The sequence below is a fragment of the Aulostomus chinensis genome, chromosome 5 (genome assembly GCF_037954235.1).
Source record: "Aulostomus chinensis isolate RoL2024-O1b breed Wild chromosome 5, RoL_Achi_v1.0, whole genome shotgun sequence".
Lineage (NCBI taxonomy): Eukaryota > Metazoa > Chordata > Actinopteri > Syngnathiformes > Aulostomidae > Aulostomus > Aulostomus chinensis.
In genome coordinates this window covers 725310-797398 of record NC_141324.1, presented here as the reverse complement: position 1 = coordinate 797398, position 72089 = coordinate 725310, and the positions used below count along the sequence as shown (strand labels likewise).

The 72089-nt window shown below is 47.3% G+C and overlaps 2 long non-coding RNA genes across 4 annotated transcripts; both read right to left on the bottom strand.

The window, feature by feature from the left end:
* Positions 1 to 21365: 21365 nt before the first annotated feature.
* LOC147260825 (uncharacterized) lies at positions 21366 to 30187 on the bottom strand. 2 transcript variants are annotated; one of them, XR_015116002.1, is made up of 4 exons: positions 30112 to 30187; positions 28852 to 29202; positions 28528 to 28746; positions 21366 to 21964 (listed from the first exon to the last, which is right to left on the bottom strand). It is a non-coding gene; the product is annotated as an uncharacterized LOC147260825 (long non-coding RNA). The 2 variants fall into 2 exon arrangements; XR_015116001.1 differs by lacking the exon at positions 21366 to 21964 and having other exon boundaries at positions 28256 to 28746.
* A 2457-nt stretch (positions 30188 to 32644) lies between these two features.
* Positions 32645 to 35169, bottom strand: LOC147260824 (uncharacterized). 2 transcript variants are annotated; one of them, XR_015116000.1, is made up of 4 exons: positions 34623 to 35169; positions 33399 to 33570; positions 33069 to 33194; positions 32645 to 32914 (listed from the first exon to the last, which is right to left on the bottom strand). It is a non-coding gene; the product is annotated as an uncharacterized LOC147260824 (long non-coding RNA). The 2 variants fall into 2 exon arrangements; XR_015115999.1 differs by having other exon boundaries at positions 33069 to 33570.
* Between the last annotated feature and the right edge of the window lie 36920 nt (positions 35170 to 72089).

Genomic DNA, 72089 nt, shown 5'->3' with positions numbered 1-72089 from the left:
ATTTTTTTTTAGAAATCCTCCTGATGAAGGGTGAGTCAAGAAGGGAAGGAATCCCATCCGGGACCAACGCCGTGGAGCTCATGCTCCTGGAGATGACGCACGTGGCCGGTCACCGTTGAGGCCTCAAACAGTCTGCTGGAAAACGGAGGCAGACCCCGACACTCACAAATTCACTCACCTCGATTCACTCCCAAACGCTGCCCTGGCGTTTTTTTGACCCTCACCCTGGATGGGGGGAGCCATCCAGAGAGATTTTTTGACCTTCACCCTGAGGTGGGTGGAGCCATCCAGAGAGATTTTTTGACCTTCACCCTGAGGTGGGTGGAGCCATCCAGAGAGATTTTTTGACCCTCACACTGAGGTGGGTGGAGCCATCCAGAGAGATTTTTTGACCCTCACCCTCACCCTGAGGTGGGTGGAGCCATCCAGAGAGAATTTTTGACCCTCACCCTCACCCTGAGGTGGGTGGAGCCATCCAGAGAGATTTTTTGACCCTCACCCTCACCCTGAGGTGGGTGGAGCCATCCAGAGAGATTTTTTGACCCTCACCCTGAGGTGGGTGGAGCCATCCAGAGAGATTTTTTGACCCTCACCCTCACCCTGAGGTGGGTGGAGCCATCAAAAGAGATTTTTTGACCCTCACCCTGAGGTGGGGGGAGCCATCAAAAGAGATTTTTTGACCCTCACCCTGAGGTGGGGGGAGCCATCCAGAGAGATTTTTTGACCCTCACCCTGAGGTGGGTGGAGCCATCCAGAGAGATTTTTTGACCCTCACCCTGAGGTGGGTGGAGCCATCCAGAGAGATTTTTTGAACCTCACCCTGAGGTGGGTGGAGCCATCCAGAGAGATTTTTTGACCCTCACCCTGAGGTGGGTGGAGCCATCCAGAGAGATTTTTTGACCCTCACCCTCACCCTGAGGTGGGGGGAGCCATCCAGAGAGATTTTTTGACCCTAACCCTCACCCTGAGGTGGGTGGAGCCATCCAGAGAGATTTTTTGACCCTAACCCTCACCCTGAGGTGGGTGGAGCCATTCAGAGAGATTTTGTCACCCTCACCTTAGGTGGGTGGAGCCATCAAGAGAGATTTTTTGACACTCACCCTGAGGTGGGTGGAGCCATCTAAAGAGATTTTTTGACCCTCACCCTGAGGTGGGTGGAGTCATCCAGAGAGATTTTTTGACCCTCACCCTGAGGTGGGTGGAGCCATCGAGAGAGATTTTTTGACCCTCACCCTCACCCTGAGGTGGGGGGAGCCATCGAGAGAGATTTTTTTTACCCTCACCCTTAGATAGGGGGAGCCATCGAGAGAGTTTTTTTACCCTCACCCTGAGGTGGGTGGAGCCATCGAGAGAGATTTTTTGACCCTCACCCTGAGGTGGGGGGAGCCATCGAGAGAGATTTTTTGACCCTCACCCTGATGTGGGTGGAGCCATCAAGAGAGATTTTTTGACCCTCACCCTCACCCTGAGGTGGGTGGAGCCATCCAGAGAGATTTTTTGACCCTCACCCTCACCCTGAGGTGGGTGGAGCCATCCAGAGAGATTTTTTGACCCTCACCTTGAGGTGGGTGGAGCCATCCAGAGAGATTTTTTGACCCTCACCCTCACCCTGAGGTGGGTGGAGCCATCCAGAGAGATTTTTTGACCCTCACCCTCACCCTGAGGTGGGTGGAGCCATCAAAAGAGATTTTTTGACCCTCACCCTCACCCTGAGGTGGGTGGAGCCATCCAGAGAGATTTTTTGACCCTCACCCTCACCCTGAGGTGGGTGGAGCCATCAAAAGAGATTTTTTGACCCTCACCCTGAGGTGGGGGGAGCCATCAAAAGAGATTTTTTGACCCTCACCCTGAGGTGGGGGGAGCCATCCAGAGAGATTTTTTGACCCTCACCCTGAGGTGGGTGGAGCCATCCAGAGAGATTTTTTGACCCTCACCCTGAGGTGGATGGTGCCATCCAGAGAGATTTTTTTGAACCTCACCCTGAGGTGGGTGGAGCCATCCAGAGAGATTTTTTGACCCTCACCCTGAGGTGGGTGGAGCCATCCAGAGAGATTTTTTGACCCTCACCCTCACCCTGAGGTGGGGGGAGCCATCCAGAGAGATTTTTTGACCCTAACCCTCACCCTGAGGTGGGTGGAGCCATCCAGAGAGATTTTTTGACCCTAACCCTCACCCTGAGGTGGGTGGAGCCATCCAGAGAGATTTTGTCACCCTCACCTTAGGTGGGTGGAGCCATCAAGAGAGATTTTTTGACACTCACCCTGAGGTGGGTGGAGCCATCTAAAGAGATTTTTTGACCCTCACCCTGAGGTGGGTGGAGCCATCGAGAGAGATTTTTTTACCCTCACCCTGAGGTAGGGGGAGCCATTGAGAGAGATTTTTTTACCCTTACCCTGAGGTGGGTGGAGCCATCGAGAGAGATTTTTTGACCTTCACCCTGAGGTGGGTGGAGCCATCAAGAGAGATTTTTTTACCCTCACCCTCACCCTGAGGTGGGTGGAGCCATCCAGAGAGATTTTTTGACCCTCACCCTCACCCTGAGGTGGGTGGAGCCATCCAGAGAGATTTTTTGACCCTCACCTTGAGGTGGGTGGAGCTATCCAGAGAGATTTTTTGACCCTCACCCTCACCCTGAGGTGGGTGGAGCCATCAAAAGAGATTTTTTTGACCCTCACCCTGAGGTGGGGGGAGCCATCCAGAGAGATTTTTTGACCCTCACCCTGAGGTGGGTGGAGCCATCGAGAGAGATTTTTTTACCTTCACCCTGAGGTGGGGGGAGCCATCCAGAGAGATTTTTTGACCCTCACCCTGAGGTGGGTGGAGCCATCCAGAGAGATTTTTTTGACCCTTACCCTGAGGTGGGGGGAGCCATCCAGAGAGATTTTCATTTTTCAGAGATTTTCAGAGACTCAGGGCAACATTGAGAATGTGGATGCCCCTGATAGAGGAGCAGGTCATGATGTTGCTAGATGAGCTTGCTGAGCAGAACAGTTTCCAGTCCCACTTGTCTGGCTTGTTGGCAGTGGACTGGTGGAGAGAGCAGCCCTGTTCTTGAATGAGCCCCATGCCCTCTTCCACTGAGCTGATAAAGTGATGCTATCAGACACATTGATCTCAAAGGGTTTCACCAGTCATCACCAGTAACCTGCAGTATCACGACTAACAACACCTAAATATTATATTCTGAACAAGGAGCTGTAGTTTGAATATCTCCTAAAGCAAACTGATTCTTTCTAAATGCTTTTGAAGGCGTGTTCTGCCCAAGTAGAACACATGATTTGTTGATCTGGAAGAAATAAAAATGGATGAAAACGTCCAGAACGTCCCTCCCAAATCTGATTTCTTCAACTGAAAGAACGCTAACGTTTCTAGATTCATTCCCTCCCAGGAAGGTCTCATTTCCAGCTCTGCTCTCCCTCCACTACTGTTCAGTGTAGTATTTATTCTGCTGACTACTTCATTGACAGGTGGTCAAAATGTCTGGTGTTTCCTGAACTCAGCTGAGTGCTGCTCAGTAAAGGTGACATGACTTGAGGTTCTCTTCCTGCTGGGTCCATTTCAGTATTCTTATCCTTCCTAGCATTGGAGATACAGTAGCAGTCAGGGCTGGACTTGATTAGTACTGCATGTAGTACACACACACACACACACACACACACGCGTGTCACACATGCATCTAAACACACACACCTCACACATGAATCTAAACAAACACACACATACACACAAGTGTCACACATGCATCTGAACACACACACGTCACACATGCATCTGAACACACACACCTCACACATGCATTTAAACACACACACACGTCACACATGCATCTGAACACACACACCTCACACATGCATCTAAACACACACACACGTCACACATGCATCTGAACACACACACCTCACACATGCATCTAAACAAACACACACATACACACAAGTGTCACACATGCATCTAAACACACACACACGTCACACATGCATCTAAACACACACACACCTCACACATGCATCTAAACACACACACACGTCACACATGCATCTGAACACACACACACGTGTCACACATGCATCTGAACACACACACACGTGTCACACATGCATCTGAACACACACACACCTCACACATGCATCTAAACACACACACGTCACACATGCATCTAAACACACACACACGTCACACATGCATCTGAACACACACACCTCACACATTAATCTAAACAAACACATACATACACACAAGTGTCACACATGCATCTGAACACACACACGTCACTCATGCATCTGAACACACACACGTGTCACATGAATCTGAACACACACACATACACACAAGTGTCACACATGCATCTAAACACACACATATACACACATACACAGAAGTGTCACACATGCATCTGAACACACACACACCTCACACATGCATCTAAACACACACACGTGTCACACATGCATCTAAACACACACACATACACACATACACACAAGTGTCACACATGCATCTGAACACACACATACACATATACACACACACGTCACACATGCATCTGAACACACACGTGTCACACATGCATCTGAACACACACACACCTCACACATGCATCTGAACACACACACGTGTCACATGCATCTGAACACACACACACATACACACAAGTGTCACACATGCATCTAAACACACACATACAAACATACACACACACGTGTCACACATGCATCTGAACACACACACACGTGTCACACATGCATCTGAACACACACACACCTCACACATGCATCTAAACACAGACACACATACACACATGCATCTAAACACACACATACACACATACACACAAGTGTCACACATGCATCTAAACACACACACATACACACATACACACACGTCACACATGCATCTGAACACACACACACGTCACACATGCATCTGAACACACACACACACCTCACACATGCATCGAAACACACACACGTGTCACACATGCATCGAAACACACACACGTGTCACACATGCATCTAAACACACACACATACACACAAGTGTCACACATGCATCTGAACACACACACACATACACACAAGTGTCACACATGCATCTAAACACACACATACAAACATACACACACACGTGTCACACATGCATCTGAACACACACACACGTGTCACACATGCATCTGAACACACACACACCTCACACATGCATCTAAACACAGACACACATACACACATGCATCTAAACACACACATACACACATACACACAAGTGTCACACATGCATCTAAACACACACACATACACACATACACACACGTCACACATGCATCTGAACACACACACACGTCACACATGCATCTGAACACACACACACACCTCACACATGCATCGAAACACACACACGTGTCACACATGCATCTAAACACACACATACACACATGCATCTAAACACACACACATACACACATTCATCTAAACACACAAACATACACACATACACACAAGTGTCACACATGCATCTGAACACACACACAAGTGTCACACATGCATCTGAACACACACATACACACACGAGTGTCACACATGCATCTGAACACACACACGTGTCACAAATGCATCTGAACACACACACACCTCACACATGCATCTAAACACACACACGTGTCACACATGCATCTACACACACACACAAGTGTCACACATGCATCTACACACACACACTTCTTCTTTCATTTTGTGTTTGGATGAAAGTTCTGTTGCTGAAAAAAAGAGGTTTTGCCTTTTTCTTGAAGTAAACATCAGTTGGTCTAAAGTGACCCAAAAACCATGGATGTGACAATCGTTCATGATGTTAAGATGAATGAAGACATCAAACAGATTTATCTAAGAGGTCTGTTAATACCCCTCTATTTACTGATGTGATTTTCTTGAGGTTCATTTTACCATTTTTTTAACTGAAATCCAGGGTTTAGGGACTAAAAAAGACCCAGAGACCCACAACAAAAATAATAAACCAGTATTTCCATGGATAAGGAAGCCTAACAAGGTCACAAAGAGATGGAAACAACTTGGAGGATAGAAAATTGTTTCAGTTTATCTGACAGCTGATTGGAGACGTGGCTCAAAAGTGACCGTTACCATAGTGATGGGAACAGAAAGCTGACACAAGAGGAAGGTTCCAGCTCTGAAAAAGGACTTTGATCCAAATCTTGAACTGCCAGTAGAAATATCCTTTTGTATGTTGACCTTTGTTGACAGAAGTCACTTTAGCTTGGCAGTGAAGAGAATGGCTGCTAGCTTGACAAAGAACTGCACAAACCAGGTTCAAGCTGGACTTTGGACCCTGGTATCTCCATCAACTCCTAATCTAGCAGCTCTGCTGGGTCCAACTATTTTACAGAACATTTGACAGACCTGTGGAGCAGTGAGGACACACAAGAGTGGACCTTTGCTATCTGGGTGTCCTCCAGTCAGGTGAGTGAAGTCATCCGGTCACGTGACTGAAGTCATCCGGTCAGGTGACTGAAGTCATCCGGTCACGTGACTGAAGTCATGTCAGTCACGTGACTGAAGTCATCCGGTCAGGTGACTGAAGTCATCCGGTCAGGTGATTGAAGTCATGTCAGTCACGTGACTGAAGTCATCCGGTCAGGTGACTGAAGTCATCCGGTCAGGTGACTGAAGTCATCCGGTCAGGTGATTGAAGTCATGTCAGTCACGTGACTGAAGTCATCCGGTCAGGTAACTGAAGTCATCCCGTCAGGTGACTGAAGTCATCCGGTCACGTGACTGAAGTCATCCGGTCACGTGACTGAAGTCATGTCAGTCAGGTGACTGAAGTCATACGGTGAGGTGACTGAAGTCATCCGGTCACGTGACTGAAGTCATCCGGTCAGGTGACTGAAGTCATCGGGTCAGGTGACTGAAGTCATGTCAGTCACATGACTGATGTCATTCGGTCATGTGACTGAAGTCATCCGGTCAGGTGACTGAGTTCATCCAGTGAGGTGACTGAAGTCATGTCAGTCATGTGACTGAAGTCATCCGGTCATGTGACTGAAGTCATCCGGTCAGGTGACTGAAGTCATCCAGTCATGTGACTGAAGTCATCCGTTCAGGTGACTGAAGTCATCCGGTCAGGTGACTGAAGTCATGTCAGTCACGTGACTGAAGTCATCCGGTCAGGTGACTGAAGTCTTCCGGTCAGGTGACTGAAGTCATCCGGTCATGTGACTGAAGTCATCCGGTCAGGTGACTGAAGTCATGTCAGTCACGTGATTGAAGTCATCCGGTCAGGTGACTGAAGTCATCCGGTCAGGTGACTGAAGTCATGTCTGTCACGTGACTGAAGTCATCCGGTCAGGTGACTGAAGTCATGTCAGTCAGGTGACTGAAGTCATCCGGTCACGTGACTGAAGTCATCCGGTCAGGTGACTGAAGTCATTTCAGTGATGTCACTTGGCAGGCCTGTCTTTGCCGTCTCATTCCAGAAAAGAACCCAGACTCCACCTGTGGCTCCATGATCACTGATGGACCTCTGGTTGGAGGCTGGACGATGATGTTTGGACTGGAAGGAAAACTCCTTGTCCAAATTGATGGTGTTCAAATTTAAAGTCCCACAATCAGAAGCAGCTGAATCTGACAGGTGGAGGTTTGGAACTACAAGATGGTGATGTTTTCTTGACTCCATGCTCTGACTGTCAGGGTGGATGACAGCTTCTTCTGCTGCTGCATCTGAGTGGCTAGGATGGGAGGTTTTACCTCCCCAGGTTGTCTGGTTCCAGGGGACATTTTAAAATTCCAGTCCCCTGCCTGGGCTGAACCTCAAACAGAAGTCAGTGAGGATGGGCATCCCTGTAGGTGCTCAACATGCAGCAAAGGTTTTAGTGACAGAAGACATTTGGATGAACACATGAGAACACACACTGGGGAGAAACCAAAAATGTACCTGGCACGAGGCTAAACATGAATTAATTTTGACCCCATCTGGAACGACATCAGTCTGGATCCTGTCATGTTTCAACTCACTCTACTTCCTGTCACATGGATGACCCATGATCGTCCTTGGACTCAGAGACAGAACCGTGTGTGGAAAGAGGATTCCCAGGAATCACTTTCTCTTTAAAGTGGAAAGCCTTGACACCAGGCTAGCTAAGTGAGACCCTGTTTAAATGGAGTTTCTCTGTGGAGCGTTCTGACAGGTCTGCCTGATCATAAAACCACATGAAGCACCAGGCCCAGACCTGATGTTGATCAAACAAACAATTCATTTACAAATGTTCATCAAAACTCCTTGATAGTCACATTGTTGATAACAGCTTGAACTGACATCAAATCTGTCCTTCAGCCTGCTTCAGTCCAACAAATGACTCCAGCTGGAGCTAATCTGTGTCTTCGCTTCATCCAGTACAGCTGAACTGTTGGTGGGAATTTGCGTCCAGTGCTCCAATCTATTGATTTAACCTGGCTCAGAGCTGATATCCCCTCACGTCCAGAGCTCTGCTGACTGGGGGACAGATCTCAGTCACCCAAAATATCCAAATGTCACTTTTCTGGAATCTCAGTTGGCATAACAACAGCGTGTCGGATCGTTTGAAGACACCGGAAGACATCAAATATTCCGCAGGCGAAAGAATGGGTCTGTGCAATGAGTGAGACTGCATCCTATGAATGTGTGCTGAGCAGATTGAGTGATGATGGGAGGCAGGGGGCGACCCTGTGGGACAGGTCATGGGACTACATAAAGACAAATGACCCCACGAGGGTTCCGTTTTTCTCTTTTGTTTTGTTGAGGTCTCATGGTCCTGTATGCCACAGTCACAGATGGAATATGTGGGAGATGTTGGGTATGTGTGTATGTGAGTGTGCACATGTGGGAGTGTGAGAGCACACTCAGGCGCCTGCACTCTTCTTCTTTGTTTTGCTGCCTGTCTTCTCTTATCCTGTGTGATTCTTTATTTATTTGATTTGATGTGCTCAGTCTGTCGTTACAACTACTCCTTTTATTCATATGTCTGTGCTGCCCTTCCTTATATTGAGTAAACTGTCATTTACCAAGCCTCAGAAAAGTTCAAGAAAAAAAGACAAAATGTCAACAATGACTCATTGCAATTGATGGTAGAGAATTGCAACAAGAGGAAGAGACACCTTGACATGTGTCGGCCCGTGCATTCAAGTGCCGAGGCATCGGACAAGGCAGGGAGTCATCGAGAGAGACTGTCTGACCCCTCCCAACCCTGGCCTACACCCAATCACAGAGCAACCAGGCTGCAGGAGCCGCAGCAGGTCGGACACACTCGGAAAACCAGCCGCCCTCAAAATGAAGTTTAAATGATGTTGAGCTAATTTGGGTGAGACGGCCAGTCACAGCAGGGTCAAACCAAGAGGCAACCCCCCTCTAAAACATTAAAAATGGATCTGGCTACCAGCACTGTTGCTAAGCTAAATACTCGTCACCATCCTAACGAGTCATGAAGAGCAAGTCAGTTGGTAGGAGGGAACCCTAACATCCACGCTGCTAACAGTGTTAGCATCAGAGAGGGTCAGCAAGGTGAAGGCCAGGTCTTCAGGGGTTTTCGAGGACTGCTTGGAAATTGTCCACAAGCTAGCTAGTTAGCATAGCCTCGTAGCCTGCTAACTTACAAGGTTTGCTGTGGCTTTCGTAAAAAAACACCGGCAGGAACAACCGAGCAACGATGGAAGAGGTTTGAGCGAGTTGGACCAGGGTCATGATTGGAGAACATTATGATGCAGTGACAGCTGGAAACTGGAGGACTTGATTACAATATCAGTTCCCGCTACATCCTGTCGTGTGACCAAATCTACGCTGCCATCTTAATCAAAATGTAAAAATCTTGTAAAAATTAGTTTTTAAGACATATTTTAACACGGCTTTTTAAAACATTGTTTTGAATCTATTTTTGATAAACCAAAAACCAAGTGCCTCTCGGAGTTCTCCATCAGAGCTGCGTCACTCACAGTACCGAACCCTGTAGCGACCCTGGGGAAGTGGGAACCAAAGACTCTGAACTGACACTTGATAGTTCTCTCTTTGTTCAATGTTAGAAAATTGTTTTAAATATGTTTTTCTTGTAAAATAGAAAGAGTATGCACTATATTTATCCAGCGAACAAGGGAGTGAAGTTCATACTGAAATAAGATTTGTGTTGTTGAAGTCGTCCTCATTTTTTACATAAATTTGAGTCGTCTGTCTTTGTGTTTTTGTTCCTTTCTACTTTTGGGAAAGTGTTTTTAGTTCACTCTTGATTTCTTGACTTTAACTGAAAAACAAAACTCCACAAAAACAAACCAACAATTCAAAAACTCCCAAAACAAAAACTAACATCAAAAGTATACAGTCTTCAACCCTGATGATGGATGACCAGGTTTCCAGAGGTTCTACCATGTGACCGACCCCTTCATAAAGGTGATGTTGTATTTCACAAAAACCCGTGGAGGACCCTTCAAAATGGGGGCAAGCACCTCAACATCCATCACGCTGGACAGCAGCAACAATGAGCCAGACCATCGACACTCTGCAGCCACTGACTCTGATTCAGAAAAAGAACCTTCTGATGAAGAGCAGCACACGCAAATCACAAAAGTGGAAGCTCCTTTTAAGAGGAAAGAAGAAGAAATAATCCACAAGGAAAAAAAGGAGAAACTGGGGATGAATAAAAGAAGAACCTTTGCTCCTTCCCTCCCAAGATGGCAACTGAAACAGCATCATGGCAAATGCAAATTTTGGGGAGTAAAAGAAAAGGCTAGGAGAGGAGGTGTTGCTCCTGTCAGCAAACGTTGACCTCCAACCCCAAATACAAGGTAGGACTGGTCTTCATTGACTTGGTGGGCACCAGAGTTTTCAAGGAGTCGAGTCCTAACTGGAAGGTGACTGCTTACCTGTGAGGGACAGACTTGGACCACGTTGACCCAGTAGATGGCCTGGGGCCCGTTTCACAAAGCAGGTTCATCAAACCCTGAGTTTCATCCTGACCTCCGAGTTGATCTACCCTGAGATAGAAAACTCAGTTTGCGGTTTCAGAACAGCAGATTTGAATCAGTTTGATCAACTCCGAGTAGGTTCACCTGGGGTAAAGCGCGATCACGACAACTCTAAAAAGCCAGCATGAATGGAGCCCCGATTCACCGAGTCACCATGGCGACGGAGAAGCGGAGAGCTTCGTTGTTCACGTCAGTGGAGTTGGAAATCTTGATGCCATCATGTGAAGAGTTCCAACACGCGTTAAAAAAGAAGTGCAACACCGCTGCAGCTGCAAAAGAGAGAGAGATGGCGTGGAGGAACACTGCTGCTCGGGTCAATGCAGAAGTTTAAATGTAGTCCTTTGCAATCATGATTACTACGGAGGAAGCTGCTTCCATGGTAGCGCATTAATTGATATCGTTTAGATGCAGTACCGTGGGGGAGAAACGCACTTGGCAGCAACTTAAAATGAAGCATAGAAACATGATTCAAACAGTCAGACCACCTCAGGGGTACCCCATGTTCTGCATTGTAAGTTAAATATTAAGTGGCTGTTTGACTGTGTACAATAGTTGTTTGATCCCCAACCAATGCTGGTTTCATACACAAATGTCTTTTCATGGATATCATGTTCTAATAAAGGATTTAGCCTTTTTAAACAAACACAGACTTCTACTCAGCCAACAGAAAGAAGGCAGATGCCCGTAAAACGGGTGGGGGCCCAGCACCACCACCACCTCTAACAGAGGCACAGGAGCAGGACCTGAGCCACAGTGTAGGAAGGCCAGTGGCTGAGGGAGTTCATCCTCAGAACAAAACCCCCAAGACACCAGTGCCTTCATGAAATGTAATATGGCTTGAGATATATATACAGTATATATATATACATAGAGAGAGAGAGAGACAGATGACATGAGAGCATGACTACGACTGGTGATGTTGCCAATGTAAGGACGGAGGAGGTTGTGTATGTAGACGATGGACTGTGATGTGAAATGGTTCCGATACTGTCTGGAACAGCAAGAACGTCTATGGTCTGATCTCCATCTCCTGACGAATATTTAATTGTGCGCAGCAATGCTGCACCTTCATCCACGGGATCATCAACAAAAGGACCTGCCATGTTAGTTGAAAACTCGCCAAAACTTGTCTGCTGATGAATGAATGTGGAAATCAAATGGGGGATGTGGCTCTGAAAGTGGGCGGAGTCAGCGAGAAACTCGAGGTTCATTGTCAAAAACCTGGTCCCGACCAGGTTAGTTTCAGGGCGTCTGTTACTGCGGTAACTGACCGAGAGTTTAAGTTACCGCTGTCTGTGAAACAGGCCAGAGTGAACCCTCTTTCTCTGGTTTGAGTGACCTCCCTTTGTGAAGCGGAAAACTCTGAGTTTTCCTAATTTCAGGGTTAACAGACCCCGAGTTTTCACTAAACCTGCATTGTGAAACGGGCCCCTGATCCTCATCAACCCTGAACATCTGAAGGACAGGAAAGTCTTTATCTGACCTGGCTCAGAAGATGGTCTGGGTCTGGAACTTGGGAAGGTTGTGACCAAGACCTTTAGAAACCAGGAAACATGTTGAGACAGGGGAGAGTGAGGGGAAGATGGAAACAGTGTCTACTGAGAAGGACAAAAGGAGGGAGCACTGCCATTTTGAACCGGGAGGTTCAAGACCACTACATGCTGACTGTCAAGGCTTCACTTTGTCTATTGAGTTGACACTCCTTCTTCTTTGAGCGCTTTGGTTTTGTTTGATCTCCCTGAGATTTTGGTTGTTTTTCTCTTCATCTTTTTTCCAAAGGGCCTTCAGTTGTTTGTTTTATTTGTGAACTTTCTATTCTTTCATTCAAAAACACTTTTAGTTCTTTGTTTAAATAAAAAGACCGTTTTCACAAATAATTTGAAATATGATGTTACGTTTGTAATGCAGCCATTAAATATGTTTCAATATCAATGTTGTTTGAATATAAAATGTTGGTTTCTATAAATGTTCTTCCTTCATTTCACTACGTTCTCTTTCCTCTTTGATCCTCCTAATGACTCACTGATTTATCCTTCTATGGTTCTGGTTCCATCAGTTCTAAAATACAGTCTCCAACAGACAGAACCAGAGACCTGCGTGTGCTCCAGAGTCCCTCTGCTTCTCCAGCTCCCAGGTTCTCCACCTTCTTTTCTCAGGCTGATTGTCATTGCCTGGACCAGGACCCAGGATCTCCATGAGGTGCAGACACCATGCTGGTGGTTCAGCTGGGGAACCCTCCTTTCGGCCCCCATGCTGGGGAAGCTAGCATGGCCCCAGACCTTTCCCTGGACTGCTGGTATCCTGATATCTGGAGACTTCACCAACCGTGGGACGTGACACTCAGATTCTCACAATAAGACAGACAGAGAGAGACATGTTGTGAGATTTGTTTCAGATGAAGTTTATTGCCTTCAGCTGATGAAATCATTCGTTATCACGCGCGTCCGGCGTCACGGAGGCCGACGTGCTGCTGGCGTCACGTCTGCTCCTTCCTCTAGCGTCTTGGTAAAATCCAGTTTCACCTGCATCACACAAAGACGACCAACATGAGCGAGCAGCGCCAGAACAATGAGACAAAGCACATTCAAATCCAGGAGGTGACAAGTAGTGTTTTCAGATGGAGTTCATGCCAAAGTCCTACACTGCTTTGATTCCAACTGGCCCTTTTCTCTTCATGTAGAGGGAGCAGCTGTGTGTGTCAGCCTCTGGCTGCCTCTCCTCTCAGCTAACACACATGCTAATGACCCCCAGGTCACCTGACAGCAGGGCTTCACTGGACTGGTTGTCTAGATGAGCGGCCCAATGTCAAGTTGTTCTGGACACAAACTTTGATCCGTCTCACTCAAGTGTGGTGCAGCAGGCTACAAACGGCCTTGGCCTCTTTAGGAATGCTGACTCAGCATCAGCCATCTGACCGTTCAACCACACTTTCATGAGACACCCACTTGAAATAACACACGTGTCTAGGAGGTGGGGAACTATTGGCTGCTCTAAAATACATGGGTCACATACATGTTCTGCTGGTCATGGGTAGGAATGCATTACCCATGCTCCTCCACTCCACACAAGAATACTACCTTTCTAACCTAGCTGCTAGCTAATGTAACGCTAGCAAGATAAGCTGTCCTCCCTAGCAGGAAGCAAATGCAACTCACACAAGTGCCTCCCTCAGGATGGTGGTTTTCCGTGAACGGTGCTTACGTTCCATCCGTGGTGTTGTGGGGAGGAGGGCACAGGCCCCCCTCCTGGAGGAGAAAGTCCTCAATGACTCTGAGTACCTCTCTGGAGATGTAGGCCATCCATTCTTCCTTCAGCTGTTTCCTCTTAGTGTTCTTCAGCAGGAGTGTGAGGTCAGCAGCTCCACAGAACTCCATCACAGCCAGAGCTGGGGGCCTGGTCCACCACCCCAAGGTGGCGGGTGTTCTGCTGGACAAGGATAGTTCAAGTTGAGCTGTTACCCTTTTGGATCCTGGCTCTTGGAGTGTTGCTCTCTACACCTGAGGTGGGGTTGTTTTGGTGACATTGGTGGAGCAGCACCTGGGGGAGACTTCCCTCATCTTTCAGGGACGGGCGGCTCAGTCGCTGGATGAGAGCAACGCCGCCGCCTGTAGCGCACCACCGTCCACCCATCGCTATCAAAGAAAGCCTGGACTGAAAACTACAAAGCTCCATCTTTTACGTCTTCTCTTTTGAGGAGCTCTTAAAATGTAAAAACTTAGCATTTTTTAATAAAATGCACGATTAAATATAAACACACACGACAGGCCGAGTCTTCTTGAATAGAGAAAGAAAGAGAGGGGCAGGAAAGAAAGGTCCTCACCAGGAGTGTGAGGTCAGCAGCTCCACAGAACTCCATCACAGCCAGAGCTGGTCTTCATGTCCAGAGGCCTCCTCTTACTGGAAGCACCCTAGTAGGTGGCCATGTTTCTGTGCTGGGATTCTTCTTCATGCTAACCTCCAGTTTAATTTCCTCCTCTTCATCCGCCGTGACGTCCAGGACCCTGGTGGTAGCCTGCTGTCCAGCCTTGACATGTTGTCTCTTGTAGACTTGTCCATAGGTGCCATTTCCACCAATGGAGCCAAGTCTCGTCCCAGCTTCTTCTTCCTTGCTCTCCCGTGCCAGTCTCACCTCCACCTTCCCCCACGTTGAGCTTTTCCTTCGTCTCCTCTCATCCAAAGCAACATGAGCCACTAGCACCAACCAACACTAGGTTCTGCGGGCCTTTCTGGATGGAGTCTGCATGTTCTCCCTGTGTGGGTTCTCTCCCTCCTCCCACGGTCCAGAGACATCAAGAGGCGACGAGGCTGACTGACAGTCTAGATTGACCGTAGGTACGACTGAGATTGTGAATGGTCGTCTGTCTCGATATGTTGGCCCTGCCATGGACTGGCGACCTGTCCAGGGTGAACCCCGCCTCTTGCCTGACAGTCACTGGGACAGGCTCCACCCCCCCTTAACAGGAATAAGTGGAAGAAAATGGATGGATGGATAAATTGAATGAATAATTAAGAGGGATAAAAAAGCAAGAATATGTAGTTAAATGAAGGAAGAACATTTATTTAAGTCAACATTGAAAAGGAGAAAAACAACATTGATATCAAAACCTGCATTTCACAGTGACATCACCAACGTAACATTCATTCATTCATCCATTGTCTTCCGCTTATTCCTTTCTATTCAGAGTTGCGGGGGGTGGAGCCTATCTCAGCGTCTACAGGCGAGAGGCGGGGTTCACCCTGGACAGGTCACCAGTCCATCGCAGGGCCAACATACAGAGACGAACAACCATTCACACTCACATTCACACCTACGGTCAATTTAGAGAATCAATCAGCCTCGTCCCCTCTTGACGTCTTTGGACTGTGGAGGAAGCTGGAGAACCAGAGAGAACCCACACAGGAACAGCGAGGACATGGAGACTCACCCAGAAAGATCCTGCACTCGAGCCGGGACTCCCACCCGGAACCTTCTTGCTGCATACTGCATCGGCGTGGTCTGTGTGGTGTAGTGAATTGTCCTCACCATTGATAGTCATTAAAATCACTGGTTTCCCCGGTGATGTGGCGGTATTTTTGCCCTGATAAGAACAGCATGGTGCCCTCACAGCTGGAAAAATGCATGCTGACCAAAAAAAGGAACCACTCCCTGCTATTATTTGTCACAAGCCAGAGATACATATGAAGAAAAATTAAGACTTGGGTCAAGACATACCTTGCTCGTGGGTGCAATAACCATGGTTGTTTTTCATGATGTGGGATACTTGGAGGAATAGCTTTAAAGAACCATCAGTGATGGATTCCCTGTTGTGGAGGGGCTGCTTTTTGTGATGCAGGCCGTCACAGTTGCCACAGAGCCACTCCTCAGGAAGACAATCTCTGTACCTGTCAGGGAAAGGCAGTATGATTATAAGATGATTTCATGGGAATAGTAATAGAAATATAAATTCAATTTGAGAGGGTCTGAATGAGGGGACATAGAAAGTTGGATTGATTTGGGATGTGTCTCAGGGTTCCACCCTTCCAGTTGGGCACAGCAGGCCCACACAATTTTTCCACATTCCTGTGGGATGCTTCTGAAATGTTGAAGTTTTCTACCACCCCAAAAGAAACAATAATTACCCACTGACCACTCATTCTAAAGAAAGCCTACCATGGAATACATGTAGTCTTTAAGAATGCCAACCGAATGACAGCAGGCTCACTGCAGTGGCAACACAGTGGATGACCAACAGCCTCTTTCTGTCAGAGGCATTGAAGGTTGTATGGTCTTGACTCTTTCTATCGCTCTGAGGCTTCCTGCTGACGGAAAGACCAGGATGATGCTGAGCTTCTTGGAGGCTCATTAGCATGGCATCATGCCAAAGTAGCAGAGAGCATCTCCATGGTTTTTTCTGTAGAGAAAATACAGAGGGTAGAAGTAGAGGGAGGGGCAGGAGAGGCTCTTTCTTGCTTTGACACTGGAAACTACACACCTGTTTATTAGCACTGGAGAGCACTGGGTTGTGCTTGGCTGTTGTGGGCCAGGCCTGATGAAGATTCTTCCCAGGGTTGAAATGCTGCCTTTTTGGTTTTTATTTCAAAGCAATTTGATTTTAAAATAATTTGATTTGATTTTTCATAAACAATTTAAAACATTATTTCCATTTCATTTGATTTCATATTTTCATAATGAATAATAAATAATATAGGACCCTTAAAAATTCATTAAATACATGACAAAGGCTACGCCGATACACTAAAAACAGAACCCAGCAATGGGGAACTCCAAGGATGATGACCCGTGGATGGTAGTGCACTATGGCCAGTGCTGCCGTGCACATCCACCTCAAGGGGACTGGTGGTATGGTGGTCTGACAAGTGGATGGACCGTGCACCTCCCTTCCCATTGAGGGGAGGGTTTTTTGCTCATTCACCGAACCCTAACCCTAACCACTAACCTCTGATGTAATTATTAAAATAATAATAAATAATAATTATTATTATCAATCGTAAAACATAATTTCAGATGAATATGTTAGTCAAAACAAGTGTCTTTCATTTCATTTATTATTTAAAGGGTTAAAAAATAAAAAAAGGAAAAAGAGGGGTTTCATTTCATTTCATCATCTTCATCGTCCTCCTCTGATCCGGTTGGTCTGGGTCGGGGGGGCAGCAGCCTCAGCAAGGAGGCCCAGACTGTCCTCTCCCAGCCACGTCCACCAGCTCTTCCGGGGGAATCCCGAGGCGTTCCCAGGCCAGCTGAGATATATAATCCCTCCAGGGTCCTGGGTCGGCCCCGAGGCCTCCTCCCTGTTGGACGTGCCTGGAACCCCTACCGAGGGAGGCGTCCTCACCAGATCCTTTATATGTCAGACAAGTGAACTGGTACTCCTCTGGGTCAAAGGTGTCGGCACCCTGTTTCTCCACGTTGCTGGCCACGCCGTCATCGTAGTTGTCAATGTCACCCTGATCTTCCTCTTCTCTCCATCATCCTCATCTTCCTCTTCTTCAGAGTTTACCCCAAAGTCTTACTCATTGCTGTCAGATGCCTAGCTGTTCAGGTCCACAGACATCCAGTCCACTAAATCAACCACCTGGACAGGTAGAGGGTCGGCCTACCTGTCGGTGCCCAGTGGTCCGATGGGCTGAAATGGCTTATGTGAAACTCTGCCTGTTCTTTTCTTCTCTTCAACGCCTCCCTCTCCACCTGCTTGTGTCACTGTTCAGAGACACTTTGACTCCCTGCCTGTCTGAGGTGCATGGAGAGCGGTTAGGGCTAGGGGTTCGGTATGAACTAAATCAAAAACGTCAACATGTGCCCGTGCGACGTTTCGACACAATTTGTGTCTTCCTCAGGCTGGGTGCAAAGGAACAAAAGTGGCCTCCAAGCACCCGAGCTAACAGCCCCTTCTCCATGTACCTGTTTTGATATGCATGTCTTTTAGGTCACCGTCTCTTTGAGGCTAAACTGTTCAGTAACTTTTGTGTACATACAACCTGTAGGGGGCAGAGTCCCGAGACGCTGGCTACCCTCCCCAAATGTGTGTACGGGCTTTCCGATGGTAGCAAGCAGGTGTGTGTAGGAGCTTCCTAGCCTGAGTGATGCCAACTTTAAATTCCACGAGCAGTGAAACAAATCAAGTGAAAGGTTTGCCCTCCATCCGGACAGGCGTCCACTCTATCGGTGCTGCTCAGGGTGAAGGTTCAGGGTTTTAAGGTAAGTGTCCCCTCCCACCTAAGTGCTTTCTCGTCTCCCATTTCGCATGGGTTACTAAGATATCCTGCATGAAGCCTGAAGGTGGTGGGGTTTCAAAAAAGTCAACTTAATAGCCTTTAAATATGACCTGGTCCTTGTGGCCTTAGGCAGCTCCATTTTAAACACGACAGCTCAATTCTCACTCTGTCACAACATTAGTGATTAAGATAAAGTGGCATATATTCTTTGAACACATAAAATCAGTGGAGGTATAAGGTAAGACTACCACCCCAGCAAAAGTGGTGCACTTTGGAACCGTAAGGGCTAGGTTTAGAATTATGGCCTGCCCTCCACAAACGTGGGGAGCAGGAATGCACAGTCCTTCCTGGGGGCTTGGTCCACCACCCAAAGATGGTTAGGGTTTCTGGTGGTTTTAGCGAGGCCACAAAGAGTTATGAAGGTTCAGTCACATGGAGGACACAGATCAGGAGCCCTAAACCACCACGTTTGACACAATCTCTCACTCGCTGGACATGCAGACCACAACAAGTATTGGTGGCAAAGGAGAGGTGGAATGAGTACTAAATAAAACAAACTGAAGTACTGCCACCCCCCAGTCATAGTACTTGAGAGTACTATTCTAGAGAATTACTCAAAAATACTTCACTGAAGAGCGTGCAAGTACTTTGGTCAGGTGCTGAACATAGGGTTAGGGCCCCTCATAACCATAATGACATCAGTCTCAGCGTGCAACCTTTTGGATTGTTTTTAGCTTTCCTCAGGCTTTGTTAGCCTCCCAGTTCAGTCAAGGCATAGAATCTCTTTTCCAAATGACAGGCTGGGTTATCATAGGTACAAGTCTTTGTCAGTCCCTCCTAATGTGGAGGGTCACTCCTGCTTTCTTTGCCTTTTTCCACAAATTTACAAATTAAAGTTTGTGATACAAAAAAAAGGCTCACAACTAATCAGTGAAATGTTTCATTTGCTTCTTTAGTTTTGTCTATTTCACAAACAAATGGTTGACAGGCTGTGTCACATTCCAAAGCAAAGAGGGGAACAGATAAAAAAATAAAACAAACAAACAATACACCAATATGTACATTTACACATGAAGATTTCTTTGACGAGAACGGTTGATGAAGAAAACGGTACTCCGTCCGTTTTCTGGCCTGGTGGGAAACACACTAAGGGGAAGGGAAGTTACCAGAAATGAGAGCAGAGTTCAATTTCAATATAAAAGCGGGAGCCAGGAGACAAGACAGACACAAGGCCAACCAAGAACACCGCTAGGGCATGGACGTGACATTGCCGTCTGGGGAGGGAAGGGACAAAGGTTCTTCTTGAGATTTGTCTTCAGTGTTTCACTTTTTCTCCGATGTTGGGGTGCTAACCTCAGAACTGGAAGGCTCCCCCGCAGTTTTTGTGAAATAAGACTTCACCTTTATGAAGGGGTGAGTCACATGGAATCTTAGGGAGCTGAGACCAGAAACGGTACCTGTCCTTCACGTGTGTGTGTGTGTGTGTGTGTGTGTGTGTGTGTGAGTGTGTGTGTGTGAGTGTGTGTGTGAGTGTGTGTGTGTGTGTGTAAAACACATACTGACACACATTAAAATACCCATTCATGGGTTTTTATGAAGTTGATGGGAGGCTGTGCATTGTTTGACAATGACAGAGTCAGAGAAGGCAATCCTGGTTCAAATTAATCTAACATGACACAAAACCTGACCGCTCTGGGGGGTTCATCTCTCACCTAACACAGTTGGTCACCCCCCCCCCCCCCCCATCAAACCTGTCACCATCAGAGGAAAGCTTCCAAGCTCACCTTTCCAGCAATAATCAGCTGCTGTCACCAACTAAGAGCGGTCAACATTTGCCACACTGGAGCCCGTTCACTACGGCTGGAATGAGGTGTTCCTGCAGCAACGTTAGCACCCCTGTTCATTCCCTGTAAATGTGGACCTCCGGAAACTTTCCCAGCTCCCCCAACTGTGGCAAGAGGCCCTCCAGTGTTAAGGGTGACACCTCCAGCCTCAGGAGTACCTTTTACATGCAGCATCCCAGTTCTCACTTCCACCACACCACATCATTCCTACCTAAAGTCCTTCATGGGACCTCCATTTCAGGGGAAAGCGCGTTGCCATGTGGTGAGAGGATCCTTTCTTGATGCACCTGTCAGTGAGTTCCCACCACTTTCAGAGACTTGAAAAGGTGCTGGTCAAGAAACACCATCTTGAAAAAAGAGAAACATCACTTTCTAAGAGAGTTTGTTGACAGGATTGAAGGCAGTTTGATGAGTGTCATAGGGGGAAAGGAGGGTTCCCCAGCTGAACCACCAGCATGGTGTCTGCACCTCATGGAGATCCTGGGTCTTGGTCCAGGCAATGACAAGCAGCCTGAGAAAAGAAGGTGGAGAACCTGGGAGCTGGAGAAGCAGAGGGACTCTGGAGCACACGCAGGTCTCTGGTTCTGTCTGTTGGAGACTGTATTTTAGAACTGATAGAACCAGAACCATAGAAGGATAAATCAGTGAGTCAATAGGAGGATCAAAGAGGACAGAGAACGTAGTGAAATGAAGGAAGAACATTTATTTGAGTACATAAACATTTGTCAATATTAAAAACACACATTAAACAGTTACATCACCAATTCAACATGATATTAGAAATTAGGAGTAAAAATGTGCTCATTAGTTCAAAACAAACAACTAAAAGTGCTTTTAAATGAAAGGATCAATAAAACAAACGACTAAAGGCACTTTCACAACAAAAGATCAAAAGAAAAACCCAACAAAATTGGTTGGGGAGGAGGGAAAAGACCTGTCTGAGGAGGAGAAAGGGGGTGCACAGTCCTTCAGTTCTTGGGACCCCACTTCTCCCCAGCACCTTGAACTCCCTGAAAATCCCTGCTATTGAACTGTAATCCTGTTTTGATGTGTTTCTGCAATGCTGCCTGCAGTGACACTGGAAGGAACCCTCAGGATTCCCAGATTTCCCCAAATGCTCACATGGCTTTGCTGTGTGCAGCATTCATCCATGTCCTGGTCACAAGCCATGCCTACAAATCCAGCAGGGAGGTGCAAAGGTGCGGCCGTTAAGTGGGTTGGGATCACACGCTGCTTCCTCAGTGGGGGTTGGGTTTGGGTTAGGAGAATGGGTGGTGGACCACCCTTTCCCTGTTTCCACACATGTCTCCTGGTAGCCTGGTCTGGCCTGGAAACAAGTGGACACCATCAGGGCCACAGAACTCCATCACAGCCAGAGCTGGGGGCCTGGTCCACCACCCGAAGCTGGTGGGGGTTCTGTTGGACAAAGATAGTGAAGGTGAGCTGTTACCCTTTTGGATCCTGGCTCTTGGAGTGTTGCTCTCTACAACTGAGGCAGGGCCTCAGCACCGTGTGGCACGGCAGCTACAGGCTGCTGAACAGAAGGCTCAGCGGGGGGGGGGGGGGGGGGGGGTCAAGGCAGCACAGAGAACTGTGGGTAGCAGTCCTCCCTCCACCTGGGACCTCTACACCTCACAATGCAACACTTTAAAAATGGGATGCTGTTTTTGTTGTCTGCCCCTAAAGCCACTAAATAAATAGTACTTTAAAAACAGGACATGGACAGAGCAGCCACTCACTACCGCTCAGAAGTGAGGACACCCTCTTCTTCAGTGGTGTCCTTTATTTGGACTACCTTCTACTTTGGAGATTCATACTGAAGACATCAAATATATCAAACAAGATACATGGAGTCATGGAGTAGAGCCAAGAATTGTTAAGAACTGGAACAGGTTTGATATTCTAGCTCCTCAAAGTGCCCTCCCTCTGCTCGTCCTTCTCTCAGGGAGCTTCATGATGTCATCACCTGAAAAGGTTCCCCTCTCAGGTTCACCTTGTCAGGTTCCTTGGTGGAACTTCCTACCTTCTTCCTGGGGTGGAGCATCAGTGGAGCTGAGCAGAAGTCAGGTTTGTCCCCAGCTGACAGCTCCCTTTTACAACTGGTAGAATTCCTGTCATGGCAGGAACCAGCAGCTCAGTAGAGAGGAACCACCATCCATCAGTCCTCTCAGACCTGAAGGTCAGGCGCTGTGGAAAACTGAGAAATCTTTGAACGTGTCCACGAGTGCAGTCGCAAAAACCAGGAGCTGCAACGAAACCAGCTCAGGTGAGGACCAGATCCAAGTCAGATTCCTGATGACGTCATCAGGGGGCTTTTCCAGTGTATTTGATCCTAGAATTCTGTCTTTGATCTCAGGACACATCAAAGAAACTGAATTCTGGCGAGTGTGTGAGAGCCTTCCAGGCTGGGCTAGAAAACCCACCTCAACCTTGTGTCTCCAGAGGAGAAACCCCAAGCCTGTGTTGTAGCAGCAGGTAGAGCCATCAGTCCACCACCATGAAGCCCCACTTTGTCAAGGACCCTGCACATTGGAGACCTTTGGTTCCACCGCCGTGGCTTTGTGGACACAGAGAAGGAGAAGGGACGGTCTCTCCATGCAGGGATCCATGAGCCACATGGAGGCCTCTCCTCCCCTCTCCTCTCTCCTCTCCTCTCCTCGTCTCTCTCCTCTATTCTCCTCTCCTCTCTCTCTCCTCTCCTCCTCTCTCTCCTCCTCTCTCTCCTCTCCTCTACTCTCCTCTCTCTCCTCTCCTCTCTCTCTCTCTCTCCTCTCCTCTCTCTCTCCTCTCCTCTCTCCTCTCCTCTCCTCTCTCTCCTCTCTCTCCTCTCCTCTCCTCTCCTCTCTCTCCTCTCCTGTCCTCTCCTCTCTCTAGAGCCCAAATCAGGTCAAACCAGAACAGGTGTGGGAAGGCCTCTGTCAAGGTCAAAGGTCACTGGAGACCGTCCTCTCAGTGTCTACATTCAAAAACCCCAACTTCAGCAACTCTGTCCCTCAACCTAAACCAACACTGCTGATTCAGGAGCCCTCCAGCTCCTGGGCCCTGGTACATAGAGAGTTGAAACTCACAGGACCTGGTCCTAGTGGGGCCGAGACTACGTGGACAGGTTTTGGTGGATGGAGCCCCAAGGGTTCACTGAACAAGCCCATTCAGCACCAACACCTCCAGATGGTGTGAGGCTGGACAGGTCTAACGGCCTGGGTCTTTACTGCACTGTAAAAAAAGGGTCAAAAGTCTGGCAGCAGCGTTTCCAGACGGTACCGTCCAATTACAGTCATGAACTGTTCCACAAAATTCCATGGAAGAAACTGTAAAAATACCCAGCAGCTTTCCCAGTCCAAACTGATGAAATTACAGTCCATTTAGTGTTGAGAAATGTGCTTTCAACTGCAGGAAAACAGGCCCATCATGGAAAACACATGAAGAACAAGGACCTTTCAGGTTCTTCTCTCAGTTCAGGGCTCTTACTGGTTCTTTTATGAAACAAACCAGTCTATGAGCAGGAATTTCCCATTAGAAAAGTTCATTTGACAGTGGAAAAGCAAGCAGAGTCCATCAAAATAGCCCAGTTTAAGGTCCGTCACTGTCAAGTGAAGCTACTGAGTTGTTACTTTCTGAAACTGAGCCAACTTTCTACAGTGATTTCCTGTCAGATTCTGGTTTCTCCAAGTATAAAAACTACAACAATGTATCAACACAGAATCTGTGCTTTGAACAATAGAGGATTTCTGCATCTTGCCAGTATTAGTCCATCACTTTAGAGGACTGGAAGGGTCAAACATTCATTGGACAATGGAAAACCAAGCATCGTCCATCAAAATCCATGAACAACAGCTCCATTCAAACAGAAGCTCTGGAATTGGAGTGTGTTAAAGTGAAGTTCTGGAATGTTCCACTTCATCTACAGGGATTTCCCATTAAAGAACAGATTTTACTACGTTCAGTGTTCCAACATGAACCTTCAAGGAAACACAAAGGTCTGTAAATGTGTGGCATTGAACACACTCGTTTCAGTGAATTGTGAACAAACATTTCTTGTTAAAAATGTTGAAAAAGCAGCAGAGTGTCAGAACAGGAAGTGACGCCACATTCAAGGCAACCTGGCAAAGTAGGAATGCAGCATTGTTTTATACAACTGTCCGATGAAGTGTTGGACCACCAAAACAGTGGTTTTGATGTGGAACAAAGGAACTGATGTAGAGATACTTGAAGGAAAGGTTCAGTATTTGAACTCTGGGCCCAAGCTTCATGTTGTCAGGGACTTTCTCCATTCTTAGAAACCACAGCTTTGCTCGGTCCCTGCTCCGCCTGTCCAGCAACACCAGGAAGGCCTAAAACTCTCCTCCAAGGGCAGAAGGTCTTTGAAAACTAAGACTCAACTCAACTTTATTCATAAAGCACTTTAAAAACAACCACAGCTGAAAACAAAGTGCTGTACATAAATAGTCATAAAACATAATAATCAAGTGAAGAACAATAAAAATACTAAAACAGGAGCAAAGTCTCATGCTGGGTCAAAAGCCAAGGAATAAAAATAGGTTTTAAGATTAGTTTTAAAAATGGACAGTGAAGAAGCCTGTCTGAGGTGCAAAGGCAGATCGTTCCATCATTTGGGAGCAGCAACAGAAAAGGCTCTGTCCCCTCTGAGCTTCCGCTTAGACCTCGGTATCTCCAGGAGCAGCTGGTCAGCTGACCTGAGGCACCGAGCAGGAGCACGAGGGTGAAGCAGCTCAGAGAGGTAAGGGGGGCCAGACCATTTAAGGATTTAAAAACAAATAAAAGAATCTTAAAATGAACCCTGAAGTGCACAAGCAGCCAGTGGAGGGAGGCCAGAACGATGGGCTCCTTCTTCCTGCTCCGGTTAAAAGTCGAGCAGCAGCATTTTGTACCAACTGGAGACGTGAGAGGGAGGACTGGCTGATTCCAAAGTAAAGAGCACTGCAATCATCAAGCCGAGACGTGATGAAGGCATGAATCACAGTCTCAAAATGCTCTCCTGCAAGAAAGGGCTTCACTTTTGCTAACAGCCTCAGATGAAAGAAGCTGGACTTCACCACTGCACCTATTTGACGATCTAGTTTGAAATCCCTGTCCATCTTAAACCCAAGTTTGAAACAGTTGGCTTCACATACAGAGCCAAGGGGCCCAAGTCAATAGGGGGAGGTTCACAGGAGCCACTGGGGCCAAACACCATCACTTCAGTTTTCTTCTTGTTAAAATTGAAAAAGTTTAGGGCCATCCAGGCTTTAATGTCATCAAGACATAACAGAAGTGGCTTGATTGAGAGAGCATCTTTCTTCTTTAGTGGCACATCTATCTGACTGTCACCAGCATAGCAGTGAAAAGAGATGCCATGCTGATGAGAATGGAGCCCAGAGGAAGTACATACAATGAAAAAAGGAGAGGCCCTAAAATTGAGCCCTGTGGAACCCCAAATGACTGAGGAGCAGGGGAAGATTCAGAACCAGCAAAGCTTACACACAGAGTTCTGTCTGTCAGATAGGACCTAAACCACCGCAGAGCACTACCACAAATGCCCACTAGGTGCTGCAACCGAGATAATAAAATATTGTGATCCACTGTATCAAAGGCAGCAGTTTGGTCCAGCAGGACAAGAATCACATCATCTCCACAGTCGTTTGCCAGGAGGATGTCATTGAAGACCCTAAGCAGTGCTGACTCTGTGCTATGCAGAGTCTTAAAACCTGACTGGAAAACCTCCAGAATATCATGCTCATCCAGAAAAGACTTCAGTTGAGCAGACACAACTTTCTCCAAGACCTTAGAAATAAAAGGCAACTTAGAGATGGGCCTAAAGTTAGCCAATACAGTGCTGTCAAGGCCAGGTTTCGTAAGCAGTGGTTGCACTACTGCATGTTTAAAACTAATGGGGACAACACCAGAAGACAGACTGCTGTTACTAACGCCCAGAACTGACTGCCCCATACTGGGGAAAACCTCTTTTAAAAATGAGGAGAGACAGAATCATGAGGGGAACCTGATGGCTTCATGTGGCCAACCACATCTTTAAAAATGACAAAGTCACAGGCTCAAACTTATCGAACACAGCCGGGCAACGGACAGAAGCAGAGGGGTCAGCGGCAGGAGCTGAGATGAGAGCCCTCCTGATAACAACCTTGTCAATGAAAAAGTGCAGGAAGTCATTGCACATTTCAGTGGGTGCTTCCAGGCAGACAGGCTGTGGGGCATTCAGAGCAGAGTCAATGGTTTTAAATAGCACACGTGGGTTGTGGCGATCAGACACAATAATGTCTGACAAGTGTCCTCTCTTAGCCTCTTTAACAGTCTAAGACTGATGGTTGTTCAGTCACGACACTCAGGGCTACCACACCAGTGTCAGTGTGTTCTCTTGGAAAGCCAAGCCTTCTGTCAACAGTTGTGTGCTTCTGGAGAGGAACAGAGACACCAACACTACCTTCTTAGCTGCTGTTTGGTCCACAGGAACCTGCATTGTTTGTTGTTGTGGGAAATCATGTCCTAAAATGCCAGTTTGTTGTTTTTGAGATAACCTTTGGCAACATTTGGACATGGAAGTGGGCAGGCAGACAAAAAGTGCCACAGCTGATGCCTTCCAGGAGGTGCAGAGATACCTGGCAGAGGGCAGTACTTCCAGGGCCCAGGATCCAGTGAGTTACTGGGCCAACCAAAAGACAATCTGTCCAAACCTCTACCAGCTGTCCCTACAATTTCTTTGCACTCCAGCCTCATCTGTGCCGTGTTTTCGACAGCTGGAGAAGTTTTATCAAAAAAACGTAACAGACTTAATTTTAAAATGTCAGAAAAACGTATTTTTTGAAATAAAAATTTGTAAAAGTCCTCAAGCGTCCTCATTACCAACATTTTCACTTAGATTTTCACATTAAGATACATCTTCACATTGTTTAAAGACATGGAATGATCCAATATGAACGCAAAGACTTCAATGACATTATTGTGTACACCAGGTCATCAAATCAGTGTCAGTTCAGTCTGTCAAGCCTGCAGGGAAGTTTAAAGTCCAGCAGGTGTCAGTATTCAGTGACACAGTATCAACACAGTGTGTCATTGTGTCGACACGCTTCATGACGCTTCATGACGCTTCATGACGCCTCATCCACCCATCACCAGTGTGGAGCGTTTGCTTGGTGAATTTAAAATGAAGACATTTGAATCAACTTGATGTCGTCCATAGTCCACTGATGCAGCGGTCATGTTCTCAATGTGTGTCACAAAGTGCATCTGTTGCTGTTGGCTGTTTAGTTGGAAACAAGAGTTTGAAAACAGCACACCAATTTGTTTCCTGATGTCGCAGAGGATTATGGGGAATGTAGTCTGATAGTGTGTGCTAGTCTGCAGGCATTCAATGAAGTGTCATCTAATTCAAAGGACTATGATGATGATGTATTGTTTCATAGTGTGTGGCTAATTTGGCTAATGCTTGACAACACCAACAATAATAATAACAATAACAATCATAATCATAACAATAATAATAACAATTACAATAATAATTATAATCCTAATAATAATAATAATAATCATAACAATAATCAGAATCATAATAACAATAATAATAACAATAATAGCAATAATAATAATAATGATAATAACAATCATCATCATCATAATCATAATAACAATAATAACAATAATAATAATAATAACAACAATCATAATCATAATAATATAGATCACAAAGTAGCTTAGACCAGGCCAAGCCTTATGTAGTGATCCTGGAAACATTGTTTCATGGATTTCTGATGATCATTCTGTCCATATTGCATGACTAGCCTCCTCCTTCATAGTCAAACTTGAATGCGATGGTGCGAATGTGTAAATTATAAATAGAAAAGTATTGTTTACAAGTAAATTGGGCTCTGCATAATTAGCATGATTTTGCTCATGTTGAAGGGAAATGTAAATTATTCTTGGAACTGAAATATACCCTTTTATTTCCTTGTCCATCCTAGGACTCTTACCTGCTCCAAATTGGTCCCTTCAAAATAAATGGTCAAACCAAGAGGAATACCACTTGTGTATTCTTGAGCCCTTTCAAGTAGGGACGATTCATCAGAAAACTGGACAGTGGGGCTCCCCTGGCGATGACTGGTCTGCTGTCTCCCCGTCCCGGCTGAAAATCCAGTCTGTGTCAGTTTCAGGGACCTCTCTTCCTGCACTGCTTTACTGGGGAGCGCAGCCTGCTGACAAATGACTTGGTCATAACTTTATTCTTTGAAACCCTCTGAAGATCTGGAATCTTATTAAACAATTGCTTGGAATGTCAGATGTGTCAATCCACACACCTGTATCATAGAACCATTTGTTCAAGCCAGCGATGATGGACAGTGTGCTTCTGGAATGGAGGAAGAGAGGACTCTGTTCCACTGGAGAAGATGGTTGATAACAAATCTGCTTCATTCCTTCAGCTCCAATCTGAACACCTCCTTCCTCAGACACACTTTGGCATCATTGTGTGCGAGGATATTCCAGAGTTCACCATTAAACCAAAGAGCAACATCTTTGAAGATTTACTTCTCTCACGTGGAACTCCCAACATTTGATTTCTCGCTTGGTCACTGCCTTTGATTCCAGTAGACGCCAGTCCTCTCAGGGAGGCCTGGGCCAAAGAACTGGACGTCCCAGTGTCAGAGGCACTGTGGGAGGAAAGCCTGGTCAGTGTACAGGAATGTTCCATCGATTCGAGATACAGACTGATTCAATTCAAAGTCTTGCGTATACTTCATTTTTCCAAAATTGGGCTTAGTCAGATATTTGGATCTGTTTCTCCCACGTATGATGGATGTCGTAGTGCTGAAGGATCGATGGCACACTTCTTCTGGCACTGTCCTGTTCTCAGTAACTTCTGGTGGGATATATTGGATTGGTTTTCCAAACAAGACTGGAACTTTGCTGTATTTGGTTGCTCTGACAGGACGAGGACTCTTCCTCCTTTTCAAAAACAGGCTCTACAAGCAGGCATGGTTGCAGCTAAAGAATTCAAATTATTAAACTGGAGGGCTCCATGTTTCAAGAGGTGGCTTCAGGAAATGCTTTCTGTTGCTGAGATTGATAGGAAGTGTTTTTCTGTTGTCTTATGTATTATCTGTTCATGATACTTTGAACTCATGTGTACTTATAAGTCAAGCATATACATGATACAAGTTCACGTGGATCTAATAGTGAAAAGGTGGCACAAATCTTTGATAGATTCTTTGAGGGCACACGTTTTGAATTCATATCTTTGCTTCTGGGGGGACCTGAAACAACATTTTCAGATGGGGGTCGTGGCCAATTACACATCATTTTTGGTGTCCTTGTCATGGAATGGTTTGAGAACCCCTGACAGAAAGTTTTTTCAGAAAACAGGATTTAGAAGCCTTTTTTTTTAGAATCGGCTTCAGCTGTAAAAGGGTTAGTTATGTTTCATTTCAAGAGCCACACACCATTCCTGCGATGTCAGGAAGTCTTGGAAAGGTGGTGAATATTTCAGAGGACTTCACTGGATTGTGAACCATTGCTTGGCGATGGGTGAAGGTCTGTTTCATCTTCTCCTTCATGATTACCTCATCAGTTGTATGCTTCATCAGTGTAGCAACCCTTGGATCCCCAAAGAGAGTCTCGACTGATGCCTAAGGCGTCTTTTATTTTAGTGAGAGCAGCGTCGTCACGTTCACCAGAGCACCGTGAAAACTGTGTCAGAGTATACAAAACATAAAACAAACAAGTCACCATACAGTCTTCACAGTATGTTACGTTCCTTGCGGCAACACAAGGAATAACACAAACAGCCAAGTGGAAAATTATCAGTGCAAGAATTATTTATTTCACAAAGGGGTGATCAAAACAACAAGAGTTGTGTACAAAGTGGGAGGGAAGGTAGGCCGTGAGGGGATTGTGCCAAACAAATTAACTTAACATATCAAAACAAGGCCTAACTGAAATCTTCCTGACACAAGAAACACAAGTAGCAAAAGGCCTGCCCGTCTAACTCATCAAGGTTGTCAAAAACGTACAAGGATGGCACCAACCCATAAACTAGTGTGGTATACAAAAGAAGACTACGTGATGTAAGGTGTGGGGTACCCCAATCTAACCTCAACCGACCACCTCCCACTTCCAAATAAGTTGATCTTACAAAGTGGTTTCTCAGAGTATGTTGCTCAGCAGGCCGCCAGAGAGAGAGAGAGACCCAGAACAAAGCAGGGGAGTGGCTGATAAAGAGGCCTCCCTGGAACCAGCCAGGTGGAGGGGCAACCAGGCTCCAATCAACTCTTCTCCCAGATGTCAGGTGGGAGGGCAGAACAGGAAGCAGCCAGCGTCCTCCTGGATCTTTCCTAAGAGCAGGAGAGGGAGGAGGGAAACAGAAAGAGAGGGAGAAACCATGCAGGGGCTCACCTGAGCCAGCTCTACATGTCACACATGGAACACAGTACAATCTTCATAATTTTGTCCATAATATTACAACATCAACCAAACATTCCTTCAAACAAAGTGTTCCATGCACACTGATCCAAACTCACAATGTTGCAATAATACAATGTTTCAAGATAAACAAACATACCTCACTGCGCTCACCAAGGATGCTTCAATACTTTTAATCTTTTCTTCTGTTTAAACAGGCGTCAATGTTCTTTTCTGTGCAAATGAAGCAGAAGTTACGCTGGAGCCTGGAGATCAAACCTTTGTGGCCCAGGCTCAAACAAAGCAGCCTCCTCATTACCAACTCCTGTTGGGTTACCTTTACCTGTCTCTCCCTCTTGTGGAGCTACGGTGTCACTCAGAGGACAAAATTCAATCTCCCAAATCCATACAACAGTCCTACACATACAGTAGTCACTCACAACTTCACCTACCAACTATTTTAAAACACACACACAAAAATAGAAGCATTAATTAATAACTTTGAGAGTTTATATTTGTTAATAAAACGGAATGTAAACAATACACATTTAGAATATTTCACTGAGATGAAACAAACACATGCAAGGACTAGTGTGGTCCTTTACAATCAGTGCGATGGCCTCATGACACTGGGTTTCTGTGGTTAGCTGCTTTTCCTCGCTGAAAGGGGTTCTGTCGCCAGCATCTGGACCACCTGGAAGTGTTGGAACCACACACACTGCTGCGACACTTTCCAGTTGCAGGATGCATCTAGATGTTTGCCCAAGACCCAAACTAGTGAAAACATAAGATCTACAATCTCACAGCATTGTGAGCTTGTAGATCAGCCAATGTCACTACTTTTTTAACACTTATTTTCTAATTTATGGAATTTTTTTTGGTTTATATTGTTTATAAATGAAATTACTTAAATCACAGCAGAGCCCCAGTCTTATTTGTCACCACTGGAGCAAAAAAGCATTCTTTGCACTGTTCACATAATAACTTTTTCTTCTTTTATTTTCTCCTTAAAATGAAAAAACACGCACCCTTCTTGAAGAACTGCTAAAATCAAGGTCAAAGGGTCTGACATCTGCAGTGCTGAACTAGGAGTCAAAGGCTCTGACATCTGCAGTGCTGAACTAGGAGTCAAAGGCTCTGACATCTGCAGTGCTGAACTAGGAGTCAAAGGCTCTGACATCTGCAGTGCTGAACTAGGAGTCAAAGGCTCTGACATCTGCAGTGCTGAAGTAGGAGTCAAAGGCTCTGACATCTGCAGTGCTGAACTAGGAGTCAAAGGCTCTGACATCTGCAGTGCTGAACTAGGAGTCAAAGGCTCTGACATCTGCAGTGCTGAACTAGGAGTCAAAGGCTCTGACATCTGCAGTGCTGAACTAGGAGTCAAAGGCTCTGACATCTGCAGTGCTGAACTAGGAGTCAAAGGCTCTGACATCTGCAGTGCTGAACTAGGAGTCAAAGGCTCTGACATCTGCAGTGCTGAACTAGGAGTCAAAGGCTCTGACATCTGCAGTGCTGAACTAGGAGTCAAAGGCTATGACATCTGCAGTGCTGAACTAGGAGTCAAAGGCTCTGACATCTGCAGTGCTGAACTAGGAGTCAAAGGCTCTGACATCTGCAGTGCTGAACTAGGAGTCAAAGGCTCTGACATCTGCAGTGCTGAACTAGGAGTCAAAGGCTCTGACATCTGCAGTGCTGAACTAGGAGTCAAAGGCTCTGACATCTGCAGTGCTGAACTAGGAGTCAAAGGCTCTGACATCTGCAGTGCTGAACTAGGAGAAAGCTCAGCATCCAGAAATGTTCAATAATATGTTGTTTACAATGCACTCAACAGTCCTATTTTGAGCAATTACAGACTTGTTTTATCTACTTACATGGCCCAAATTGCCCTGGGGGTCTGCCAGATAAGGGAACAAGGCAGTGATGCCCATTGCACATTCCTCTTTGACACGCCTTGAAGGACTTGCCCTACAGGGTACACACACACACACACACACACACACACACAAGATACAAACAAAAGTATTGTTTCCTGATGCCTTCTGCAAAAAAAGGCTCTTGGTCTGCACCAATTAAAACAAAAAGTGTACATTGGGTGCTCATGTTCATAATGCCGTCATACCCATGTTCACTGGCCATGTGTGCCACCAGTATCTTCACCATGTCACGTCTCCGAGAATCTGTCAGACTTTTTGTCTGAGCATGCTCATTCATGATCCTCTCCCCTCCAGGTTTCTCCTTCAGAATCCTTTCAATCATCGAAGTGGGAGAAGGTAAACGACTATTCTGTCAATCTCAGGTTGCAACACGAAGGGGGCTGAGTCAAAATGACAATATGAAGGCACGAGAATAAGTGAGTGGCCACCATCCCCCCTTTACTTCAAAACTGTACATGGGCTTTTCCCCCTTATCAGAATCAGCATCTCGATTTCAAACAGTCATCAAGGCTCACCTGAGCGAGACGAGTCTGGTCAGCTCTGTTACTTCGGGCAGGACTTGGCTGCAAAATGATGACGTCATCAGAGTCCCCCTCGTTTTCCACACTGGAGCTGAGAAAGGAGCTTCTGGAGCTGGCAATGGAGTGGCTTGAGGGGCTTGCTGAATCTAGCAGTCCAGGTGTGATACTATCAGCAAGAGGGGATCATTTGCAACACGTAGAATGGAAAAAGATTATGTTCGATGAGGATGGATCCATGTTGCATTACATTGGGTGTTTTGAAACAAAGAGCATTTTGAAGTGCAAAAATACTTCACATTCTAGGTTAGCAAGGACTGTGTGCATTATATGACTCCGAGTAATAAGTGCCACACCTTCAGGATGTGAGCCTTGAGGTAAACGCACCTCAAGCACACCCAGGTGTGGTTTATTCACAAGAAACGTAAACGCCTACTCATCAACCTCAGTGTTCAGATCGTCATAGACTTTTAAATCCAAGATTGGAATTGCAAATTTCTTGGAAACTGCAGACAAAACAAGATTGCACAACATTGATGAATCTGACTGCAATGTATTTATTTTATTATTATTAAAGGCCATGCATCTGTGTCACTATAATTCAAACCACTTTAACCATTAACCCATTTTGGGCGGGAACACCTCTTGGTGTTTTAAGCATTATAGCGTCATGCTTTAACTGTTGAAAAATAGAAGATCTACAAGCGCAAAGTCTGCCCCCGAGTAGTGCACTATGAGCTTGCAGATCTGATATTTTTTCAAGAATCTTGAAAAGGTGCCTAAAATCTTTCACAGTCAACATTTGTAACACAAATCTTTGCTTCTGTCCCTGAAACAACAGATATTCAGATGGGGGTCTGCGGCCAAAGACATATAATTTTGGGGGATCCTTGACATGAAATATTGAGCGCCACTGATACAAAAACATAAGACTTTTTTGTTGTTCTTTTCAGAAAACTGTTTGAATATCAATATTAGCAGATATACAAGCTTGTAGTGCACCACTGAGTGCTGTTTTGTGAGCTCGTACAACTGCCATTTTTGAAAAAGCATTAAAATTTGTGCAAATATTTGTCTAAATATAATTTTTTAAAGCAAACATTTTCAACTCAAATCTTTCTCAGGGCCCCTGGAACAACATATTTATAGATGGGGGCTGCAGTCAAAATACACTATTTGGTAGATGACAATTCTATTCCATGTGCAATTTGTTTCACTCACCACACTCCAAAAATGAATTGAAGGTCAGTTGCCCTTCATAGCAAATGGACTTCTGCCTGTGGAGACACTTCACCCTGACAGCTTGCATCCTTTGAGGCAAATAAAGAGATACAATATAACACAAGTGGACTCTTGGTTGTGCAATAAAACCTCAAGAGTTAAAGATCTAGAAGGGTCAAGAGCTAAAGAATCTAGAAGGGTCAGTTTGGGTTAGCAACTCTCCATTTAGCTGGGGACCACCTGGAATTCGCTCAAGGACAACTGGGGGTCCCCGGACTACTTGTTGAAAACCACCGACATCGGACACAACAGTTCAGGCATTGACTATATGATTTGACATTATATGATTCGAAAATTCAGCGTTTTGTAGATGTACGGCGGACGAGATATGAAGGACAAGCAAACCAAATCACTCTGTTCAGAGTCAAACACACGTGTCTCGGCGAGTGCGGCCACCATTAAAACGTCGAACAATTGTTCCGTCTCCTGTACGATGTCTACTTGTCTTGTTGCATAGTTTATCGATGTCAGTTTTTGTATGGATAGTTTTATGACCACAAAAAGCCTGCTCAGGGGCTGCAGATGGAAAGGAGCTTCAGGGTTAATTCTGGACGATTCACATGAATGTGAAAACCGACATATTGATTTTTAATGTGAACCATCCCTCCCTTGTAAATACACGAATGAATATGCATGACATAGCCTTGCCAATACTGTTCCTAATAATTAGTAGTACTCCTGGTGCTAGCAAACATGCTAACGTCTGTGGGTAAGTAGCTGTGGCCAGCTGAAAAGTTGCAAATCAGTAACAAACATTGCTGTTTACTAAGTTAAACAATAATAGTCTGACCTGGTTTCTGATCCATCAAAGTGAGGAAAAATATGAAGTCCAATGTACGGTATTCTTGTGGTCCCGTCTGCAGACTCTGCGAGTGCCGAGTAATGCCGATGCGGAGAAGTGCGGGCTGAGACAATGGCGCCTTTAGAATTCAAAAACCTGGACATAGTAGGCGGGGCCTTACTGTATTACTCCAATAGAAATTCTTCTGGAAAATTGCTCTCACTCTATTGGTCACAGGAGATATTTATGACTCCAAATGAGTAGATACGACTACTGAAGAGGAAAATAATAACTCTAAAATAATTACTCTGGGAAAATTACTCCCCAGTTTTTCCTCTGGTCCAGGAGAGACCTGGTCTCTGCTACCAGTTCTAGTCAACACGTGGCAGCAGCGTTCTGGACCAGCTGGAGAGTCTTTAGGGACTTATTAGTCCAGCCTGGTAGGAGGGAGGTGCAGTAATCCAGCCTGGAAGTGACAAAAGCAGGGACTAGTTTTTCTGCATCTTCTGGAGCCAGGATGTGTCTGATCTTAGCGATGTTACGTAGATGGAAGAAGGCGTCCTGGAGATTTAATGTGGGAGTTAAAGGGTCCTGGTCAAAGAGAACTCCTAGGTTCCTTACAGTGGTGCTGGGGGCCAGGGTGGTGCCATCCAGGGTACCTGTCTCATCAGATCAGGTGGTCCTCAGGTGTTTGGGCCCAGCACCAGAACTTCAGTTTATCAGAGTTTAATAAAGGAAATGATGGTCCTTCATGTTTCCTGTCCTTCAGACAGGCCTCCAGTTCAGTCAGCTGGTTTGTTCCATGTGGATCATTGATGAGTTCAGCTGAGTGTCGTCTGCATAGCAGTGAACATTAATGGAGAGTTTCCTGATCATGTGACCTGAGGAAGCAGGTACAGGGTGAAGAGGACTGGTCCAAGCACCGACCCTTGAGGAACACCAGAACTGACTGTAGTGGTCTCAGAGGAACCATCATTAACTGGTACCAACTGAGATTACCCAGTAACTATGACCTGAACCAGTTTAGTGTGGTTCCTTTCATACCAGTGACAGGTTCCAGTCCCTGTAGAAGGATATGGTGGTCAATGGTATCAAAGCTGCACTGAGATCTAATCAGACCAGCACAGAGACCAGTCCCTCATCTGGTACCAGTAGGAGGTCACTGGTACCTTTGACTAGTTCTGTTTCTGTGCTAGGATGAACCTGGAACCTGACTGAATCCTCCAATCAGCTGTTGCTGTGGAGAAGTCCCAGAGCTGTTTAGCAGCTGCTTTCTCCAGAACCTTGGAGAGAAAAGGAAGATGTGATGTTGGTCTGTAGTTGGTAGAACTTCTGGATCCAGGCTTGTTTATGAGGAGGGTTTCATTCCTGCTACTTTAAAGGACTGAGGGACGGAACCAGATACCAGCGCCACATTGATCATATCTAAGAGGGAGGGGCTAATGAGGGGAGAGAGTCTTGGAGCAGCTTAGTTGGGATGGGGTCCAGGAGACAGGTGGAGGTTTAGAGGAGGACATTATTGAACTGAGCTCATGAAGGCTGATGGGAGAAAAACTATCCAAGTGTGTGTCTGGTCCTCCAGCTGCCTCTAAGGTTCTGGGTTCTAGGGGCCATGTTGTCAGCTGATGGCAGCAGGAGAAGAAGTTTCTCTCTAATCAGGAGAATTTTGTCGTTAAAGAAGTCCATGAACTCTTTGCTGCCCAGGGAAACAGGACTACTTGGTTCAGTAGAGCCGTGGCTCTCTGTCAGTCTGGCTCCAGTACTGAAGAGGAACCTGGGTTGTTCTTGAGTTACTCTATTAGTGCTGAGTAGTCGGCTGCTCTGGTTCTACCAGGGGCTTTCTTCTAGGTTCTAAGGCCATCTTGCCAGACTCCATGTGACTCCTCCAGTTTGGAGCAGCGCCATCTTCTCTCCAGTTTCTGGGTTTCTTGTTGAAGCTGTCAGGTTCCAGAACCGTACCAAGGTGCTTGTTTCCTTGGGTTCATAGTTTTCTACTTTAGGGGGCCAGCAGAGTCCAGAGTTGTTGCTAAGGTGCCTTCTGCTCTATGGATGAAATGATCAGTTTGGGAGGGACTAAGGTGGACAACAGCGCCCTCTGTTACAGTGGGACATGACACTGAATTTAGCACCAATGTGTCACCAGTGGGTCAATAAGAGGTCCCAAAGTAGGAGGAAAAAGGAACTGAGATTTGGCGAGGCTCAGAAGACTGGATTCACTCAAGGAGTGCAGAAGGACAAGGCTGAACACAAAGAAGTTCAAGTGGCACCGTACTTTATAATTGTGAATCCATAAATCTGAGACAGTGACAAGATTACCAGGATGGAAAAACATGGCCATGAGGAAATATTTACAATACGGACGCTCTTCAGACCAATACAGCGTAAGAAGCATTCCACAGTGCACTGATTGTCCTGGTGTCTGACCTGGAGGTCAGAGGTCAACACACACACAGTCCAGCAGTTCTCCTGGTTGATTGTCAAAGGAGGAGAATGTCTGAGTGTGGGAAGGAGGTGACTGTGATGGTGATTGTGTGGATGGGAGCTGGGCAAGCGTGTGTGTGTGTGTGTGTGTGTGTGCGCGTGTGTGAGGAAAAAGAGGAGAGGACAGCAAAAGCGTTGCCTGCTCACGGGGGCGGAGCCTCCTAGCAGCCCAGCCAGAGCGGTGGAGGTCCAGCACCTTCCTCCAAAATCTTGTTTGTTCTGGTTTTGTTTCCTGTTGGGAATATATAGAGCTCGCTGAAGGGGAAGGATGTGGGAACTTGGAAGAACTAGAACTAGTTTGACCCTGTAGAGGGCGCAAGAGAGCAGCCTATGAGGAAGTGAATGGACTGCGTTGTTCCTGTGCTGTTTCTGCCTCCCCAGTGAGCCTCTCGTGGCAATAAAGGTTTGAATGGATATTCCCTCCTGCAGTTTCGACAGCTTTACAATCAACATCTCTGATTGGTGTCCCACATCCACACACTCCACATTTTGAGTGGGTGTTCTGGGCCTGTTCTGAAGACAGCACAGACCACTGAGTCAAACTAGGATGTGGAGTGACTTCAGGATCATTTCAAAATAAAAGCTTTCCATTCTTGAGTGTCCAAATAAAGGCATGAAAGCACAGACCACGGCTATTAGAACTCCTCCATGAAATTCAAGCGTCGGCTTCAGCTCAGGGCCAAACACACCTCCTGTCTTCATGAGCCCAGCATGGTTCTCCCTTCTGAAGCTGGGTGACTCTGCCCTGGTGTCACACACCATCTCCCCTTGGAGAAATCTGCCATTTGCCATCACCCCTGTACACAAGAGAAGATGAAACTTGGAGTCAAACGTTAGGAGCCATGAAACATTGCAGGCTGCTCTGGGTGCTGGTAAAATGTAGCCACAATTGTTCAGATGCTCTCGATGTGGAGACATTTTCTCTCCTTCCAAAGAAAATCCCATGGCCTACCTTTTGCTTTGTCTCCGTCAAAATCTTTGATGGAGAGGCCCCTCCACCTGGGCTTCAGCACACTCTTGATGAGCTCCTTCTTGGTCGACATGTCCTCTTTATGGGGTGGCGTCCACAGCTTCAGCAGCGTTTCCTATTTGGGTTTGTTTGTTCCCATCTCAGGCTCTCCACACATCTGTCCAGCTGCTGCTGAGTTGGTTGGCCACGTCTGAATTTGGCTGGAAGAGAAAAAGAACTTCCGTCAAAAAACTTGTTGAGTTGAGAAAGTTTGATTGGTGGAGCCTGTTTTCACCTGAGAGTTTGATTGGTGGACCCTGTTTTCACCAGCGGTTTGATTGGCGGAGCCTGTTTTCACTAGCGGTTTGATTGGCGGAGCCAGTTTTCACCAGAGAGTTTGATTGGTGGAGCCTGTTTTCACCAGCAATTTGATTGGTGGAGCCTGTTTTCACCAGAGAGTTTGATTGGCGGAGCCTGTTTTCACCAGCAATTTGATTGGCGGAGCCTGTTTTCACCAGAGAGTTTGATTGGTGGAGCCTGTTTTCACCTGAGAGTTTGATTGGCGGAGCCTGTTTTCACCAGCAGTTTGATTGGTGGAGCCTGTTTTCACCAGCGGTTTGATTGGCCGAGCCTGTTTTCACCAGCAGTTTGATTGGCGGAGCCTGTTTTCACCAGCAGTTTGATTGGCGGAGGCTGTTTTCACCAGAGAGTTTGATTGGTGGAGCCTGTTTTCACCAGAGAGTGTGATTGGCGGAGGCTGTTTTCACCAGAGACTTTGATTGGCGGAGCCTGTTTTCACCAGCGGTTTGATTGGCGGAGCCTGTTTTCACCAGCGGTTTGATTGGCGGAGCCTGTTTTCACCAGCGGTTTGATTGGCGGAGCCTGTTTTCACCAGCAGTTTGATTGGCGGAGGCTGTTTTCACCAGAGAGTTTGATTGGTGGAGCCTGTTCTCACCAGATAGTGTGATTGGCGGAGGCTGTTTTCACCAGAGAGTTTGATTGGCGGAGCCTGTTTTCACCAGAGGGTTTGATTGGTGGAGCCTGTTTTCACCAGCTGTTTGATTGGCGGAGCCTGTTTTACCAGCAGTTTGATTGGTGGAGCCTGTTTCCACCAGAGAGTGTGATTGGCGGAGGCTGTTTTCACCAGAGAGTTTGATTGGTGGAGCCTGTTTTCACCAGCAGTTTGATTGGCGGAGCCTGTTTTCACCAGCAGTTTGATTGGTGGAGCCTGTTTTCACCAGCAGTTTGTTTGGCGGAGCCTGTTTTCACCAGCAGTTTGTTTGGCGGAGCCTGTTTTCACCAGAGAGCTTGATTGGTGGAGCCTGTTTTCACCAGCAGTTTGATTGGCGGAGCCTGTTTTCACCAGCAGTTTGATTGGCGGAGCCTGTTTTCACCAGAGAGCTTGATTGGTGGAGCCTGTTTTCACCAGCAGTTTGATTGGCGGAGCCTGTTTTCACCAGCAGTTTAATTGGCGGAGCCTGTTTTCACCAGCTGTTTGATTGGCGGAGCCTGTTTTCACCAGAGAGTGTGATTGGCGGAGCCTGTTTTCACCAGAGAGTGTGATTGGCGGAGCCTGTTTTCACCAGAGAGTGTGATTGGTGGAGCCTTTTTTCACCAGCAGTTTGATTGGTGGAGCCTGTTTTCACCAGAGAGTTTGATTGGCGGAGCCTGTTTTCACCAGAGAGTTTGATTGGCGGAACCTGTTTTACCAGCAGTTTGATTGGCGGAGCCTGTTTTCACCAGAGAGTTTGATTGGCGGAGCCTGTTTTCACCAGAGTGTTTGATTGGTGGAGCCTGTTTTTACCAGCAGTTTGATTGGTGGAGCCTGTTTTACCAGCAGTTTTTCTTCAGGGCCTCACATGGCATCATAACAACATCCTCTGGTCTTCGAGCCTCACATGGTCTGAGGAGAAACTCCTGAGAAAACCTTTAACAGGTAAAAAGGAGAGGAGAGGAGAGGAGAGGAGAGGAGAGGAGAGGAGAGGAGAGGAGAGGAGAGGAGAGAGAGGAGAGAGGGGAGAGGAGAGGAGAGGAGAGGAGAGGAGAGGAGAGGAGAGGAGAGGAGAGGAGAGGAGAGAGAGGAGAGGAGAGGAGAGAGGGGAGAGGAGAGGACAGGAGAGGCCTCCATGTGGCTCATGGAACCCTGCATGGAGAGACCTCTGTGAATCTTCTCTGTGTCCACAAAGCCACGGCGGTGGAACCAAAGATCTCCCATGTGGACTCATCAGACCAAAGCCCAGATGTCCTCTGGTCTGATGTCCCCTCCTTGAATGTCTTGGTCCAAACCAATGTCCTGCCTGCTGCTCTTCCTTAGCAGTGGTTTCTTAGCAGCTGTTTGACTCCAAAGGCCTGATTGGCGCCGTCTCCTCTGAGCGTTGATGTAGAGACGTGTCTGCTACTAGAACTCTGGGAGGCTTTTATCTGGGCTCCAGTCTGAGGAGCTGCTAGCTTGGGATTCCTGAGGCTGGGGACTCAGAGGACCTCAGGAGACTCTTGGTCTTCCTGTGCTGGGGCCTTTGTTGATGACTTGATGAGCAATCTCCTGTCCATAGGAGCAATGATCCAAATATTGATGAGATTTTGGTGATCAGGCAACACCAACACAGAAAATCCCAGAATATCAAATTGGAGAGTCGCACACAGGAGTTTTCTGCTAAAGAAAGGAGAGCCCTGATGACATTTTGGACTCCAATAAAGAAAGTCCTGAACGAACCACTGGTCAATGTTTCTCTTCATTTTGTAATCCCTCCTATACCATGGGGAAGTCATGGTGTCTGGCTTGGAGCGTCTGTCTCCGTGTCACAGGGACAAGCCACAGGACTTTCCAGAGAGTTCCACAAACCTGAGAGAGCAAACTGCCAGCACCTCCCGTGACAGAGCTGGAAGGAAAACATTGAAATCCTCACTTGAGAAGGTGGGGCAGGAGAACTGGAGACAATGAGATGCTTTGTTATCAGGCTGTGTCATCTGTAGCTAGCAGCTAGGTAGCTTAGCTTAGCATATCAAACCAGAAGTGACAGGACTCACTCTCTGTTACTCCTGTTTAGAAGGATTCCACGGTGGGTTTCTGCAGTGGAACTCCCAATAAGAGATCAAATAGAACCGTTCCACAGTGGAACCCTGTCGCCCTGCACTGGAAACTGCTTTCAACCAATTCTACAGTCCAAAAGGTCTCAAGAGGTCAACACACTCACCGTCACCTGGGAGCTGAGCCGCTCTCTCAATCATGGTCGTGTCCTGTTGGGGGTAAAGGACAGTGGAAGATGAGACGTCATCTTACAAAATAAACGCCACCACAAAGTTGTTTCTTTAGGAGGAAAACGCACAACACAATCTGGAGCAGGAACATTCAGCTGAAGAGGGAACAGAAGTCTGGAGGTGAGTAGGCAGGACTCAGAGAGGATGCCTGACATCTGGATGCAGGACAGGACGCTGATGCCAGCCAACATGAGGACGCTCAGGACTCCTGAGGCTCTCAGCTGACCCACTTCATGAACGTCTCCTGGTTTGGAAAACAGAAAACATCAGGAAGACCAACCCTGACGTGCACATTTCACGTCTCAAACGCCGCCGGTAGCTTCTGAACACATCTGGTCAGCAGAACCTGTTGACCTGAGGTCTTTCCTGCTGCATGTACCTGGTCTGGTGTGGCTACTGGCTGGAAATAGAAGCTGTGGCAGAAGAGCAGCAGCAGCGTGAGGAGACTGAGGACCAGCGCATAGAGGCAGAGCTGCAGGAAGAGCCAGTGGTTGTCCTCTCCTACACAGTTGTTGATCCTGGAGGACAATGAACCCTTGAGATGACATCATCCACCTTTGTTGTGTTGACAGGACCCAACCTGCTGAATCTGAAGCTTTTGATACGTTTGTGTTTGGAACGCTGTTGACCTGCGTGTGTGTGTGTGTGTGTGTGTGTGTGTGTGTGTGTGTGTCCTCACCAGGGACAGTGCTGGTCCATCCTGAGTACCCAGTGGTCACAACGCTGCAGTGGTGGGACCTTTTAGACCTCATTGTCTCACATTTCCTGCACAGCGTCCAGTGCTGTTGCTCTGTGGCACAAAGAGAGAGAGCGATCAGCGGCATTGTGGTGGTTCTGGCTCCAGCTGACGTGGTCACACACTCATGTAGCATTCAAGGAGGACTTTGGTCTGCTGACCAGTCCAGGAGGCTTCATTTTACCACATTTCCAATAACGCAGTGACAGAGACTCCTAACGGTGCCACTTGGTGAGCTGAACCACAAGCATATGAACCTTGAAAAGAAAGACTGATGAATGAAACAATGACATGTATGCATGGAACACATGGAGGAGAGGAACTAAGAGGCCATATTGTCTGCGTCCTCACCAGAGGGAGGGATGAGGGTCCACAGGTGGACGGCCAGGATCTGAGGCTCCTACCAGGGCTGCCACACAGAGGGCCGATGCAATAAAATAAGCTGCAGAAGAAGAAACAACGTGTCATTCTGAGGTTTCTGATGTGATGACAAAGTGGAACGCTAGCAGTCAGAGACACTCACCAACAAGGACCGCCCCTGGAAGGTGTGCTTCCTTCTAGTGAGGAAGGAGCACCAGCTTGGGGATGACCATGGCGTTATACAGCCAGATTCCAACCAGCATGCTGAAGCACAGCCAGCCGGCAGGGTCCTTGACAAAGTGGGGCTTCATGGTGGTGGACTGATGGCTCTACCTGCTGCTACAACACAGGCTTGGGGTTTCTCCTCTGGAGCACACAAGGTTGAGATGGGTTTTCTAGCCCAGCCTGGAAGGCTCTCACACACTCGCCAGAATTCAGTTTCTTTGATGTGTCCTGAGATCAAAGACAGAATTCTAGGATCAAATACACTGGGAAAGCCCCCTGATGACATCATCAGGAATCTGACTTGGATCTGGTCCTCACCTGTACGTCAGCAGAGTGAACAGGAGGGGGCACAACAGACAGCCCTGTGGAAGAGGAGACGGTGTTGTGGATCCTGCCGCTCTGGGGTCTGTTGGTCTGTTTTTAACCTTCCTTTACCAAGCAGGAAGGTGGAGCAGATCTAGGATCAGTGGAGAAAGAGAGAAGGAGAGGGGGACAGAGAAAAAGACAGAGAATGGAGGAAGACAGAGAGACAGACGGAAAGAGAGGGACAGAGATAAAGAGGGAGAGAAAGGAGGAGATACTGATGGACAGACGGGGACGTGAGCAGGTGGAGCTACAGGTGGCAGCTGGAGCCTCTTCAGGTCTGCAGCCTCCTCCAGCAGCACCAGGATCTGGGATGAGGGGAGAAGAAGAGGAGTTAGTAACACGTATGAGGACAGGAGGAGGAGAGAGAAGCCCAGTGCATCATGGGAGATCCCAGCAGTCTGAGCCTATAGCAGCAGATCTAAGGGCCAGCCGAAGCAGTCCTGACTATAAGCCTGATCAACAAGGAGGTCTTAAGTCTGCTCTTAAACACAGAGAGGGGGTCTGAGTCCTTGACTGAAACTGGGAGATGGTTCCACAGGAGGGGAACCTTATAGCTGAAGGCTCTGGCTCCATTCTACTGTTAGAACTCTAGGAACCAGCAGGAATCCTGCATCCTGGGAGTGAAGGGTTCTAGCTGGATCATAGGGGACTAGGAGCTCTGTCAGGGATGAAGGAGCCTGCTTGTTGAGGACTTTGATGGTAGAAGAAGAATTTTAAATTCTGTTCTGAATTTGACAGGGAGCCATGCAGAGAAGCAGTCCAGGAAAGACCTGGTCTCTGCTACCAGTTCTAGTCAGGGGGGGAGCAGTGCTCTGGACCAGCTGGAGAGTCTGTGACAGAAAGTCAGGGAATTCTTCTAAGAACTCAGAATGAGGTGCAGGAGGACGGTACACCCCAGCAAGTAAGAGTGGTTTCTCTGCTTTCCAGTCTGGGGGGGAGAAGCTGACAGTCAGGCTCAAATGAATGAATCAACTGTCTGAAGGACTCTCAGATGCACCGGTGGTGTGCAGGTGTTCATGAGGATCAAAACACCTCCTCAATCAGGACCATCGTCAGCTCAGCCGCCTCCAGGCTTTGTTCTAGCAGCATCCTTCTGTGATGGGCCTCGGCTACTTGGGTGGTGTGTGCCATGTACCGGGCCCCTTTTCCCTTCTGGGCGGGAGTGACGTTGTTCGCCGCCTGTGTCTCTGCAGCCCTTGGGACTTCTTGACTGGTGGAAGGGTCGACCTCGTAGCTGTTGAAGGATAGTGTGACATGAACACTGGATTAGAGATCTGTGAGCAGGGCTGAATACATGACAGGGTTGCCATGAACAGGCTGTGCATTTCTGTAGGGACGCACATATCCCAGAGTCCACCCATGTCATTTGTGACCTTGGGGTCCCATTCCAGCGCTGCCAATCAAAACGACTGACAAGACATTTTCTGGGAGCGAGTCCTGATGGGTCGGTCGTATGCATCGAACCACCGCGGGAACAAGAGAGACGGTGACTGGACTGTGACTCATTGTGAGCAGTCGCTCCTACAACAAAAAGGCAGCTTGACTGCAAACACAAACTCACAGCATCCTCCTCCAACGACAAGGCCAATGTTGCAACCTGCACGGTTGCTGTTCGGTGTTTCTGGACGCCAATCACCACCCTGAGGGGACACCCCTTTGTGCTGACGTACTGGTCCACCTGTAAAACAGGGAGAGCTGATCAAGGCTACGTTTACAAAGAAGCAGGAGACAGCTCATCAAGGTAACAGTCACATTCATCTTACAGTCATTCCCTCCACGGCTCTTGGGCGCTGAAAATGCTGAAACACCACGACCGCCTCAAGGGAGGAGTGGGACGTGGTCTTCTCATTTTCTGAGATGGGTTGGTTTGTGATCAACTTCCAACAACCAGGAGACTTGTGGAAATAGGGGACGGGTGATCACCACTTTAGGGTGGTGGACCAAGCCCCCAGGAAGGACCTGAACCCTGACCCTATGGACTGAGGTCTATGCAGGGATGAGGAGGGAGAGCTGGAAGACGATCACACAGCTGTGCTGAGCAACCAGGAGACCTGTGTGGAAATAGGGGATGGTGTGTCCCAGGAAGGACCTGAACCCTGACCCTATGGACTGAGGTCTATGCAGGGATGAGGACGGAGAGCTGGAAGAAGATCACACAGCTGTGCTGAGCAACCAGGAGACATTTGTGGAAATAGGGGACGGTGTGTCCCAGGAAGGACCTGAACCCTGACCCTATGGACTGAGGTCTATGCAGGGATGAGGAGGGAGTGCTGGAAGACGATCACACAACTGTGCTGAGAAACCAGGAGACCTTTGTGGAAATAGGGGACAGTGTGTCCCAGGAAGGACCTGAACCCTGACCATATGGACAGAGGTCTTCTTCTCCAGCTCCAAGGTTCTCCACCTTCTTTTCTCAGGCTGCTTGTCATTGCCTGGACCAGGACCCAGAATCTCCATGACGTGCAGACACCATGCTGGTGGTTCAGCTGGGGAACCCTCCTGTCGGCCCCCATGTTTAGGACTTCCTGTGAGAGAGAGATTGGAAGCTTTCCTCTGATGTGTGATAGGTCTGATTTGAAGGAAGGCCAGGGAAAATAACCCAGGGAGCACCATGAAGGTTTGGCTGCTGCTACACCCCTGAACTCAGCTGAACATTGAGGCAGCTCTCACAGGTGCTGTTTGGGCCCAGAAAGTCCAGAATGGACCAGCTTGGTGTCTCTGGAGAGGTCAGACTTCCACCTTCACATGGAGCCCCAGCTCATTGCTCTGGGATCATGCTAGCTTTTAATCTCAAGAGGAACATGTGGACAACCCCAGACAGAGCCAATGTGCTCCAGTGTGCTGATATCTGGAGGCTTCACCCACTGTGGGACGTGAGACTCAGATGATCCCAGAGTGTGTGACACAAGGAAAAGCTTGGCGTTCTTGAGTGGTGTTTTCAGATGGAGTTCATGCCAAAATTCTACACTGCTGTGATTCCAACTGGCCTTTTTCTATTCATTTGGAGGGAGCAGCTGAGTGTGTCAGCGTCCGGCTGCCTCTCCTCTCACATCGAACACACATGCATTCTCCAGAGCTCAACTCAAGGGTGGAGCAGCAGCCCAACCTTCATGATGCTGCTGTGTTCTTCTCCCTGTCCTTCCTTCAAATCAAACCTCTCACACATCAGTTTTGGACTTTACTGAATGCTGCCCATCTGAAAGTGCAGACCTCCACGTTCCAGTTGGAAGACCCGGATGTACTTGTCACAAATGAATTCATGGCAGCCTGCATCTTCATCTCCAACTTTGTGTCCTTCTCCCTCCTGTATTTACCTGCTCAACCCTTGACAGGCTCCCGCTGCTTCAGCTCAAGATGCCGTCTCAGCTTTGCGGTGGATCGACTCAAGTGCGTCTTTTCTTTCTGAAACGCGGCGGCAAAGTTTGCTCAGAAATGGAAGGTTTTCGCCGTCCTCCTGGACTTTGTCCTAACTCGTTCAAATGACCGTCCGACGCATCCTTGCTGGTTCGTTGAGTCCAGTTCCGTCTTGTCCGTGGGCTCCAACTCCACGCCGCTCCTGCCGCCTCCTCCATGCTGCTTTCTGTTTTGGTGACGCGCGCGGCGGAGCGACGCTGGTGGCTGCGTTGCCAGGTTGGGGTTTTTTCCGTGAAACATTAAGAGGTGTTTCGGGAGTTTTTTCAGGCTGAAATCTGGTACCCCACTGACCGAAGATGAACGAGAGAGCGAACCGTTCCCAGACACCAGATGGAAGGCGTTCACAGTCGCGTTCACTCGGCAGCAGGGCTGTACGTTCATTTCACGTTCCTCCGAAATATGAAGGCCCAACACTGCAAGTGAGTGTGGGAACCAGAGCAGTCTGGTGACCAGTGAATGGTTGAAGTGGAAACAGGCCAGGTTTGAGCCAGACTGAGTTGATGATGAATGAAATGAAGGAATGACAGAAGAGACTGGCTTCTTCAAAAGTCTTGGCTGACTGGTCCAACCACTGACAGGCAACATTTCCATCCTGAAGGAATCAAGTCACTCAGGTTGTGAGGAGGCAAAAGAAAACTTCTTCATGTCTGTCACAGAAGAAGCAAAAGGAACTGGAAAACCCATCTGGCAGAGCAGAAACCAACGAACTGGCAACCAAAGGAACAAAGCAAGGAATCAGAACTTCATGTTAGCAACCAACTGGTGAAACTGCTGCCATCTTGGAACTGAGTTCAAGAACTCCTTCATAGAACCAGCTTCAGGGATCTCACAGCTTTCCACCACCCCAGCAGAATCACTACCCAATCGATAGTTGTCAGTGTTACCATGGTAGCAGAATTTGAAGTCAATGACACGATGAGTGAACTGAATAATTCTACAGGATGAGGAGGAACTGGATCTACATGTCAAGTCAGGTTTATTTGTGTGGCACCAGACGCCAACCAAAGTTCTGTCCTGATTCTGTCCAAGTAGAGCAGGTCCAGCACCTCCCTCCTTCAATGAACCTCCACCCAACAATTCTCCATCAGCAGCACATCCTGCAACAGCAGCCACCAGAACCTTCCTTTACCAGCAGGAAGGTGGAGCAGATCCAGGATCGGTGGGGACGGAGAGAGAGCAGGAGAGCAGGACAGAGACAAAGACAGAGAATGGAGGTAGACAGAGACAGAAGGAAAGAGAGGGACAGAGATAAAGAGGGAGAGAAAGGAGGAGAGACTGATGGACAGAGACAAAGACAGAGAATGGAGGAAGACAGAGAGACAGAAGGACAGAGAGGGACAGAGATAAAGAGAGAGAGAAAGGAGGAGAGACTGATGGACAGAGACAAAGACAGAGAATGGAGGTAGACAGAGACAGAAGGAAAGAGAGGGACAGAGATAAAGAGGGAGAGAAAGGAGGAGAGACTGATGGACAGAGACAAAGACAGAGAATGGAGGAAGACAGAGAGACAGAAGGAGAGAGTGGGACAGAGATAAAGAGAGAGAAAGGAGGAGAGACTGATGGACAGACGAGGACGTGAGCAGGTGGAGCTACGGGTGGCAGCTGGAGCCTCTTCAGGTCTGGAGCCTCCTCCACCAGCACCAGGATCTGGGATGAGGGGAGAAGAAGAGGAGTCAGGAACACGTATGAGGACAGGAGGAGGAGAGAGAAGCCCAGTGCATCATGGGAGATCCCAGCAGTCTGAGCCTATAGCAGCAGATCTTAAGACCAGCCTCAGCAGCTGCTCTCTGTCACAGTTGAGACACTGAAGACAAAAACATTCATGGCCACAATATTACTTTGGACCTCTCAATGTTCTGTTTCTGATGCCCTCCCTTCCTGATCCTGAGCTCGTTTAGTCTGGATTTGCGCTCTCGTGATTGTGACAGCTACATGACGCCATCCAACTGGAATCAGTCAGGAGTGGCTGGTGTCCCTCATTCTGGTGGAGTTCTTTGGTGGAAAGGGCATTCTTGACCGTGATATGGAGGTCTCTGGTGGTGCGGTTCCATTGTGATCAGTCTTCATGGGGCCAGAAATCCCTGCTGCACCCTGCATGCAGAAGTCAAAGCTAGCTAGTGTTGCTCTCAGCTAGCTTGTGCTATTTTGCAAGTTAGCCAGCAAGCTAATGTTGGCTCAGGCTGACATTCTGCTAACGTGGACATTTGCTAACTCATGGACTTCAGCATGTTTCTTATCTTGATAGAAGGAGGCTTCATGCTAACATTAGCAGCTCAGACTGGGAGTGAACCAGGCACCACTGGAACAACACCTCTGACTACAGCTGTTCTCTTTAGCTGAACTTTTCTCAGCAGACATTTTTGTCCACTTTGTACAGCTCACTTCCTTCAGGGAGAACATTTCCAGTGTCTGCCTCATTGTTACGTTCCTTGTGGCCACACAAGGAATAACACAAACAGCCAAGTGGAAAATTATCAGTGCAAGAATTATTTATTTCACAAAAATAGAAGTGACCACAAGAACAAGAGTTGTGTACAAAGTGGGAGGGAAGGTAGGCCGTGAGGGGATTGTGCCAAACAAATTAACTTAACATATCAAAACAAGGCCTAACTGAAATCTTCCTGACACAAGAAACACAAGTAGCAAAAGGCCTGCCCGTCTAACTCATCAAGGTTGTCAAAAACGTACAAGGATGGCACCAACCCATAAACTAGTGTGGTATACAAAAGAAGACTACGTGATGTAAGGTGTGGGGTACCCCAATCTAACCTCAACCGACCACCTCCCACTTCCAAATAAGTTGATCTTACAAAGTGGTTTCTCAGAGTATGTTGCTCAGCAGGCCGCCAGAAAGAGAGAGAGACCCAGAACAAAGCAGGGGAGTGGCTGATAAAGAGGCCTCCCTGGAACCAGCCAGGTGGAGGGGCAACCAGGCTCCAATCAACTCTTCTCCCAGATGTCAGGTGGGAGGGCAGAACAGGAAGCAGCCAGAGTCCTCCTGGATCTTTCCTAAGAGCAGGAGAGGGAGGAGAGAAACAAAGAGAGAGGGAGAAACCATGCAGGGGCTCACCTGAGCCCGCTGGGTGACATCACGGCTGCTCGGGAGCTGCAGGGGAGCTGCTAGCGGTGGCTAGGCTAGGTGGCTCCGCACCCGCTAAGGTGGACTGAGCAGCTCCTGAAGGTAAAGGACTAGCGCTAGCTTCCATGGTGCGGAGCCGAGTCTCTAACTCTCTAAGCCTCGCCTCCAGGACTACAAACAAACTACACTTTTTACACGTACCATTAGCACTAAAGGAGGCAGAGGAGTCACTAAACATCTGGCACATGGAGCAGGAGAGGGAGGGAGAGGTGGGGGAGAGGCGGAAAGAGAGAGAGCGGCCATAGCTAGTATGCTAAGGTGAGCTAGTGGACCTGTGGCAAATAGAACAAATAGAACGAGGAATTTCAGAGCAAAGTCCTGCTAAAGACTGAAGTGACAGAAACCTCTGTATTACACCAAAACGTCGTATACAGTGGTGCTTAAAGCGATGAAGTTAGCAGTACACCTGAGGGAGCATTGAGAGAGTGAACAACACAGCGACAGGATTACAGGCAGGAAATGACGTAACACGCTCACCGGTATCGGGTCAGCAGTCAGCCCCACCAATCATCAAGGCTTTCCACTTTAAAGAGAAAGTGATTCCTGGGAATCCTCTTTCCACACACGGTTCTGTCTCTGAGTCCAAGGACGATCATGGGTCATCCATGTGACAGGAAGTAGAGTGAGTTGAAACATGACAGGATCCTGACTGATGTCGTTCCAGATGGGGTCAAAATTAATTCATGTTTAGCCTCGTGCCAGGTACATTTTTGGTTTCTCCCCAGTGTGTGTTCTCATGTGTTCATCCAAATGTCTTCTGTCACTAAAACCTTTGCTGCATGTTGAGCACCTACAGGGATGCCCATCCTCACTGACTTCTGTTTGAGGTTCAGCCCAGGCAGGGGACTGGAATTTTAAAATGTCCCCTGGAACCAGACAACCTGGGGAGGTAAAACCTCCCATCCTAGCCACTCAGATGCAGCAACAGAAGAAGCTGTCATCCACCCTGACAGTCAGAGCATGGAGTCAAGAAAACATCACCATCTTGTAGTTCCAAACCTCCACCTGTCAGATTCAGCTGCTTCTGATTGTGGGACTTTAAATTTGAACACCATCAATTTGGACAAGGAGTTTTCCTTCCAGTCCAAACATCATCGTCCAGCCTCCAACCAGAGGTCCATCAGTGATCATGGAGCCACAGGTGGAGTCTGGGTTCTTTTCTGGAATGAGACGGCAAAGACAGGCCTGCCAAGTGACATCACTGACATGACTTCAGTCACCTGACCGGATGACTTCAGTCACCTGACCGGATGACTTCAGTCACCTGACTGACATGACTTCAGTCACCTGACCGGATGACTTCAGTCACGTGACCGGATGACTTCAGTCACCTGACTGGAGGACACCCAGATAGCAAAGGTCCACTCTTGTGTGTCCTCACTGCTCCACAGGTCTGTCAAATGTTCTGTAAAATAGTTGGACCCAGCAGAGCTGCTAGATTAGGAGTTGATGGAGTCGTTGCAGATACCAGGGTCCAAAGTCCAGCTTGAACCTGGTTTGTGCAGTTCTTTGTCAAGCTAGCAGCCATTCTCTTCACTGCCAAGCTAAAGTGACTTCTGTCAACAAAGGTCAACATACAAAAGGATATTTCTACTGGCAGTTCAAGATTTGGATCAAAGTCCTTTTTCAGAGCTGGAACCTTCCTCTTGTGTCAGCTTTCTGTTCCCATCTCTATGGTAACGGTCACTTTTGAGCCACGTCTCCAATCAGCTGTCAGATAAACTGAAACAATTTTCTATCCTCCAAGTTGTTTCCATCTCTTGGTGACCTTGTTAGGCTTCCTTATCCATGGAAATACTGGTTTATTATTTTTGTTGTGGGTCTCTGGGTCTTTTTTAGTCCCTAAACCCTGGATTTCAGTTTTGTGACACGTGTGTGTGTGTTCAGATGCATTTGTGACACGTGTGTGTGTTCAGATGCATGTGTGACACGTGTGTGTGTGTTCAGATGCATTTGTGACACGTGTGTGTGTTCAGATACATGTGTGACACTTGTGTGTATGTGTGTGTTTGTTTAGATACATGTGTGACACGTGTGTGTGTTCAGATGCATGTGTGACACGTGTGTGTGTGTGTTCAGATGCATGTGTGAGGTGTGTGTGTGTGTGTGTGTGTGTGTGTGTGTGTGTGTGTGTACTATATGCAGTACTAATCAAGTCCAGCCCTGACTGCTACTTTATCTCCAATGCTAGCTCCACCCACCTCAGGGTGAGGGTGAGGGTCAAAAAATCTCTCTGGATGGCTCCACCCACCTCAGGGTGAGGGTCAAAAAATCTCTCTCGATGGCTCCCCCCACCTCAGGGTAAGGGTCAAAAAATCTCTCTGGATGGCTCCACCCACCTCAGGGTGAGGGTCAAAAAATCTCTCTGGATGGCTCCACCCACCTCAGGGTGAGGGTAAAAAAACTCTCTCGATGGCTCCCCCTACCTAAGGGTGAGGGTAAAAAAACTCTCTCGATGGCTCCCCCTACCTAAGGGTGAGGGTAAAAAAACCCCTCTCTATGGCTCCCCCCACCTCAGGGTGAGGGTGAGGGTCAAAAAATCTCTCTCGATGGCTCCACCCACCTCAGGGTGAGGGTCAAAAAATCTCTCTGGATGACTCCACCCACCTCAGGGTGAGGGTCAAAAAATCTCTCTGGATGGCTCCACCCACCTCAGGGTGAGGGTCAAAAAAATCTCTCTCGATGGCTCCACCCACCTCAGGGTGAGGGTAAAAAAACTCTCTCGATGGCTCCCCCTACCTAAGGGTGAGGGTAAAAAAACTCTCTCGATGGCTCCCCCTACCTAAGGGTGAGGGTAAAAAAACCCCTCTCTATGGCTCCCCCCACCTCAGGGTGAGGGTGAGGGTCAAAAAATCTCTCTCGATGGCTCCACCCACCTCAGGGTGAGGGTCAAAAAATCTCTCTGGATGACTCCACCCACCTCAGGGTGAGGGTCAAAAAATCTCTTTAGATGGCTCCACCCACCTCAGGGTGAGTGTCAAAAAATCTCTCTTGATGGCTCCACCCACCTAAGGTGAGGGTGACAAAATCTCTCTGGATGGCTCCACCCACCTCAGGGTGAGGGTTAGGGTCAAAAAATCTCTCTGGATGGCTCCACCCACCTCAGGGTGAGGGTTAGGGTCAAAAAATCTCTCTGGATGGCTCCACCCACCTCAGGGTGAGGGTTAGGGTCAAAAAATCTCTCTGGATGGCTCCCCCCACCTCAGGGTGAGGGTGAGGGTCAAAAAATCTCTCTGGATGGCTCCACCCACCTCAGGGTGAGGTTCAAAAAATCTCTCTGGATGGCTCCACCCACCTCAGGGTGAGGGTCAAAAAATCTCTCTGGATGGCTCCACCCACCTCAGGGTGAGGGTCAAAAAATCTCTCTGGATGGCTCCACCCACCTCAGGGTGAGGGTCAAAAAAATCTTTCTGGATGGCTCCACCCACCTCAGGGTGAAGGTCAAAAAATCTCTCTGGATGGCTCCACCCACCTCAGGGTGAGGTTCAAAAAATCTCTCTGGATGGCTCCACCCACCTCAGGGTGAGGGTCAAAAAATCTCTCTGGATGGCTCCACCCACCTCAGGGTGAGGGTCAAAAAATCTCTCTGGATGGCTCCACCCACCTCAGGGTGAGGGTCAAAAAAATCTTTCTGGATGGCTCCACCCACCTCAGGGTGAAGGTCAAAAAATCTCTCTGGATGGCTCCACCCACCTCAGGGTGAGGGTCAAAAAATCTCTCTGGATGGCTCCACCCACCTCAGGGTGAGGGTCAAAAAAATCTTTCTGGATGGCTCCACCCACCTCAGGGTGAAGGTCAAAAAATCTCTCTGGATGGCTCCACCCACCTCAGGGTTAGGGTTAGGGTAAAAAAATCTCTCTCGATGGCTCCACCCACCTCAGGGTGAGGGTCAAAAAATCTCTCTTGATGGCTCCACCCACCTCAGGGTGAAGGTCAAAAAATCTCTCTCGATGGCTCCCCCCACCTCAGTGTGAGGGCCAAAAAATCTCTCTGGATGGCTCCACCGACCTCAGGGTGAGGGTGAGGGTCAAAAAATCTCTCTGGATGGCTCCACCCACCTCAGGGTGAGGGTCAAATATCTCTCTGGATGGCTCCACCCACCTCAGGGTGAGGGTCAAAAAATCTCTTTTGATGGCTCCACCCACCTCAGGGTGAGGGTCAAAAAATCTCTCTGGATGGCTCCCCCCACCTCAGGGTGAGGGTCAAAAAATCTCTCTGGATGGCTCCCCCCACCTCAGGGTGAGGGTCAAAAAATCTCTCTGGTTGGCTCCACCCACCTCAGGGTGAGGGTCAAAAAATCTCTCTGGATGGCTCCACCCACCTCAGGGTGAGGGTCAAAAAATCTCTCTGGATGGCTCCACCCACCTCAGGATGAGGGTTAGGGTCAAAAAAATCTCTCTGGAATGCTCCACCCACCTCAGGGTGAGGGTTAGGGTCAAAAAATCTCTCTGGATGGCTCCCCCCACCTCAGGGTGAGGGTGAGGGTCAAAAAATCTCTCTGGATGGCTCCACCCACCTCAGGGTGAGGGTCAAAAAATCTCTCTCGATGGCTCCCCCCACCTCAGGGTAAGGGTCAAAAAATCTCTCTGGATGGCTCCACCCACCTCAGGGTGAGGGTCAAAAAATCTCTCTGGATGGCTCCACCCACCTCAGGGTGAGGGTCAAAAAATCTCTCTGGATGGCTCCACCCACTCGTGTGTGAGGTTAAAAAAATCTCTCTGGATGGCTCCACCCACCTCAGGGTGAGGGTCAAAAAATCTCTCTGGATGGCTCCACCCACCTCAGGGTGAGGGTCAAAAAATCTCTCTGGATGGCTCCACCCACCTCAGGGTGAGGGTCAAAAAATCTCTCTGGATGGCTCCACCCACCTCAGGGTGAGGGTCAAAAAATCTCTCTGGATGGCTCCACCCACCTCAGGGTGAGGGTTCGGGTCAAAAAATCTCTCTGGATGGCTCCACCCACCTCAGGGTGAGGGTCAAAAAATCTCTTTAGATGGCTCCACCCACCTCAGGGTGAGGGTGAGGGCCAAAAAATCTCTCTGGATGGCTCCACCCACCTCAGGGTGAGGGTGAGGGTCAAAAAATCTCTCTGGATGGCTCCACCCACCTCAGGGTGAAGGTCAAAAAATCTCTCTGGATGGCTCCACCCACCTCAGGGTGAGGGTCAAAAAATCTCTCTGGATGGCTCCACCCACCTCAGGGTGAAGGTCAAAAAATCTCTCTGGATGGCTCCACCCACCTCAGGGTGAAGGTCAAAAAATCTCTCTGGATGGCTCCACCCACTCGTTCATCTACTCACTGACCAAAAATGCAGTCTAATTCCAGTAAATTTGTGCAGAAGAAATGGTCATTTGTGCTGCTTCTTTGTTCATTTATTTGGTTTAGTTGGTATTTTTGAACGTGTTCTCTTTCAATTCACATTTTGTCCATTACCTTCATCACCAGAGTCTCCATCTCATCACATGACTAAAGTCTGGGTTCTGTGTTGGTGGTAAAATACCCTTCCATGCCCCTCACTGGTCTGCACACAGAAAAGCATATTTGACTGGTTTCAGATCTCTTAGCTTGTTCTCTGTTCTCTGTCTCAAAGCAGCTGAGGCAGCTTTCATTGTGTGATTGATGTAAAATATCAATATGGAACAGAACCACTGCAATCAGATGTCAGGACATTTGAAGGAATGTCAGTCTCCTGTTGAAATGTTGCAGTGTGCAGCTGAGGCTCTCTGGCAGTGGCACCAGGAGCCACAATGGCAGAACCTGGCAGAACCTAGACCCCCTCTTTTTAGTTTTTCCCTTTTTATTTTTTAACCCTTTAAATAATAAATGAAATGAAAGACACTTGTTTTGACGAATATATTCATCTGAAAATATGTTTTAAGATTAAGAATTATTATTATTTATCATTATTTTAATAATTACATCAGTGGTTAGTGGCTAGGTCACTATTTATTGTTTGTCCATGAACACACATCTGGAACATCTGGATCGGTCCCTCATAGCTCCAAGTCTGGGTCCACTCCTGCAAACACCGCTGGATGTCTGCCCGGTCAACCGCAGGTGTCCGAGTGTCTGAAGCGGGCAGCTGAAGCACCATTTCAGCCTCTTCCTCTGCCGAAAAATCCCTTCCTGGCCATCTTTTCTCGCTCTGCCACGTTCACGGCTTCAAGGACTACAGCGCTGCTTTACACAGCCAAGCTAACTTGACGCACGCCGGTGCGCAAGCCTCCTGTTGGTGCCCATGAAACCTGATCCCCTCATGCTCGGTACCGTTTTTTTCGTCTGTTTATTGGCTAAAAGAATATCTACCTGATATTCTGAAATAATCTCATAGGCTGGTGTCAAGTGTCAATCGAGTGATGCATGGTCCGCTCTGTAAACTGGGGTCTGGTTGGGGTTTCAGCCCTGCGGCTCAACAAGCCAGGCCCTGATTGGCTCAGCCTGCTACTGACGTGTTCAGCAGACCGTCACCGAGACTGAGAAGGAGTGTCGTGGAGATCGGAGCAACACTGGCTGCTAGCTACAGGGAGGGACAGGGGGACGTTAGCATGGCGACCGAGGAGTGGAGTGGTGCCAGCACTCCAGTGACACACTGAAGATGAGAGTTCAGCAGGGAGACAGTAAATTCTACTGCGTGGAGTCTTACAGATTAAGTTCATGCCGATAGTTTGAAGGTGATGACGTTGGGAGCATGAAGGTAGTTTGTGGGTGTTGCTTGCCGGTTGCCTAGCAACATTTTAACTCAGCTCCAGCTACAAGTAACGTTATTCATCGTGATTGGGTGTTTCTCAGTCGTTACACCACCAGGTTTCGAATGAGGTACAACATGATCGGATACATTGTTGCCGCTAAAATCCGTCCTCTTCGGACGTTGTTTACGAGCTGTACCGCCACCGGTACAGCGCTGCTTCAGAGGTTAAAGTCAAGTTCCATGTGTGGGCCATGTTCCATGATATTTTTAGAATATGCTGCGGGCCAATTAAAATCTGACCGCAGTGGGCCCGCGGGCCGTAGTTTGGACACCCCTGTTCTAGAATCATCTAAACAAAGCCTCCCTCAACATCGTGAAGCTAAAACTATTTGGCCTTCATCTGGCAGGATGACTTTCTTTTCCCAATGATTCCATTGATAGTAAGTAAGGAAAGGAAGTACAATTGTATTTGTATAGCGCTCTTCGCAGTACTAATACACAGAGTGCTTCACAGTAAAAACAGACAGAACAGAAACAGCCAGGTGACTGACATCACCGACGTAACACAAAACAACATCAGTAATAAAAGCACAGCTCTGTGACAGAGGCCGTCTGACATTGGGTGAGAGTGCATTTTCACCAGCAATGAATAAGACGACCATCCAGCTGTGCAAATGAAAAATAATGGAAAAACTACTATTAAAACATCTGACATATCATTTTTGGGGTTTAATTTCTTTTTGATGAATAAAGATAAAAATAGATATTGTTTTCTGTCATGGTGGGGGGCTCCACCACCCACCCCCCATGGACTATGAAACTACAACCCCCTCCTCTTTTTATATCCAAGAACTAAATACACTGCCTCAAGGCACCACTACAGCCTAGGACCTGTGAGGGACAGACCCAGGACGCTACCACCTGGGCAAGCACTGTGCAGACCCGGCTACAAATCCAGACCTGTTCCCAACACCCAACTGGATCCACCAGGAAGTACGGTCACCAACAAACATACAGATCTGGCCGTCTAGAATTTCCCCTGCCATCCGGCTGCCATCCGGCTGCCATCGGGCTGCCAGTCGGTCTCCAGCCAGTTTCCAGCCACTGGGAGTCCCCCCCCTCCTCCTGGGGGTGTGCCCTGAATCCACTACGATCACGCCCATTTCTTCAATTGCAGGGTGTCACCAGAAGATTTTTACTCTGCTGCATTCATCTTCTGCTTTAGTTTTGCTTTAATACATATTTTCGATCTGCAAATACATAATCCCTGATTTGTCTCTTACAGGATACTGCATGCCTACATAAATGTGTTCCAGTCCCTCCAGGATTTAGGAGTTTTTGTGATTGTGCGATCAAAAAAGCTTGATTTTGCAGCGGCTTCTCCCAAAAATTGCGCTATAATTTGTGAGGCTTCACTGTATGTGAGTTTTTGCAGTAAAATTGTGTCGATTGGCAAAAATTGCAGTTCAATAAAAAATGCAATTTTAAGAGAACAAACTAATGTCCAAAAGTCGTACATCATCACTTTCTTTATAATAAGCGTACCTCAAACTACAGAACCAGTCGAAAATATTTCGTTCTCTTCTTTTTCTAAGTTTGTTTACGTGGAGTTTGCTTTTCAGTTATCACCAAAAATGATGATGTAATTCTACTTGACATGCGCTGGAACAGAGACGGAGCTGCAGCAGAGCTGCTGGAGACCTCCTGTCCCTCTCATGTTGTGTATTTTCTGATCGGTGGCACATTCGCAGATACAGACACTACAACCCTTTAGATGACATTAAAACACTCATGTGATACTGGTTCGACTGTCTACTTCCCCTCTCGTGCTCGTGCCAGCATGAGCAGTGGGAGAGTTGCGCCGGTTCTGCATGTCTGCTGTCATCTGGAGATTCCGAGGCTTGCCAGTGATTTACACAACAGGCGCGCGGCTCTCTGCAAAAATAGACCATGAGACGGCCAGCAGACAGTCATATTAGTGTTGGTTCTCTGCATTGGCCTCTTTCAGTGGCCACACTCTGGAACAATGTGGGGCTGGGAACCTGTTTGGCTGGCCAGCACCCATTGAGCGAGAACAAGAGGATACACTCTGATGCTAATGATGACCTTTCAGCCTTTAAGCTGTTTTAGGAAAAAGAAAAACACACACGCAGAAGATTCTTTTGTGAATTATGTGTTTAACTGTGGAAAATGCAGGGACTGCAACATTACATTTGTCCAGTTTTTTATTGGACAGAATTTATTTTTACGAACAAAAGAAAGCTTTTTAGTTCCTGAAAGTCTAAACATGTCTATCAATATAGAATACATCCATACTGCAACATTACATTGACCCATAACCCTTTTTCAACAACAAGAGACACAAACAAAGTCATGGAAGAGGCTGCAGTGATTCCTCACATGAAAAGATCTTCCTCACAAACTCGTCCTCGTTCATTGTGGTGTGAGGGACGTTTTCCTGTTCACGTCAGAGGATCCCCACGGGCACGTCACTGTACGAACCTCCCTCATCATCAACGTCCTGAAAGAAGGAGCAGGGCATGATCACGTTACCATGACAACACAGCGCTACAAACAGCCTCAGTAAGTACAAACACAGCCCACATGTCCGCCCTGTTCAGTGTCCACCCACTGCCCAGTGCAGACACCGCTACACTCAGGACAGGTGGAAGGAGTTTGCCTCCTCCAGACTTCCAGCTGAGTGGACGCGGAGTCCGGTCATCAAACTGGTGCTTTGAGCGGTGGATGTCCGCTTCGAGTCGAGTCGAGTGTTTGTTTGTTTGTGTCAACCAAAAGCGGACGGTCGCCGGACATGTCGGACCAAAGCGCAGTTATGAGTGGGCAGACACCACGTACTCTCACTGGGTCCCACAATGTAGACCCCCTTAGCAAGTCAGCTGCCAACTTACCGGGACGACTGCTGGTCCGTGGTCCGTGGTGGAGCTAACTAGTTCTGGTGTCTGGCTAGCTCAGCTTGCATTAGCTGTCTGGGAGCAACATACAAGTTACCTGGTTAGCTACCTTGCTAATAGCAAACTAAGCTAACGACTGCTAGCGTTAGCGGTTGCTCTGAGCGCGGCGCCCCGGGGGGGGCTCCTTGCTGACCAGCGCCTCCACGGGGCTGGTCTTGGCCAGCTGGCAGCAGTTTGTTGAGCAGCTCTGAAAAAGTGAAGTTGACCGACTTGGCCGTGCCGGTCTGCTGCCGGTCTGTCTCTCACCATTCACTCCTCCAGTGACTCGATGTTGCTGGTCAGAGATGCACTGCGGGTTCCCACCTGGCCGCTGCTCTTCTCTTTGTGGCATTTAGCCAGAGCCTTGCACAGGCTGGGGTCGGGACACAGGTCTGGAGGGGACTGGTCCTTCTTGTTGCGAATGGTCAAATCTGCTCCGTTAGCAGCAAGGAAGCAGGCGATGGATGCTGCACTCTTCTTTTCTGCCCCCTGGGTGCCGAAGCCCATGATTAACGTGGTCTTGGAGGGTTCCCAGGGTTCCACTTTGCTTTTTAGGGCCTGAGCCAGAAGAAAACCTTTGTGCTACCAGTTTGAACTGGTTTGATCCCTTTATTTAACTCTCTAAATGCTGGAGAATCATCACTCTATTGATACAATGGAGCTCCCTAGGAGACAGAAAGTAGTGATCCCAAATATATTGAACCCTTATTGACAGTGATTAGTCTGAAAACAAGTTTATTTTAACCCTTTACATTCATGAACTAATATGCTATAATAACTATAATAATTAATGTATAATAATGTACATTAATGACCCTTTAAACTAATTGACTAATATGCACTTCTGAACTTTTTTATTGTATTAATTTTAACTATGTAAGATATCCTAAATCCATTTGTATATATATTCATCTATTTATTAATTCATTAAAATTTGGTTAGGTATCAGGTAAGAGTACCAACCTAGTTAAAGTGGTGCACTTTGGAACCGTAAGGTGTAGGAGGCTGAAAGTTGGTGCACGCCGTTCTGATGGTCGGTGGAGTGATTGGTGAAAGTTTCAAGTGGATTGGAGCAAAGGGGGCGGAGTTATTGGCGAACAAGCCCCTATTTTGATTTTAATTGGCGGATCACTTTTGAGCTGTAGGGGGCAGAGTGCTGAGACTCTGGCTACCCCCCCAAATTTGGGCACGGGCTTTCCAACGAGCCTAGTCCCAAGTCTGTAGGATTTTAGGAGAAGAGGGGTTTGGGGAACCGCGACCCACGATGGTCACGGGACCCAGGCACACTCCATCCAGTATTGTCATACCTGTTTCGCCCACATATCTTTACCCCATTGTACACAAATAATCATACAGACACAGTTTTTGGAAAGAACATTGTTTTGTGTCGACAGTTGAAAACCTTTTTGTTTTTGTACATCATGAACCCACTTGACTTGTTTAAAGTAGCCTCTTTTCGCGTCAGCTTTCTCTTCTGTCCGTGGTTTGACCTTTGACCGGACCAGGTCATCTTTAAGATTCTTATTTTTACGGAATGCAGCAATGATTCTTAGATCCTGATGGGGTTGGGTTGATCTCATGACCCTCTCAAAATCATTCTTGATATTCCCGACCAGCCTAACAGTAGAAGGGGAGAAAGTGGTGACCAGTGGAAGAGCAGTGGCGACATGACTGGGCTTGGACCGGAGAGAGGTTTTGAAGCTGTGTCTTAAGAAGGTCCGAGAGTACCCTCTGCTGGACAAAGCGGAGAAGACCACCTTGGTGGCTTCTTTAAAGTCCTCTTTTTGTGTACATATTCTGTGGAATCTTAATAACTGTGATTTAATTAGTCCTCTGAATGTATGCTTGGGGTGGTGACTGCTTTTGTGTAAGAGTGCATGTGTGTCCGTGTCTTTCAAATAAACTTTAATATCGACTTGAGTGTTAGTTTTGAAATGAGGTCCTTCAAATGTGGTTGTATCCAAGAAATGAACTGATTCTTGATTGATCGTAGCTTTAAGCTTCATGGAAGCATTGTGGTTCTTTAAAGTGTGGAGGAATACAGTGAATTCCTCTGCAGAATGTGTCCACACACCCCAGATATCATCCAGGTACCTCGAACAGCACCAGCTAAAAAAGTTTACTAAAAAACCTAACATTTTTCATACTTTATCTTTTGATTAATAAGACAATCAACAAGTTAATTTAATTTCTGGATGTTTATTCTACCTACAAAGTCCATTTGTCACCATGACAGATCTCCCAATCAGCATTAAGAATAGAAACAATGACTCAAACTAATGGCGCGGTCTGATGACGTCACATCCGTCACAGAGGCTCACTCCTGCACTCAGAGGTGGCCTTTTAGTTCCATCATTTCACGCTCTATTTACTGATTGATTATTGAGTGGAACAAAGCTCACTGATGTCTGGGTTCATCAAGGGTATCATTCAAGAAATCCTAACTTCAATCCCATTTTACAAAGTCTAGATCTGCCGTGGGTATTTTCTCGTTCCACAGCAGCTGCACAGCCACGCCCACTTCAGATTTTAAGGCGCCAACAAGAAACCATTTGACGACAACCACCACGGCGGGAAGCAGCATGGATCTGCTCCAAGACGACGACGCCTTATTTCTTGCTGATGTGCTCTTGAATGAGTGTGAGGTCAGCGGTACTTTAACGATATCTCCTTGAACTTTCTGAAAGGGTTAGGGTTGTGTTTTCTGTCCTCAAAATTCAAGGAGACATCTGAGATGTAATCTTGGTGTGATTGCTGCTGTTGTTGTTAGGACTGTGAAGACCCTGGCATGTCTCACACCCCCACTGGGATCCTGACCCTCATTCCTGAGGATGAACCGACCTCCCCTGACTCACTGCACCTTCAGTCTCCAGGTACCGCCATCATTTTGGAAGGAAGAATTGTCATGGATGACCTCGGGAATCTTCCGCATGCCATGTGCTTGCTCGTTGGACTGACTTGTGCTCTGATAGCGAAGACACAGATTAGCTCCAGCTGGAGTCATTTGTTGGACTGAAGCAGGCTGAAGGACAGATTTGATGTCAGTTCAAGCTGTTATCAACAATGTGACTATCAAGGAGTTTTGATGAACATTTGTAAATGAATTGTTTGTATGATCAACATCAGGTCTGGGCCTGGTGCTTCATGTGGTTTTATGATCAGGCAGACCTGTCAGAACGCTCCACAGAGAAACTCCATTTAAACAGGGTCTCACTTAGCTAGCCTGGTGTCAAGGCTTTCCACTTTAAAGAGAAAGTGATTCCTGGGAATCCTCTTTCCACACACGGTTCTGTCTCTGAGTCCAAGGACGATCATGGGTCATCCATGTGACAGGAAGTAGAGTGAGTTGAAACATGACAGGATCCTGACTGATGTCGTTCCAGATGGGGTCAAAATTAATTCATGTTTAGCCTCGTGCCAGGTACATTTTTGGTTTCTCCCCAGTGTGTGTTCTCATGTGTTCATCCAAATGTCTTCTGTCACTAAAACCTTTGCTGCATGTTGAGCACCTACAGGGATGCCCATCCTCACTGACTTCTGTTTGAGGTTCAGCCCAGGCAGGGGACTGGAATTTTAAAATGTCCCCTGGAACCAGACAACCTGGGGAGGTAAAACCTCCCATCCTAGCCACTCAGATGCAGCAGCAGAAGAAGCTGTCATCCACCCTGACAGTCAGAGCATGGAGTCAAGAAAACATCACCATCTTGTAGTTCCAAACCTCCACCTGTCAGATTCAGCTGCTTCTGATTGTGGGACTTTAAATTTGAACACCATCAATTTGGACAAGGAGTTTTCCTTCCAGTCCAAACATCATCGTCCAGCCTCCAACCAGAGGTCCATCAGTGATCATGGAGCCACAGGTGGAGTCTGGGTTCTTTTCTGGAATGAGACGGCAAAGACAGGCCTGCCAAGTGACATCACTGAAATGACTTCAGTCACCTGACCGGATGACTTCAGTCACGTGACCGGATGACTTCAGTCACCTGACTGACATGACTTCAGTCACCTGACCGGATGACTTCAGTCACGTGACAGACATGACTTCAGTCACCTGACCGGATGACTTCAGTCACCTGACCGGATGACTTCAATCACGTGACTGACATGACTTCAGTCACCTGACCGGATGACTTCAGTCACATGACCGGATGACTTCAGTCACCTGACCGGAAGACTTCAGTCACCTGACCGGATGACTTCAGTCACGTGACTGACATGACTTCAGTCACCTGACCGGATGACTTCAGTCACCTGAACGGATGACTTCAGTCACATGACTGGATGACTTCAGTCACATGACTGACATGACTTCAGTCACCTGACCGGATGACTTCAGTCACATGACCGGATGACTTCAGTCACCTGACCGGAAGACTTCAGTCACCTGACCGGATGACTTCAGTCACGTGACTGACATGACTTCAGTCACCTGACCGGATGACTTCAGTCACCTGACCGGATGACTTCAGTCACATGACCGGATGACTTCAGTCACATGACTGACATGACTTCAGTCACCTCACTGGATGAACTCAGTCACCTGACCGGATGACTTCAGTCACATGACCGGATGACATCAGTCATGTGACTGACATGACTTCAGTCACCTGACCCGATGACTTCAGTCACCTGACTGACATGACTTCAGTCACCTGACCGGATGACTTCAGTCACGTGACCGGATGACTTCAGTCACCTCACCGTATGACTTCAGTCACCTGACTGACATGACTTCAGTCACCTGACGGGATGACTTCAGTTACCTGACCGGATGACTTCAGTCACGTGACTGACATGACTTCAGTCACCTGACCGGATGACTTCAGTCACCTGACCGGATGACTTCAGTCACCTGACCGGATGACTTCAGTCACGTGACTGACATGACTTCAATCACCTGACCGGATGACTTCAGTCACCTGACCGGATGACTTCAGTCACGTGACTGACATGACTTCAGTCACGTGACCGGATGACTTCAGTCACCTGACCGGATGACTTCAGTCACCTGACCGGATGACTTCAGTCACGTGACCGGATGACTTCACTCACCTGACTGGAGGACACCCAGATAGCAAAGGTCCACTCTTGTGTGTCCTCACTGCTCCACAGGTCTGTCAAATGTTCTGTAAAATAGTTGGACCCAGCAGAGCTGCTAGATTAGGAGTTGATGGAGTCGTTGCAGATACCAGGGTCCAAAGTCCAGCTTGAACCTGGTTTGTGCAGTTCTTTGTCAAGCTAGCAGCCATTCTCTTCACTGCCAAGCTAAAGTGACTTCTGTCAACAAAGGTCAACATACAAAAGGATATTTCTACTGGCAGTTCAAGATTTGGATCAAAGTCCTTTTTCAGAGCTGGAACCTTCCTCTTGTGTCAGCTTTCTGTTCCCATCGCTATGGTAACGGTCGCTTTTGAGCCACGTCTCCAATCAGCTGTCAGATAAACTGAAACAATTTTCTATCCTCCAAGTTGTTTCCATCTCTTGGTGACCTTGTTAGGCTTCCTTATCCATGGAAATACTGGTTTATTATTTTTGTTGTGGGTCTCTGGGTCTTTTTTAGTCCCTAAACCCTGGATTTCAGTTAAAAAAATGGTAAAATGAACCTCAAGAAAATCACATCAGTAAATAGAGGGGTATTAACAGACCTCTTAGATAAATCTGTTTGATGTCTTCATTCATCTTAACATCATGAACGATTGTCACATCCATGGTTTTTGGGTCACTTTAGACCAACTGATGTTTACTTCAAGAAAAAGGCAAAACCTCTTTTTTTCAGCAACAGAACTTTCATCCAAACACAAAATGAAAGAAGAAGTGTGTGTGTGTAGATGCATGTGTGACACGTGTGTGTGTTTAGATGCATGTGTGAGGTGTGTGTGTGTTCAGATGCATTTGTGACACGTGTGTGTGTTCAGATGCATGTGTGACACTTGTGTGTATGTGTGTGTTCAGATGCATGTGTGACACTTGTGTGTGTGTTCAGATGCATGTGTGACACTTGTGTGTATGTGTGTATGTTTGTGTGTTTAGATGAATGTGTGTATGTGTGTGTGTTTAGATGCATGTGTGTATGTGTGTGTGTTTAGATGCATGTGTGACACGTGTGTGTGTTTCGATGCATGTGTGACACGTGTGTGTGTTTAGATGCATGTGTGAGGTCAAAAAATCTTTCTCGATGGCTCCACCCACCTCAGGGTGAGGGTAAAAAAATCTCTCTCAATGGCTCCCCCTACCTCAGGGTGAGGGTAAAAAAATCTCTCTGGATGGTTCCACCCACCTCAGGGTGAGGGTCAAAAAATCTCTCTGGATGGCTCCACCCACCTCAGGGTGAGGGTTAGGGTCAAAAAATCTCTCTGGATGGCTCCCCCCACCTCAGGGTGAGGGTGAGGGTCAAAAAATCTCTCTGGATGGCTCCACCCACCTCAGGGTGAGGGTCAAAAAATCTCTCTGGATGGCTCCACCCACCTCAGGGTGAGGTTCAAAAAATCTCTCTGGATGGCTCCACCCACCTCAGGGTGAGGGTCAAAAAATCTCTCTGGATGGCTCCACCCACCTCAGGGTGAGGGTCAAAAAATCTCTCTGGATGGCTCCCCCCACCTCAGGGTGAGGGTCAAAAAATCTCTTTTGATGGCTCCCCCCACCTCAGGGTGAGGGTCAAAAAATCTCTTTTGATGGCTCCACCCACCTCAGGGTGAGGGTGAGGGTCAAAAAATCTCTCTGGATGGCTCCACCCACCTCAGGGTGAGGGTCAAAAAATCTCTCTGGATGGCTCCACCCACCTCAGGGTGAGGGTGAGGGTCAAAAAATCTCTCTGGATGGCTCCACCCACCTCAGGGTGAGGGTGAGGGTCAAAAATTCTCTCTGGATGGCTCCACCCACCTCAGGGTGAGGGTGAGGGTCAAAAAATCTCTCTGGATGGCTCCACCCACATCAGGGTGAGGGTCAAAAAATCTCTCTCGATGGCTCCCCCCACCTCAGGGTGAAGGTCAAAAAATCTTTCTCGATGGCTCCACCCACCTCAGGGTGAGAGTAAAAAAATCTCTCAATGGCTCCCCCTACCTCAGGGTGAGGGTAAAAAAATCTCTCTGGATGGTTCCACCCACCTCAGGGTGAGGGTCAAAAAATCTCTCTGGATGAGTCCACCCACCTCAGTGTGAGGGTCAAAAAATCTCTCTGGATGGCTCCACCCACCTCAGGGTGAAGGTCAAAAAATCTCTCTCGATGGCTCCCCCCACCTCAGGGTGAAGGTCAAAAAATCTTTCTCGATGGCTCCACCCACCTCAGGGTGAGGGTAAAAAAATCTCTCTCAATGGCTCCCCCTACCTCAGGGTGAGGGTAAAAAAATCTCTCTGGATGGTTCCACCCACCTCAGGGTGAGGGTCAAAAAATCTCTCTGGATGGCTCCACCCACCTCAGTGTGAGGGTCAAAAAATCTCTCTGGATGGTTCCACCCACCTCAGGGTGAGGGTCAAAAAATCTCTCTGGATGAGTCCACCCACCTCAGGGTGAGGGTCAAAAAATCTCTCTGGATGGCTCCACCCACCTCAGGGTGAGGGTCAAAAAATCTCTCTGGATGGCTCCCCCCACCTCAGGGTGAGGGTCAAAAAAACGCCAGGGCAGCGTTTGGGAGTGAATCGAGGTGAGTGAATTTGTGAGTGTCGGGGTCTGCCTCCGTTTTCCAGCAGACTGTTTGAGGCCTCAACGGTGACCGGCCCATGCGTCATCTCCAGGAGCATGAGCTCCACGGCGTTGGTCCCGGATGGGATTCCTTCCCTTCTTGACTCACCCTTCATCAGGAGGATTTCTAAAAAAAAATGAAAATTTCATAATACATGCACTCTTTATACAAGACAAATACCTTTTATTTCAAGAAAAATTGTTCCAAATTCATACAAATAGGAGTAAGTAAGTAACAGGGGTAAGTTATAAATCTTACACAGTAAAAGTAAAAAAAAGACCATTTGAGGTAAATCCAATAACAAAATATAGGATAATAAACAACGTTACAAAGTTGGAAATAAATGTCGAATGTAAACAAACAGTTTTACTTCCTGTGGTTGAGAAGGTGACAGAGAAGACATGGCCACAAAAAAGGAGCAAACGAGAAATAAACAACCCTTTTCCAGTCAGGGTAAAGGTATCCATGTGACCCATGATGTCATGTCACAGTCACATCGTGAACACATTCACTCATTGCATCAGAAGATTTTGGAGTGACTGTTTTGTTGGTTGTAGGGCTTCATGTCCAAGTGAGAGAAGCACCCTTTGGGTGAAGTCAACGGTGTACTTCCGTTGTTGAGGGTACTCCAAATTCAGAGCACAAGTCAGTCCAACGAGCAAGCACATGGCATGCGGAAGATTCCCGAGGTCATCCATGACAATTCTTCCTTCCAAAATGATGGCGGTACCTGGAGACTGAAGGTGCAGTGAGTCAGGGGAGGTCGGTTCATCCTCAGGAATGAGGGTCAGGATCCCAGTGGGGGTGTGAGACATGCCAGGGTCTTCACAGTCCTAACAACAACAGCAGCAATCACACCAAGATTACATCTCAGATGTCTCCTTGAATTTTGAGGACAGAAAACACAACCCTAACCCTTTCAGAAAGTTCAAGGAGATATCGTTAAAGTACCGCTGACCTCACACTCATTCAAGAGCACATCAGCAAGAAATAAGGCGTCGTCGTCTTGGAGCAGATCCATGCTGCTTCCCGCCGTGGTGGTTGTCGTCAAATGGTTTCTTGTTGGCGCCTTAAAATCTGAAGTGGGCGTGGCTGTGCAGCTGCTGTGGAACGAGAAAATACCCACGGCAGATCTAGACTTTGTAAAATGGGATTGAAGTTAGGATTTCTTGAATGATACCCTTGATGAACCCAGACATCAGTGAGCTTTGTTCCACTCAATAATCAATCAGTAAATAGAGCGTGAAATGATGGAACTAAAAGGCCACCTCTGAGTGCAGGAGTGAGCCTCTGTGACGGATGTGACGTCATCAGACCGCGCCATTAGTTTGAGTCATTGTTTCTATTCTTAATGCTGATTGGGAGATCTGTCATGGTGACAAATGGACTTTGTAGGTAGAATAAACATCCAGAAATTAAATTAACTTGTTGATTGTCTTATTAATCAAAAGATAAAGTATGAAAAATGTTAGGTTTTTTAGTAAACTTTTTTAGCTGGTGCTGTTCTAGGTACCTGGATGATATCTGGGGTGTGTGGACACATTCTGCAGAGGAATTCACTGTATTCCTCCACACTTTAAAGAACCACAATGCTTCCATGAAGCTTAAAGCTACGATCAATCAAGAATCAGTTCATTTCTTGGATACAACCACATTTGAAGGACCTCATTTCAAAACTAACACTCAAGTCGATATTAAAGTTTATTTGAAAGACACGGACACACATGCACTCTTACACAAAAGCAGTCACCACCCCAAGCATACATTCAGAGGACTAATTAAATCACAGTTATTAAGATTCCACAGAATATGTACACAAAAAGAGGACTTTAAAGAAGCCACCAAGGTGGTCTTCTCCGCTTTGTCCAGCAGAGGGTACTCTCGGACCTTCTTAAGACACAGCTTCAAAACCTCTCTCCGGTCCAAGCCCAGTCATGTCGCCACTGCTCTTCCACTGGTCACCACTTTCTCCCCTTCTACTGTTAGGCTGGTCGGGAATATCAAGAATGATTTTGAGAGGGTCATGAGATCAACCCAACCCCATCAGGATCTAAGAATCATTGCTGCATTCCGTAAAAATAAGAATCTTAAAGATGACCTGGTCCGGTCAAAGGTCAAACCACGGACAGAAGAGAAAGCTGACGCGAAAAGAGGCTACTTTAAACAAGTCAAGTGGGTTCATGATGTACAAAAACAAAAAGGTTTTCAACTGTCGACACAAAACAATGTTCTTTCCAAAAACTGTGTCTGTATGATTATTTGTGTACAATGGGGTAAAGATATGTGGGCGAAACAGGTATGACAATACTGGATGGAGTGTGCCTGGGTCCCGTGACCATCGTGGGTCGCGGTTCCCCAAACCCCTCTTCTCCTAAAATCCTACAGACTTGGGACTAGGCTCGTTGGAAAGCCCGTGCCCAAATTTGGGGGGTAGCCAGAGTCTCAGCACTCTGCCCCCTACAGCTCAAAAGTGATCCGCCAATGAAAATCAAAATAGGGGCTTGTTCGCCAATAACTCCGCCCCCTTTGCTCCAATCCACTTGAAACTTTCACCAATCACTCCACCGACCATCAGAACGGCGTGCACCAACTTTCAGCCTCCTACACCTTACGGTTCCAAAGTGCACCACTTTAACTAGGTTGGTACTCTTACCTGATACCTAACCAAATTTTAATGAATTAATAAATAGATGAATATATATACAAATGGATTTAGGATATCTTACATAGTTAAAATTAATACAATAAAAAAGTTCAGAAGTGCATATTAGTCAATTAGTTTAAAGGGTCATTAATGTACATTATTATACATTAATTATTATAGTTATTATAGCATATTAGTTCATGAATGTAAAGGGTTAAAATAAACTTGTTTTCAGACTAATCACTGTCAATAAGGGTTCAATATATTTGGGATCACTACTTTCTGTCTCCTAGGGAGCTCCATTGTATCAATAGAGTGATGATTCTCCAGCATTTAGAGAGTTAAATAAAGGGATCAAACCAGTTCAAACTGGTAGCACAAAGGTTTTTTCCTGCATAGAAGAGGTGAACCCTGTCAATAGGGGACCACAAGAGTGCCTTCCCTGGGACTCTGACCATCCAAGAGATTCCAGGCTCTGGTGCTTGGAGGCCATGTCTGTTCTTAGTGCCCAGCCTGAAGAAGACACGTGTTGTGTTGAAACGTGGCCCGGGGGCACATGTTGACGTCTTTCATTTGATTTGTTTTCAAGTTTGTTTTATATCCAAATGGATGAATAGCTCTTTGGAGGGTCTTTTTCCCTTTACTTTAGTTCATTTTTTCATTTCATTTTTTATCAAAAACATTTAATTCTTTATTTTGCAAACATAGAAAACAAAAAAAAAAACAAAATAAAAAAGACGACAAAAAAGCAAAGTGGAACCCTGGGAACCCTCCAAGACCACGTTAATCATGGGCTTCGGCACCCAGGGGGCAGAAAAGAAGAGTGCAGCATCCATCGCCTGCTTCCTTGCTGCTAACGGAGCAGATTTGACCATTCGCAACAAGAAGGACCAGTCCCCTCCAGACCTGTGTCCCGACCCCAGCCTGTGCAAGGCTCTGGCTAAATGCCACAAAGAGAAGAGCAGCGGCCAGGTGGGAACCCGCAGTGCATCTCTGACCAGCAACATCGAGTCACTGGAGGAGTGAATGGTGAGAGACAGACCGGCAGCAGACCGGCACGGCCAAGTCGGTCAACTTCACTTTTTCAGAGCTGCTCAACAAACTGCTGCCAGCTGGCCAAGACCAGCCCCGTGGAGGCGCTGGTCAGCAAGGAGCCCCCCCCGGGGCGCCGCGCTCAGAGCAACCGCTAACGCTAGCAGTCGTTAGCTTAGTTTGCTATTAGCAAGGTAGCTAACCAGGTAACTTGTATGTTGCTCCCAGACAGCTAATGCAAGCTGAGCTAGCCAGACACCAGAACTAGTTAGCTCCACCACGGACCACGGACCAGCAGTCGTCCCGGTAAGTTGGCAGCTGACTTGCTAAGGGGGTCTACATTGTGGGACCCAGTGAGAGTACGTGGTGTCTGCCCACTCATAACTGCGCTTTGGTCCGACATGTCCGGCGACCGTCCGCTTTTGGTTGACACAAACAAACCAACACTCGACTCGACTCGAAGCGGACATCCACCGCTCAAAGCACCAGTTTGATGACCGGACTCCGCGTCCACTCAGCTGGAAGTCTGGAGGAGGCAAACTCCTTCCACCTGTCCTGAGTGTAGCGGTGTCTGCACTGGGCAGTGGGTGGACACTGAACAGGGCGGACATGTGGGCTGTGTTTGTACTTACTGAGGCTGTTTGTAGCGCTGTGTTGTCATGGTAACGTGATCATGCCCTGCTCCTTCTTTCAGGACGTTGATGAT